At 29.6% G+C, this 72,089-nt stretch overlaps 3 protein-coding genes, 1 long non-coding RNA gene and 1 pseudogene across 4 annotated transcripts in view; 1 reads left to right on the top strand and 4 right to left on the bottom strand.

Moving 5' to 3' along the window:
* Positions 1-1,442, bottom strand: part of LOC107642118 (cell number regulator 2) — a 2,888-nt gene extending 1,446 nt beyond the window's left edge. The window contains exons 1-2 of the mRNA XM_016345430.3: positions 1,254-1,442; positions 626-697 (exon numbers count right to left, since the gene is read on the bottom strand). Coding sequence (XP_016200916.1) covers positions 626-697; positions 1,254-1,356 — 175 coding nt within the window. The 5' untranslated portion in view covers positions 1,357-1,442. The remainder of the gene's footprint in view (positions 1-625; positions 698-1,253) is intronic.
* A 17,255-nt stretch (positions 1,443-18,697) lies between these two features.
* LOC148561193 (auxin-induced protein X10A-like) lies at positions 18,698-18,976 on the top strand (annotated as a pseudogene).
* Positions 18,977-22,700: 3,724 nt separating this feature from the next.
* LOC148561192 (uncharacterized) lies at positions 22,701-28,023 on the bottom strand. The gene is made up of 11 exons (XM_088490699.1): positions 27,892-28,023; positions 27,695-27,850; positions 25,960-26,046; positions 25,760-25,875; positions 25,525-25,659; positions 25,374-25,443; positions 25,215-25,286; positions 24,776-24,842; positions 24,285-24,485; positions 23,879-24,109; positions 22,701-23,563 (listed from the first exon to the last, which is right to left on the bottom strand). The coding sequence occupies exons 1-11, from the start codon at positions 28,021-28,023 to the stop codon at positions 22,701-22,703; spliced, it is 2,130 nt and encodes a 709-aa protein (XP_088346825.1).
* A 7,080-nt stretch (positions 28,024-35,103) lies between these two features.
* Positions 35,104-37,623, bottom strand: LOC148561191 (uncharacterized). The gene is made up of 7 exons (XR_015885750.1): positions 37,490-37,623; positions 37,263-37,409; positions 36,907-36,990; positions 36,657-36,764; positions 35,470-35,657; positions 35,335-35,370; positions 35,104-35,240 (listed from the first exon to the last, which is right to left on the bottom strand). It is a non-coding gene; the product is annotated as an uncharacterized LOC148561191 (long non-coding RNA).
* Positions 37,624-47,296: 9,673 nt separating this feature from the next.
* Positions 47,297-57,465, bottom strand: LOC148561190 (uncharacterized). The gene is made up of 16 exons (XM_088491969.1): positions 57,334-57,465; positions 56,513-56,540; positions 56,359-56,425; positions 56,111-56,244; positions 55,073-55,252; positions 54,902-54,967; positions 53,807-54,020; positions 53,546-53,628; positions 52,371-52,959; positions 51,228-51,850; positions 49,000-49,056; positions 48,762-48,790; positions 48,281-48,355; positions 47,926-48,016; positions 47,738-47,824; positions 47,297-47,527 (listed from the first exon to the last, which is right to left on the bottom strand). Exons 1-16 carry the CDS (start codon positions 57,441-57,443, stop codon positions 47,492-47,494), a joined length of 2,469 nt encoding a protein of 822 aa, XP_088348095.1. The 5' UTR covers positions 57,444-57,465; the 3' UTR covers positions 47,297-47,491.
* Between the last annotated feature and the right edge of the window lie 14,624 nt (positions 57,466-72,089).

Below are 72,089 nucleotides of genomic sequence, written 5' to 3'. Positions count from 1 at the left end.
TGTGTGTGCACATAATATTTTTGTTTTAATGGATTCTAGTAATTAGTATAATTATGTTACGCCAGTAAATATGTAAGTATTGTTAAAATTAAAGTCATATTTTTTTATATTTTGGTAATATTTTTTTAAGCAATACTTTTTAAAAAGCGTTGTTTAACAATAAAAAAATATTACTTTAATTTTAGCAACAGTTTTTAAAACACCATAACTACCATAGTCGATAGTCGCAGTAGCATTGTCATACTAAAATGATTTTTTAATTTTTCATTTGTTTATTACATTAAAACACATCTAAAAAAGAATTTTTTTTACTAATTTCTTACTTTTATTTCAAAAGATTTTTCAAACATACTAAAGAATTAAAAAAATTACAATTTAATAACATCTAAACATTCACAAAATATAAAACCACTATAAAAAAATGAATTTATTACATCTTATCTTATCTAATATAATAGTAAAAAAAAAGTATTGACTTTGATATGAAAAGCTTGCAAGAGAGTAGCACAGCAATTCAAGTATAGTCACATACTATCATGTGCTAATTGAAGATGGTGTAATTAAATTCAAAACTGCTTGCTAATTAATCATTAAAAACATTACTTTTGTTAATATGTTTACTCACATGATCTTCCTTTGTCTACAACTTCAGCATTCTGACCAAAGGTGACACATGGACAGCAGCAGGTCATACAGCCTTCATAATATTCATAACAGAGTGGGAAAAACATTAAATATATAGTTAGTAAAATCCAGCAAAATATAGCTAGCCCGAAGTAAATTAAATTATTGAAAATAATGTCAAGAAGATTATTTAGCCTTTCATGAGAGTATATCGAAAATAAAAATATTATTTGCACACTAAAAATCAGTCACCAAAATCAGTTATATTTATGTATATACATGTATATTTTAATACATTTTTATTGTATATTTTGTATTTCAATATATAATTTACATTGATAGTTAATTTTGATATACACTTAGTATAATTATGCTGAAAATTGTCTCCAACTTCATTAGTGTATGTACATAACTACATATGCATTAAGTGTAAATAACATTATTTTCCAATTAATATCCTCTATAATTAATATATGTTAGCTCCATTTCACAAAAGCAAATGAATCATGCTTAAAATTAAGTGGCTTCAAATGATGATAAATGCAATAATACAATATAATAAATTTAACTTAAAACTGTGCCAAGTAACAATATTGTGAGTTGGTAAAATTAAAGAGCTACTAGCTTACAATTTCCAGGGTCTTCAAAGCAACCACATAACCCTGTTGTCCATGCTCCGGTGGATGCAGAGCTGAATGGTGATTGTGCTGTCTTTCCTTCACCATTATACATTTTAGCTAAACAACAAAGACTAAGAGAATATGTGTGTTTATATATGGAGATATTAAAACTTTAAAAGGTTTATGTATGCAGCTATATGCATGTAGTTCTAGACTTCTAGCATATATATCTCACTTGGAAAAGGCTCAGGTTAACAAATTTGACATTGACTTCATATGTTCCTTTTTTAATTTCATTTTATTCCTAATTAAACAACAACTACCAAGTCATTGGTTTTGCTAGGACAAGTTGTCTTTGATTGATATATATTTAAATTTTTGTTCACTATTCAAAGTGCAAGGCTGGACCAAAAGAAGTCCACTACTTCCCTTCCCTTAAATCATGCAAGCAAGTTTGATTATTTCACATGGCTTGAGTATATATGAAAGTGTCCACCAAACATATGCTGTAACTAATTTCTTAGTGTATCTTTATGAGTTATTATTTTCTACTTTTCAGAATTCTGTAAAAATAAAATAAAAGTTAAAAAAACCCAAAAAAAAATAAGATCTTGTATTCTGGTTTTTATTTTCTATAACTATTTTTTTCTATAAATCTTAAAAATAGAAAACATTAAAAAAAAATGTATACCAAATTGCTTAGAGGTCAGTTCGCCTTAACTTCTACCAAATTATTAAATAAGCACAATTCAATTCCATACTCTGATCTATTATCATTGGATGCACATATTTTTTTAGCACTAAATTTTATGGTTAGCTTAGCTCTAGCTGTAATGGTCAAATTTGAAAGATATATAAACATGGGGACGTGGTCACATCAACTTAATACACAGTTGTGCATGAGAGATTGTATACAATATTAGCATTACTTACCAATGAATTCTTTGTCAACCAATTAAGAATGTGCCACAAGATATAATGACAAATACGGTGGATTGACAAGTTTATTCCATTGTTAACTGATTAACTCAAATTAATTAAATGACCCGTTGCAATAAAAATATATAGAAAGTTTGAGGAAATGATTAGCATGACCCGGTCATATAGTAATATGTGAGTATTTTTTTTTATATTATCACTTGTGTTTTTGCTAAGAAGTTACCAACGAGTAAGGATATATTTTGCCATTATTTGACTTTGATTTTTCATTGGCACATAGTGTAACAAGTTTCATATAGAAGTTCTTGCGTCGTAATCTTGTCCGATGATGTATATCTGGGCTCTTGAAGGGATTAAGCTTCGTTCTTCTATTTTAAAGACTAAATATATTTTGGCCTTCCAGAGAAATTTGAGTGGATACCTATAAATGATGCTATGACGCTTATAGTATGAGAAATATGTTAAAATAGTAAAATAATTTAGAATTTAAAACTTATTCTTGAGATAGATGATGACTTATATAGTGATTGGATTATAAATGAGTAAAATGACATTGATGTAACCAAAGAATTATAGAAGTAACTTTGTCCATTTTATTTTCTTTTGGTTTTCTTTCTTATGTGCTCTATCTTATTGTATTGTTCTCCTTTGTTTCTAAAAAAAACAGGAAACTGAGAGATAACAAAAGCATAAACCACAAACAAGATGTGATGAATAAATCTCATGATGGCATTTTCACCGGTCAAAGATTCACTTTTTTCACATAAGTCGTGAGGATTGTATTTTGCAAGTTGCAACCAATAAATAACCAAACTCATTCCATTCCGATGAGCGTGACTTTTGGCATTAAAATTTAAAAGGCAACCTGGAGATCTTCGCCATAGACAACCACAACAATAAAACCTTCTCCTATTAAGTAGAGATTTTCACCGTAGGCCTGCTATATTTTTCAATATGGCAATAACCCATAATATCCTTACTTTCGAAAAGAACCATACTCCATATGAAGCCTTCAATATTTAAACAAAATTACCCACTGATCCGCCTATAATCTAATACTTCAAAAGATGTTTCAGTCATGGATATTCGAGTAGAATCTCAAGGATTTGACACCAGATTATTAATTCAAAAAATTTATATAATTAATAACTTAATAGCATGTACTGTAAATTGTGCTTAACTATTAAGCATAACAGGCCAACTTAAGAGGTTAAGAATAAAAATACAAGGTACTGCATCTTCTCCTCATCTCACTTGGCGCTATCCCTGAGAAAGATTCAACATCACAACATCTAAGAAAGTGCTAAAAGAACCCTAATAAATCTATTATGTTGATTGCCGCCGCCGATCTAGCTAGGTAGGGGATGTGAAAATGTCTATCTATTTTTCCTTTGTATCAAAGTGCAATACTGCATGTAAGTTAAGCTAATTTCAAATCCTCTCTATTATTGAAACTTAGAGAATATATTTTTTATATTATAAAATAGATCCCTTGAAACTGACAATTCAAATAATATGCGTGCCTTGTGAAACAACACCATATAACAGAACCATTTTTACTTAAAATAACACTATGTTAAGATTAAATTCTAGTGTCTAACAATAAGTCAATAGGACTTTTACTGTAGACATACGTAGTTTAAGAGAATCAAATGACACAATTCTTAAAACGTTTCCTAACTCCTAACTCAACAAAATGGAACACTGTTAACTAATAACTTGAAAATGTTTAGTCACCCAAAAAACAAAAAAGCATGTGAAAGTAAAATAATTGTATATTTATTCAACCTGGTCAAATTATAATAACATAGTTCTACCACCAAAGTATGTGCAATTCAATATCACCAAAAGATAGGCCAAGTAAGGTGAATTCAGATTGGAATTTATTTACAAATTACTAGATAGAAATGTGACACTTCTGACATCATATTGTACTTTGATTTGAGAATTAAAGGATTGCATGAAATTCAAGGACCTGCATCTTCTAATTTTCTTTCAAAAACATACCACTTTGAAATTCTAAAAGGGTCAACGCTTTCATGTACTATATCATCATATAATAAAGAAATTTGACTTAGATGCATTGCTCTTTCTATTCTTTTTTTTTGGCCACTTGCTGTTTTGTTACAAATTAGCCAAATGCAAAAGATGAAGTCCAGAAGAATGAATTGAAAATAAAACAAGAATTTTAACTAATTAAAAAATGTTCCAGAAATGTAAAGAAATGTAAAGCATGGTAACTAACTAACAATTGAATAAGTTAATCCATACCATATAGATATTTGTTAAACCCTAAACTAATCATCATTTGCCCACTCCCTACCACAAGCAGAATATCCATTCACCAAAGAACTTTGAAAAAACTGGATCAAAATATCTAATTGTTTGTCGGAAATGTAAAAAGCAAGATTCATTGAGAAAAATCCAACATGTGGAAATAGGCGGAGTGAAATTGAAATAAATGCGAGTTAGAAGAGGAACTTGAGAAGATCCACGTGAGAGAAGGAAGGAGAAGAGTGAAGAAGGCGAAGACAGAGAGGATGTAGGACTGAGTAACCTTCTGCGATTGGAATGACAACACTTCACACAATCACAATTGTGAATGTGACTTGAACGTACTATTATTTGGGAGCGTTGACTCTGTTGTGTTTCGCGCGCACTTCACCTGGAACTCTTTTCTAAAAGGAACGAAAAGATGAATTTATTGTTTATTACCGTTAGCTAGGGCCTGCAATAGTTATTTAGGTAGGGTAGAGTAGGATTTGTACCTATCTAATTTTAATTTTGAGTTAAAAATTTTATTAAAATTTTAATTTATTCTACTTGTGGTTCTCGACCTTAATTTTATTCGCATCCTAAAGTTTTAAATTTTATCCTATTCTATCCACAAAAATATCAAATTTTTTCAAAGTAAATATAAAATTCAATCATTCCAAATTTTATACATATTAATAAATGTTCTAAATTACTAAATTAACTAACTAGTTTAGTAATTGTTTATTTATTGCAAGATATTACATGAGAGAGGTTGTGAGTTCAATTCTTAATTTATTCACTATATATCTAACATGTTTATCTATGAAAGATAGTTATGTAGATAACAATCTTTCAAACGAAACTTCACTTGTTTTGATAGAATTTGTGATAAATAGAGATATGTTTATTTATGAAAGATAATCATGTAGATAACAATTTTTAGAACAAAACTTCACTTGTTTTGATAGGATTTGTGATAAATAGAGAGCAGTTAATAAAGGGTATATAAAAACTCAAAAGATAATAAATGTTTTACTGTCCAAAACTACATCATTTTTCTATTCATGTGACAATAACAAAACATGTACCACTGTAAATAACGAAATACATAGACAATTCGATTTCGTTTTGTATTATTCATTAACAGAAGGACATAAATATTCACCGTTTACTATCTTAGAAGACTTAATTGGTACTTTTCTTTCTTCAAGGACTAATTAATCCAAGATCAATATCTTCGAAGATCTAATTGTCACTTTACTCATATTTAAAAATATAAGATAAATTATATTATTTTATTAAATTATTAAATTAAAAAATTAAATTAATAATAAAAATAATAAATTTTAATATTTTTAAATAAAAAATTAAAATAAATATTTTCTTTATTCCTAGCTATTTTTTTAAATATTGTATTTAGATTATTTTAAAGATTTTTTACTTAAATAAATTAAAAAAATCTCAAATTACTTTAATCTTCTTGCTTAAAATTAATTATAGGCATCTTTCCTTTCTAATATTATATAAAGAATGAATAATTATTTTTAATCATTAAAAATTTAAATATTGATAAAATTAACTAAAAAAATTAAAACTATTATTATAAATTTGTTACTATAAAAGATGATTTTTTTAACAATATTATCCAATTATTAAATTTATAATTGACTCTATTAATTTTTTTTAAATTTCTTAAATTATTTTTTACATTATTTTCTAAAAAATATTACTCATCTTTTAAATATTATCCTTTATTTTTTTAAATTTAATATTTTATTATTTTAATTTTTTAATTAATCATATTTTCTATTTTTAAGAAATCACTTTTATTTTTATGTAATTTATTATTATATTTATCACTGTAAAATTTATAACAACTTGCAATGAATTAACTTTTTGCAAACCAAATCATAAAATTTGTAACAACTTTTTGTGCACTGAAATTTTTAAAATAAATTAAACTCACTTTAATTATTTTTTTTCTTATTCAAAATATTCAAATTTCATGTCAAAGACACATCTAAAATTAAATAAACAACGTAAACACATCTAAAATTATATATTGACACATCTAAATTATTGACATTATGATTTTAAATTACATACACAAAAAAAAAAATTAAACTCAAATATATGTCTAAAACTATAAAAATTCACTTTAAATATTTTATCAAACACATCTAAAATTTATGTTAGATGATTTAACAGAGAGTAATTGTTCCTATTGTACTGCAAGAATTTTAATAGATTTATATCAATGAGAGCCTATTCAAGAATGGATCACAATGAAAGATAAGAACATATAATTTGAAGCCTTTGTTAGAGTTTGGAAGGAAAATTTGCAGCGCTTAGGTTCATCCAAGGAGTTCAAATTGTGAAGGTAATGCTAACGAGGACACTGGAACAAGAGTAATCCATGACAACGATAATCATCATAATGTGCAACTATTGAAACTTCAAAGAACTTATCAATGGCTTCGGAAATACAAGAGGCTATTATTTACGGAATAAATCTTCTCAATTGTTAAAAAAATTTAAAGGTGTAAAATGTGACCTCTAATTTTTTATTGTTTTCTCTTATATTTATTTTTTATCTCATTTATAAATTAATAGTAAGAGACACTTTATTTTTTCAATTGTTAAAAAAATTGAAAAAATCCATTCCCATTATTCACAAAAGAAGATGGAAGTTCAAGAGAAACATGGGACCGACTTGTATGAAATTTAATGGCAAAATGGATGAATGGAGTGAATGAGGTGATTGGTTATAGTGCATGGTGGGGCCACAACTATTTTTTTGAGAATGACTATTACGGAAACAATTGTGAAATCTTACTTGAACGAAGAATGAATTAGGAGCCAAATCCTAATATGAAGATGCTGATGTTTGGGAACGATGGGCTTAATGGTGGCTTGACTCAATATAACAATAATCTATATGAGGGCAATGTTGGGCCTAATTGGGTTGAAAAGGTTGAGGAGTTATCAGGCGGATCATGTCCCTACCCTCCTGGTTATGGGCCATGCACTTCAACAAACCATGTTCATCATATGGTGGGAAACACGTGGAAATCGGACAAAGGAATGAAGAAGTTATGAATTAAGGACCACGCGTAGCAAGATAGTCGCAACTTCAAAATGGGGAGACAAAGGGATCCAAGGGTCTCGAAAAAAAAGAGCATAGGGAGGAGAGATATATTTGGCAAAGATAATCTCAAGCAATGAGATATTCTAGCCGTCCATTAGTTGATTATGGTGTTTTATCCTGTATAGGCTGATAGTTCACAGTGTTTTTTGTTTTTTATCTTTTGATGTTGTCTTGATGTATTGTTATGATATGTTATGCTAGTTTTAAGGTTGTTGGATTTATTATGGATGTCTATAACTGTTGTAAGTTCTCACATTCCTCTTTGGGAGTTTTGTGAGTTCGAGAATTATCCAAAAAACAAACACTAAACATGTTTAAAGATTAGGTTCAATATATAGTAAACAAGTAATCTTAGTAAACGAAAAAGTTGGTTTATTATTTCTTAGAGTTGTTGATTAATAGCATAATTAAGATAGTTCATTTGCCATATTTAGCTCGTTTTCTCTTTCAATCTGAAAGGTATCAGTCATGTATCTCATTAAATTGTTGAGAGAATGGAGAGAAAGCAGTGAGAGAGAGAATTGTGAATTATGATTAACCAACTCACTGAATGTAATTACAGTTTGCGACATATATAGTAACTGAGCATAACTACCTATTGCTGACTAAGCATAACAACATAACTCCCTGCTTTTAACTATATTATAAGCTACACTCTCATCTATATTAACTACAGTGGACTCATCTACACTATCGAAATTAAATCACACATTTTTTTTATAAAATCAACAATAAAATAAAAAATAAAAAATAAAAAAATCCTTCCACCAGATCATTCATGCATCAAAGAAAAAAATAAAAAATATAACATAAATCAAAATTTTTCTATTATTTCGGTCAAATTATTATATATTATATTATACCCATTTGAAAATAATAGATAATAATTTTTTAACAGAAATAACAATTGATTTAGTGCTTAAAAAATGAATGAATTGGAGGACATATTAGAAGATATCACTTGCATACTACATCTAAAAAAAACATATTTTTTCGCATGTATAAATAAATTCTTTGTGTTAGTTATTCGCATGTATAAACATATTCTTTGTCACTTGCACACTAAAAAAAAAATGTAATTTACCCATGTCTTTGAGGGTCAAACGCCGATTGAGTTGCTAAATGACATGTGCAATTTCAGAATCAGAGTCACCAGTTAAGAGAATGTCATCTATATAGACAAGTGCATAAAGTCTAGACTTAGGAGTAATCCTTGTGAAGAGGGAGGTGTCTGATTTGGTGGGGGTGAAGCCAAGGCCTTTGAATGCTCCCAACAGCTTCACATACTAAGTTCTGGGAGCTTGTTTAAGACCATAAAGAGCCTTAGTCAGCTTACAAACTATAGTACCATCTCCATGCTCATATCCCTGTGGTTTATGCATGTACACATCTTCAGCTAAGTCACCATGCAAGAATACATTGTTGACGTCAAGTTGCTTCAATGTCTAGGAATTTGCAAGTACAAGTGACAGAATGATGCAAATTGAAGCTAGATTAACTACAGGACTGAATGTTTCTTTATAATCCAAACCTGGTCGTTGATGAAAATTCTGGGCAACAAGTCTAGCTTTGTACTTGTCAATGGAGCATCAACTTTGTACTTGATTTGAAACACCCACTTGCTACCAATTAGTTCTCTAGTTGGTGGCAATTTTACTAGCTTCCATGTATTGTTTTGCATGAGAGTAGAATACTAAGAATCCATAGCAGCCCTCCATTTAGGATTTGACAAAGCCTGCTTCATAGATTTGGGCTCAACCAGTCAACCTGCACCTAAAGTGCCTTTGGTTTGGAAATGCCTAATTTGCTTCTGGTAACCATAGGATGACAATTCTGAGAAATTGAGCTTGAAGAGAAGGGTAGAAAATTTTCAAGAGAATGAATAGGAATTGGAATTGTCTAGCAGAAAGTGCATCTAATAAAGTGGTAGAGAGAGAATTTGAGTTAGGCAATGAGTTGAGATGAGATGGAGAAGAAGAGTGTAGGACAGGAGGTGAGGGTTGATATTGCATAGAAGTGGATAAATTTGGTTGAGTAGTATGTGTTGCCGTATTGGTTCCGGTATAGGTTGGGGGAGATTGATGTAGGGTTGGTATGGTGTTTGGGATAGGATTTTGTTGGGGAGGTGTAGTTGGAGGTAGGATGGGGATTGTAGGCATTGAAGGATCAGAGAGGCTGGTGATTTGGGTTGAGGATTTAAAGAGTGAGTTAGGCTCTCTTTGAAGGAAAATCTCTTCTCATTGAAGATCACATTTCTAGTGATCGCCACTTTTTCTGATGGTAGTAGGCATTTGTAACCCTTATAAGAGCTCCCATAACCAATGAACACTGCTGGTTCAGACATGTATTGCAATTTGTTGTGATTGTAAGGCCACATATGTGGGTAGCACGGACAACCAAAGATTTTCAAGGCCTCATATGCAGGTGCCTTGCCAAAAAGTACTTTCATAGGCGATTAATTCTGCAATGTAGGAGTTAGTAGTGCATTGATTAGATGAACAACAGTTTGGAAGGCTTCACCCTAGAACTTTGTTGGCATTGTAGCCTCAACTATGAATGTCAGTTCCATCTCCACTAAATGCCTGTGCTTTTGTTCAGCATTTTCATTTTGCTGATGAATGTAGGGACATGAAAACTGTGAATCACTTTAATATTCTGTAAATGCTTTGACAAACTAAGATATTCAGCTGCATTATTACTTTGAAACATCTTTAGTTTTATGTCTAGTTGCAGTTCTACCATTTGTTGAAAATGATTAAACATTAATTTGAGTTGAGATCGAGATTTGATTAGGTCAATCCAAGTGTATTTAGAGAAAGCGACAATGAAATTTACAAAATTGACACGACCATTGGAATCGAAAACTTCTTGGACAAAATTGAAACAAAATAAAACTTAGGGGTATTTTTAAAACTTTTGTCAAATTTTAAGGACAAAAAGTATACTTTACCCTAAAAAATATAAATGGAGGACTCTAGTATTAATATTCTTTAATATTATTATCTTAATATAATAAAGATGATTCATATATATTTACTAATATATGTTACAGCGTATATATAAAGAGAGAGGAGTATTTTTTATATGTTGTTGTTGTGTGTCTTGTCTCATACTATACTATTCTATTTATACATTCACAATGGACATTCTTTTCAAACTTCATTAAATGCAATCTCTCTTGATAATATGAGCCTCCCAACCTTGAAAAATTCAACCGCCCATGGATATCCATATCACAACACTCTCTCTTAGATGTCCATTTAGGATTATGCCTCATTAAAACCTTACTAAAGAAAAATCCAATGGAAAAAAATTTTAGTGAATGAAAAAAAGTACAATATCCTTTGTGATATGGGGACTGCCTCGTTAAAACTTGTCAAGAAAAATCCAATAGGAACAAAAACCTGACTAAGAAAAAGAGTACAACCTTCCCCTCTTGTCAACATTATTTAATATCTCGAAATCGGCGCATCCCAATATGATGTACCAATCTTTTAAAGGAGGATTTTGAAAGTGACTTTCTAAATAGATCTACCAGATTATCGCTTGAGTGGATCTATTAGACATCAATTATTCCTTGACTTTGAAGGTCACGAGTGAAGAAAAATTTGGGAGAAATATGCTTTGTTCTATCACCTTTAATGTATCCACCCTTAAGTTGAGCAATGCATGCTGTATTATCTTCAAATAGAACAGTTGGAGCTATTTTTCTATCAGTCAATCTACATGATGATAGAATATATTGGATTAAACTCCTGAGCCAAAAACACTCGCGACTTGCTTCATGTATTGCTAGTATTTCAGCATGATTAGAGGATGTTGCTGCTATCGTCTGTTTCGTGGACCTCCAAGATATAACTGTATCACCATATGTGAATAGGTATCCTATTTGAGATCTTTTTTTGTGTGGATCAGACAAATATCCTGTATCTGCATAGCGAACTAATTGTGACTTAGATTCATATAGATAAAACAGTCCTATATCAACTATTCCATGAAGATATTGAAAGATTTGTATGATTCCATTCCAATGTCTTATGGTTAGAGTGGAATTATACATTGTTAGTAAATTTATAGAAAATGATATATCATGTCGTGTATTATTAGTAATATACAGTAATATTTCAGTGGCATTGAGATATGGTACTTCAGGACCAATGATATCTTAATTTTCTTCTTTAGGATGGAATTGATCCTTTTCCACATCCAAAGACCTTACAATCATTGGGGTACTTAATGGATGTGACTTATCCATATAAAATCTCTTCAAGATCTTTTCTGAGTATGTTGTTTGTTGAAAAATGATACCATTTTTTGTATGCTTGATTTGCAAGCCAAGACAAATTTATTCTTTTCAAGATCTTTCATCTCTCTTTTTTTAGAGATTTTATAATTGTTAGAATCTCTTTAGGGGTTCCAGTGGTATTTAAATCATTAATGTACACAATAATTATAATGAATCCATATGGAGATTTCTTTATGAAAATACATGGGCAGATATCATCATTCTTGAATCCGTTTTTGGTCAGATACTCAATAAGACGACTATACCACATTCGTCTAGATTGCTTTAGACCATATAAAGATCTTTGCAATTTAACTGAGTATAACCCCTGCGAATATTTATTGGATGGTTTAGATATCTTTCGTCTTTCAGGAATTTTGATATAGATATCACGATCTAATGATCCGTATAAATAAGTTGTCATCACATCCATTAGATGCATATGTAGTTTATGGTATGCGGATAAACTGACCAAATAACACAATATTATTGTATCTGCTACAGGAGAATATGTTTTTTCATAATCTATATCGAGCCTTTGTGAAAAACCTTGTGCCACAAGTTGAGTTTTGTAGCGTACAACTTCATTTTTCTCATTTTGTTTTCTCACAAATACCCACCTGTATCCAACAGGTCCAAAGACTCCAGGCTTTGTAAGTGAGTCTAATTCAGACTTCATAGCTTCTTCCCATTTTGGCCAATCATTCCTTTGTTGATATTCTTCGACTGTTCTTGGCTCAAGATCCTTACTTTCATGCATGATGTGTAATGTCACATTATATGCAAATATTTCATTGATAATTATTTTATTTTGGTTCTATTTTTCTCCTGTAAAGACATAATTAATCGAGATCTCATCATTTTTCCAATTTTTAGAATTTTCAGGTACCTGAACATCTTCTAGCGTCAATACTATATCAGAATTTTGGACACTTCCTGATATCTCTTCTATGTCTTTATCTTTTTCAACAGGAGTACCATTTGTCTTGGTAATATCAAATGCCTCTCTTCTTTTTTGAGAATCTTTATTTTTGGAACCAATTGGTCTACCATGTTTCTGGCGTGTACTCGTTTCAGTAGCTATTTGTCCAACTAGAACATCAATTCGAATTGGGATATTTTCAGCTAGTATGTAGAATTTGGTTATCCTTTTCGTATCAGAAAATGTATTAGGCAATTCATTTGCTATTCTTTGCAAATGTATAATCTTTTGAACTTCTAGTTCACATTACTCTGATCGAGGATCTAAATGCATCATGGATGATGCATTTCCAATTAAATTCCTTTTCAAGAAGCTTATTCTCTCCTCTTAATGTTAAAAATTTTGATTCATCAAAATAACAATCTGTAAATCGGGCTTTAAATACATCTCCAATTTGTATCTCAAGATACCTCACTATAGAGGAAAAATCATATTCCACATAAATTTCAAAATTTTTTTGTCCCATTTTGGTGCGAGAAGATGGGACAATTGGAACATATATCGCACACCCGAATATTCTCAAATGGGAAACATTTGACTGTTGGCCAAAAAGCTAATTGCAGAAGAAAGAATTGATGGTAACATATTGGTCTTAAGCGAATAAGTACTGCAACATATAAAATGGCATGCCCCAACCAGAGGTTAGAAGATTTGTTCTCATAAGTAAAGGTCTAGCAATCAATTGGAGCCATTTAATAAGTGATTCTACTAGTTCATTTTGTGAATGAATATGAGCTATTAGATTTTTAACACTTATACCATTGGCCATACAATAAGCATCGAAAGCCTGAGAGGTGAATTCACTAGTATTATCAAGACGGATTATTTTGATTGGATTTTCTGAAAACTATTCTTTTAATCGAATAATTTGAGCAAGTAATCTCGCAAATGCCAGGTTGCGAGAAGACATGTAATAAGCACATATGTGATATCTCGAAGATGCATCTAATAAGACTATAAAATATCTAAGAGATCTACATGGTAGATGAATAGGTCCACATAGATCGCCTTGAATCCTTTCTAGAAATTCAGGAGACTCAAATCCAATCTTTATTGGTGATGGCCTTAAAATTAGCTTTTCCTGAGAACATGTAGCACAACAAAATTCACTAGATTTAAAAATCTTCTGATTCTTTAGTGAATATCCATGGGAGTTTTCAATAACTCGCTGCATTATGGTTGTTCCACGATGCCTCAATCAATCATGTCAAAGTATGAATTTATTTAGGTTAGTAAATTTTTTGTTTACAATGACATATGATTCAATTGCACTGATTTTAATATAATATAACCCAGAAGAAAATGAAGGTAACTTTTATAATATAACCTTTTTATTTAAATCATGAGCTGTGATACATAAATACTCATGATTTTTCTCATTCATTGTTTTAATATGATAGCCATTTCGGCGAATATCTTTAAAACTTAACAAGTTTCTTTGAGATTTAGTTGACAATAATGCATTATTTATTATGAATTTTGTTTCATCAGGAAACAAAATTATAGCTCTTCTGGAGCCTTCTATCACATTGCCTAAGGCAATAATGGTATTAACATATTCTTCTTTTGGTACAAGATGAGTAAAATATATATTACTTTTGAGAATGGTATGCGAACTTGTACTATCCGTAAGACAAACATCTTCATTATATGTCTTTGATATTTTTTTCAAAGATAATAATAATAATAATAATAATAATAATAATAATAATAATAATAATAATAATAATAATAATAATAAAATGAGTAAGAGTACATGTGCAATAAAATTATATTCCTGATTGAAATTATTTTTTAAGAAGGATAGTACATAAAAATAGTGTCATATACTAAAAATTTTATTATTATTATTATTATTATTATTATTATTTTAGAACTTGACACATTTAGTGATTTCGAAATTCTTAAACATAAACATAAACATTTTATTAAACATTATTTATATACATTATATTTGAAATTCAAATGTATAGAAAATAAAACTTACCAAATTTTTTTTTCATTATTTATTTACATAAGTACTTCACAAACCCAAATATTAAACTTTTCCATCATTGATTAAATGATCAATATTTTCTTCAGGATCTTCAAAGAAATCAGATACTTCATAGTGAGTGGTATAATTTTCAGCAACATCTTTGCAAACAAAATTTGTCTCCTTTCATTTGTCATCCTTTTTCAAGAATACTTGATAAAGATCAACTAAGTGCCCTGGAGTATGTCAGGTACAAGATCAATGACCCTTTCCACCACAACGAAAATATTGATCCTTTGTTGATTTATTTTGTCAATTATTTCTTTCTTTATCCCACTTTTAGTGAGATCCTTTCTGTGAACATAATTTTTTTTCTTAATTTTTTTTGTTACCAAAACCTTGCCATTCACCTCTTCATTCTGGGTTATAATTTGCTGCATTTGCTTCAGAAAATGGGGTGGCACTAGTTGGACATGCTCATGATTTCTTAAAAGCAATTAATTGTTACGTTCAGTAACAAGAAGGCAATAAATTAGTTTAGAATATTTTTAAATTATTTTTCTCGATACTACTGCTGCTGCAGGAGTACATTTGAGACATGAAAGGTCAAGAAAGCTTTCTCTAACATGTCATTATCAGTTATCTTTTCTCCACATAATTTCATTCGTGAGATAATTCGGAACATTGCTGAATTGTATTCATTTATGGATTTAAAATCCTGTAGACGCAAGTGTGTCCACTCATATCGGGCTTGAGAAAATATCACTGTATGTCTTTTGATGATTATACATTTTTTCAAGATTCTTCCACAGATCTACAGGATTTTTTAGTGTGAAATATTCATTTTTCAATTCTTCGTCAAAATGACGACGAAGGAAGATCATGACTTTGCCTTTATCCTTCTGTGATACTTTATTTTCAGTCTTAATAGTATTTTCAAGATCCATTAAATCAAGATGAATTTCGACATCAAATATCTATGATAAGTAGTTGTTTTCAGATATATCAAGAACATTATATTTAAGATGAGAAAGTTTCGACATAATAAAAAGTTATTACACAAGTTTTCCTAAATTTTGATTAGAGTCTCGTGCTGATAACGTGCTGTAAAATAAATAAATAAATAAGAGAAAATAAATATAAAATAAAAAATATAAATAGAAGTCTCTAGTATTAATATTTTTAGGGTAAAGTATACTTTTTGTCCCTAAAGTTTGACAAAAGTTTCAAAAATACCCCTAAGTTTTATTTTATTTCAATTTTATCCCAAAGTTTTCGATTTGCATCAAATATACCCCTGACGGCTAACTTTTTAAAAAATTTAAGACCAATTCAATAACAATTTCATAAGAACAACCCTCAATATAAGCAAATCAAGCATAATTTCTATGTATTATTGTTAAATTAGTTTTAAATTTTTTGAAAATTTAGCCGTCGAGGGTATATTTGATGCAAATCGAAAACTTTTGGAACAAAATTGAAACAAAATAAAACTTAGGAGTATTTTTGAAACTTTTGCCAAACTTCAGGAACAAAAAATATACTTTACCCTTACTAATATTATTATTTTAATATAATAGAGATAATTCATATATATTTACTAATATATGTTGCAGCATATATATAACAAGAAAGAGAGAGATAGAGGTGTTTTTTATATATTGTTGTTGTGTGTCTTGCTTCACACTATACTACTTTATTTATACACTCACAATAAATATTCTTTTCAAACTTTATTAAATGCGATCTCTATGAACCTCTCAACTTAAAAAATTCAGCCATCTATAAATATTCATATCACAACAATATTATGTTTTTTTTTTCAGAGATTATGCATTTTTTTTAGTGTATCTCTTAAAATTTTAAGGTTTACGATTTTAAATTTTTATCTTTATAGTTTTATAAGAAGTATTACGTTATACTAATTTGTTCGTACTATCAACAGATGAAAAAGGATATATATTGTTGTAATAATAATTAACATCTTTTTATTTAGCTTCTGAATAAAAAGTATTCTTACTCCTTTCAAATGGTAACCATAACAAGCGAAATTATAATCAGGACTTAATTTGGAGTGTAAGAGGATTTAAAATATTTTATTATGTTATTTGTATATTATGATGTGACAAAAGGAAAAAATTTTAAGTTGATCTACTTAAGTAGTTATCATTCTCAGGTTGTATACATTATGAGCAACCTGAATATTATTATTGAATTTGAATCCTCTAAATTTTAGATTTTTATTTTAAAAAATAAAATAAATTTTTTTATTATAAATATTTTTTTTATATTTTTTTAATTTTTACTTATAAAATAAATGATGATAGATCATATTTTATTTTTTAAAATAAAATTTAAAATTTAAAAAATATAAATCTATTATTATTATAGTATACATCTGATTTTGCTGACTTATTTGATTATGTCACTTATTTCAAAAAAAAAAAATGTGTTTGCTACGGTACGATAATAAATTCATACGTACCGATACGTTTAAAATATAAACAAATAACAATAAGATATGTGGAATTTATTTTTCACGTCAGCATTTAATTTTTTCTTTTTTAAATATATAGTATATCACCACTTTTACTAAAACACCCTTTTAATTAAATAAAAAGACTTAAACATCCTTCCTTTATTTGATTAGACAAAATACCTTTTTAAATTAATCAAATTTTAGAATTCAATTAATTCTAATTTTATAGTTTCAAATAATTGAAACAACAAAACAAAAACACATTAAAAAAACAAAAAATCAAAATTGTTCTTCATCTGTGTTAAACATATTAAAAAAACAAGGAACCAAAATTGTTCTTCATCTGGGTTCAGAAACCTTTCGTTCACGCCTCTGAAGGTTCAGTCTTCTTCATCTTCTTCTCTCCTCTTCCTATCCTCTCTGTCTGCCTCTCTCTGCTCCTCGATCTCTCTCATCTGTCTCTGTGTCGCACGCAAGACGCCATCGTTTTGCTGGGATGCCCTAGCCAATTACCCAACCCAGCAACCTTAGCTCCACACAACGGCTAAACGCGAACACATCCCTCCCATCACCCTCGAGCTCCTCCTTCCTCTCTCCGTCATTGATCTCACTCCCTCACCTCCGTCCATCTCCCGCCGCCGTCGCCGAAAGGAGCTTCGAAGCCACCGTCGTTATCGTGCAGCTCTGTTCCACCATCGTGCAGCTACTGTTTCAGCTTTGAAAGCACCGTCGCGCAGCTCGATTCCATCGTCGCCGGCGCTATCTCTGTTCCACCTATCATCCCTTCGGTCGTGCCCTTGTCCCGCTCTTGCTCAGGATCTGCTCTGCTCTATTCTAGGGCTTCAAGCTTCTAGTTATTTTTTTATAACAATTATTGAATAATTGTTGTTAGTTAATTTGTGAACTTGTTATGGGTTGAATAAGTGTTAATTAATATGTGAATCTTACTATTTTTACTGTGAATTACTCCATTGTTAATGATTCTAATAATTCATCAAAGAAGGCTGTGTTTGATGAGGATGAGGAAGATAAATACAAGGAAAGGAATCCGGAAAATAGTTTGAAGAGAAAAGAGAGTGGCGATGGAGGAAAGTCAACCTTGGAAGAATTGATAAGGGAAGAGGAGAAGAAAAAGGAGAAAATCAACAGGAAGGACTATTGGTTGCGTGAGGGAATCATTGTTAAGGTTATGAGCAAGGCCTTGGCAGAGAAGGGGTACTACAAGAAAAAGGGTGTGGTGAGAAGAATATGCTTAAATACAGTTGCTCTTGCCTTCAAAAACAACACAACTCATTGACAATCTTAAGTGTCAAACACTTAAAAGCACATTCTTCTTTTAAACTTGGGAAGTTTCCCTTGCAGTTATTATTACATACATACTAGAAAAAAATGGGTTTCCGTTTACCTGTTATTCGAAGGACATCATCATTCTCAGCTAGCCAAGCAGCTTCAAAATCCGTGGAAGTCCCAAAGGGGCATCTAGCAGTGTATGTCGGAGAGAAACAGAAGCGGTTTTTGATCCCCGTTTCATACTTGAACCAACCTTCAATCCAAGACTTGATGAGCTAAGCTGAGGAAGAGTTTGGATATGATCATCCTATGGGAGGTCTAACAATTCCATGCAGTGAAGATGTCTTCCAACAAATCATCACTTTTCACTTGAATTGACGATGAATCGCATGCTGCAGGAGACTGACATAGATTAGTACACACATTTTGTACAATAGGTTACTTGTAAAGATTACACATTTTTAAAAGTAAATGAAAGAAGAATGACCATTACTATGACAAGTTCAAAGTGTTTCCTCTGTTTTTTGGTTTAGTGACAAAGAAAGAATTCAATTACTCTAGTATTTCATTTTTTTTAAATATTTTATCTTACCTCTTCAAACGGAACCCTATGCAGTATCTAGTTGTAACAATTCTGCCCGGTGTAAGATAAACCATACTTCATTGTTCATTTGTTCTCATAGGTTGCACTAATTCTCAAGTCTAAAAAATTATAAGATTTTAATATAGAAAAAAGGGATAGAATTATAGAAAACTTTAATTCATGGCACCAATGATACACAAGAAGCTGATTCTACCACCTGCCAATGCAAGTTTAGACTAACAAAGGATAAATTTCAACTGATAACATCTCCTTTATAGCTAAAGAAATTTCTAACATGGGATGTATGGCTTATTTATTTATATATGTCTGTTCTCTTATTTCTTTATTGATGTTTTAGCAATGCCTTAACATTTTCGAAAAGCAAAGATCAGTCTTACATTTAACTGATTTAAGTTCTATTTTCATTCAAGGCCAACTGCAATTTTACTCAATATATGGTTAACTTTTGGTTAAATTTTCTGAATCATCTCTTATTTATGCAGCAAATCAAAATTACATTCAAGTTTGGATAATTAAATGTTTCCTTCACCTTTTTTTTTCCTGCATTATGAAATTATGAGCAATCTATGTGAATGCAAATGGAGATGTTAAAGGTTAAGATATGAATTTGCAGTTCTATAACACAGCCCTCTGTAAAACTAGAATCACTGTGAAAATTGAAGTTCGTGACACTCAATCATGGAATGTCTCCAGCTTGTGTTACTATTTATAATGACATGAAATGTCTCTTCCTTTTACTTCTAATATAAGAAAACCGTGAGTTCATAACAGATTTACAATTGTAGTTTCAACCGCCATTCAAAATTCTAATTTAAATGAAATGGATCATCAACTTCAGTGAATTTCTTCAAAACAATGTTGAACTTAATTTTGATTTGCTGCATAAAGATATAAAAGATGATTTAGATTCAATAAAGCCAATAAAAAATAAATTAGTTAACAAATGAGATGCAATAACTTTCTTTCATTCATGTACTATTTTTACACTTTCAAAGGAATGATACAAGGAAAAGACCAAAATGGACAATCTTCAAAATGAAAAGAAAGAGCTTTATGTACAAAATTTATCTCAACTAATCTATGTCAGTCTCTATGAGCACAATTTACTGCCCACTCAATTGACAAGTGAGGTTCAGGAATGCATCCTCGCTGCAAGGGATTGTGAGACCAATATGCTTAATGTTTAATGTTTAATTACTAAAAGTGCTTCTTTCACATCAGAAAAAGAAGAAAAAGAAACCACACCTCATCATATTACAACTAAGCATGTGAAGACGGGATAATAGCAATTTCAGAGACTTGTTTAATGTTTGATTATTAAAAGTGCTTCTTAAATAATCTAAAATTGCAGGAAGAGTAAGTAATATAAATATATAATAATTTATATGAATAGCTGAATAACGTGAAGATTAATACATACGTACCGTACAAGGAGTTACAGAAGCGTTAAGACTTGAGAGTTGAGACTATGTTACTCTTACTCTTAAGGTATGTTGTACAAGAAAAGTGATTTCTTGCACACTTGCTTTTCTGATGTACAAAAACTCAAAGTATTTCTTTATTTTCCTATAACTTTAAGCAATCAATTTCTGGGAAGCAGCCAGTTCAACTGTTAAGATGAAAGATGATTTGCCAGCTTCTCTCAGATACCGCACGTCTCCATTCATCAGCTTCAACAACTTTCTGCTGATGGGCAGACTAATACCCTCCTCGGATTCTTGTCCCTCTCGTCCGAATATTTGGTTCAGTAATGTTTCCGGAACACCAACACCATCATGTGTTATGTTGCAAAGATATAGAATGGCAAAGACTACCAAGAAATGGCTATAGTCATGTCATCCTCTACCAACTACCAATTTAGAACTGAGAAGATCACAATATGAAACAGGTTTTTTGACCCTTTCTCTTCTTTTTCTTCTGCTTTGGAGGCTGGAGAACTACTTTGATGGCCGCATCAAAAACAGCCTTCACATTCTGTATTCAAAGGCAGATATCGTTAGGGACGTGATATTATCTAACCTTTGGAACTTTTATAGATGTAGAGAACATATATGTACCTACTGTGTTTTTAAACTACATTCGATGTAAACTGGAGCACCGATAAGTTTTCTCAGTTCCTCACCCTTCAACAAAGAGAGAAAATCAGATCACTAATGTATAAAGTAAGCAGATGGTCTCTCTTATGAACACCAACTAAAGGCTAAAAGGCAATGAAATAAGACACAAAGCGATAGCAATGGATATTGGTAATGGAAGCAATGAAAGCTAGGAAGTACCTGCACTGTGGTGATAGGCGCTGCACCAGGATGATCTTGAAAAAACTGCTTATCATCCCAAAGATCTACACAAGTCGCATATTGGTTGTCAAGAAATGCCCAAGCAAGTTAATAATGACACCTTTACAATGAAAGCATTAAATACATATAATTAAGTTAGCACTATATATGAGAGAACAAAAATTCCAAAAGAAACTATATGAAAAATTGAGACCAAAGACAAAATTTTCAGAATAGAAATTCTACTTTTGTTATTGACTATCAGAAATGGAAATTCTAACGAGTCAATAAGAAAAGAACTTATGGAAACACCAGCTCTACCACGACAAATTACTCATGTTAGGTAGTAGCAATCTTCTGTCACTTTAAACTTCCTAATACTGTTCATAAATCAAGGTTTTTTCAAGATTTATCAACATCCATTTAGTTTTTAAAACAATCATTACATTAGCCTTTTAGTTAAACAAGGAGGTAAAGGGAAAAATTAAGAAAGCATTCCATGAAATGGTTTGGTATATCTGAATCAATTATTGATTAAAGTCATGAATTAGGTAACCTTCGAGGATGAACTTCCTTCTCTAAACCACTACTGAATAACAAGCAATCAAAGGGAAAAAAATAACAGCAATGACATTGGAATCCAGAATCTATTCCCCAACTTTCTAATAATGAAAGAAACACAGTATGAGTAAAAGACAGCAATTAGTATGATAATAAGATGAAACTTCACAGGATCACGGAACTACTATCATGCTGAAGGTTATCAGGTAGATAACAAGGGCATCAAACATCAAGAAGGTAAAGAAAGAACAAGAATCTAACCAAGTTTTGTTCCAACAAGAATAATTGGAACACCAGGAGCATAATGCCTCAACTCAGGAATCCACTGGAAAAGGAGGAAAAGAAAAAATTAGTCCAGAGTAGAGAGAAAAAAGAACAATAATAATAATAAGTATATACCAATCTTACTTTCTTGGCAACATTTTCATAGCTAGCCCTGCTTATAAGAGAGAATGCTAGCAGGAATACATCAGCTCCTCGATAGCTTAAAGGTCTTAATCTATTGTAATCTTCTTGGCCTGTTCCAAAATAATTGAAAAAAAAAGGATAAAATGGTGAATAGAAAAAAGACATACCCTGCAGTGCCATGTCCAGCATCTTCTTGACTATCTCTGCTAAAAAATCCTCAACCAGTATAAGTAAATCCTTTCCAATAGCTTCCTCAACTGAAAGGCCTGTCAACTTCATTTTCACCAACACCAGTATCCAAAGGGACTATAATTTCAACTTCTTCAACATCTGTTTTGATCTCATCCTTTCCCTTCAAACTAGTCCCCAGTTCAGATGTAAAAATGCAATCTCTCATATTTTCATCAGCATATATCTTATTTTCAGGCAATACATCGGGCATCACTTCAGCTTTATGGGGATCTGATACAGTTGACAAGCCAACATTCATTGCATCCTTAACTGCCATTTTAGACTCCCCTTCACATGTTTCACCCACAACAGCATCAGAAGGGGTTATAATTTCATCTTTATCCTGATCAGACCTAATCTTGTCCTTCCCTTTCGAATTAGTATCCAATGCAGCAGATGTCAGACTGAAATCTGTTACATTTTCACCAGCTTGGATATAATTTTCAAGCAATACATCTAGCATGGCTTTAGCTTTTTCAGGACGTGATTCGAATGACCAACCAAAGGTAGTAGAATCACTAACTGTGAGGTTAACCTCATCCTTTCCTTCCGAAATAGTATCCAATACAACAGATCTCATATTGCAATCTGTCACATTTTCACCGGCATTGACTGTATTTTTAGGCAACAAATCCGGCACGGCTTCAGGTTTGCTGGGATGTGATTCAGTTGACAAGCCAAAGATATCTTTACTATGGACAACAGCTGATTCTTTGGCTCGTAAATCTGCAATGGAATCAGATAATGATGTCGCAGTGGATCCTGACAATTGATCTTGCAATTCTGGTAAGTTTTCCTCTTCAACCCTTTCACCTTGCAAAATTTTAGTGTGCTGATTTTGACAGCCATCCCTTGACTCAATAGTTAACTGACTCTCAACCGCATCTGTGAAATGAATTATCACACACTATTGAGCCACAGAATAAAAATACTAAGTGACAAATTAAGACAAAATTGTAGGGCTGAAAGTCTGAAACCTTTCTATAAAAGTTCTAATGACTAGTACTAAGTTGAACAAATCCAATTCAATGTGCACAGATGAAGTGAATAAAATTCATTCCACTAATCTCACAATCTATATAATCATTCAAAATCTAAAGAATAAGTTTCCTCTAATTTTCAAATTTTCAGGCACAAGTATTTTACTGAGCCATAAAACTAAGAGAACATGTGATTTAAACCTATCATCTTAGTTCTTACCATTAAAATCACTGTCCTTGGAAGACCCTGAAAATTTTGGATCATCTTTGCCGTCCCGTTCTAAACTGGTACTTGAGTCCAAACTACCTTCCTGCAGAGATTCCGTAACTCCTTGACTATCTGAAACATCTGCAACTGCATTTGAAAACACCTCATCTTCTGATCTATTTATTTTATCTCCAATTCCACTATCATCCTTCTCCTTGTTGCCTATATTCAAGACCTCTGGACCTGACATAACCGAATAAACAGAATATCAGCACAAACATAAAACAACCTAGCCATTTTAGAACATAACACTAATATCAAAGACCATTTATTCATAAAAAACCATATATTCTCACCAAGTCAACACACTACATTAGACACTGCATATTTACACTCTGGAAAAAGAAGAAAAAATCACCTGGAGATTTTTTATCATCATCAAAACCATGTCCATCATCTGAGCTGTTTGAGCGAGATTGTTCCTCGGAGGAACACAGCTTGTAACCTTCAATGGTTCCATAGATCTTCTTGTGAGCACGCCTGTGCTTGGCACTTGGATGTGGATTCGGGAAAGGCCATCCACATTTGTGACAGAGATGAACTCCATGACTCTCATGCCCTATAGACACCAAGGAAAAAGAACAGCTTAAAAACATCCCAACTAACAGTTTAACAAATTTAATCTTTCAAATGACTCCAGATATAATTTCCATAACCAAACAACCCAAAATCTCAAAAAGACGGGCACTTTTCATAAGGGGGAATAGAGTTTTCATATAAAAAGCATTAGTAACTAGAGTTTTCCTATAAAAAGCATTGATGATAATAATAATAATAACAACAACAACAACAACAATAATGATAATTACAACAGTTTCTGCTCAAGATATCAAGATCATATTAACTAACCTTTTGGATCATTGATAGCCTTAGATCCAGCACAGCATAGTGAAAGAACTTGAAGCCTCAAGGATAACTTTAGAATAGACGGACTCTCATGATTATAAAAGAGTAGGGTCATCCCCGCAAGAGAAACATGCTTTCAAGAAAGACGATGCCACTGAACTAAAAGAGTATAAAAGAACAAAATTTCAATCACCAAAAGAGTATAAATTCATACATAGTCAAATGGAGACATTAAATAATCCGACAAACAAATACCAACACAAACGTAAACAAAATATAATGTCGTATGTCACTAGACGGTTCATATGCCCACAAGAAAATAATAAAAACAAAAATAATAAAAAATATCCTATGTTGTAAATCTAATCTTGTGGAAATTCATAATCATCATGATGGTGATTATCATACAGTTTATTAAGATTTTCAATGGCATTTTTTTTACCCTATAGCTGATCATATTATGATTCTTTAACACGAGTGAGACTGCAATCTTCATGCGAACCCCATCATCCACCTAATAAAATTTGAATAATTACACATTAGGCTTAACTACCTAAATATAAAAGAAAGAACGAAGGAAAAGATTAGTGCATAACATTACCTTTATGTTAAAATGATCATCTTCAAAACAAGCTATCATCCAACTTGCAACCCACACACCGGCATCACTCCTACATATCGAGGAAGCTATATTAGAGTATTATATAATTGCATAAATTTCATATCAATAACTACTAATTATACGATCTTACGATCCAGCTTCGAGGGTTGGAAGGCCTTCTGGCTCTTCAAATTCAAATTGTGAAGAAATCAGATTTGGAGTGGTCTCAAAGTCATAGAATGAACGATCTTCCAATACATCGCCTAAATAAATGGCTTGTTTATGTCTATGTTAGAGTTTGCTTTTTTAGTCATATATGTAGATAATTAACAAAAAAAAAAGAAAATATAGTTACTAATTTCAAGGCTGTCCTCTTTCGCTTGAACTGTTTTTCAATGGGTAATGGGTCTAGCAAAATGATTTGTCTTTTAACACGATCAATCACTACGAGGTACCAGTGTTCATGACCTTCGTCAGTAGTTTCAGATATAGGGATAAAGGCCTAATCAAGAGAAAGTCATTTTAGTTATTAAAATTATTTTATGCCAATATTTGCTAATATGAATTTAAAATGATATAAACTTACTCTTTTTAAGCAGTCAACTTTGCCCAAATAAACATATGTGATAAAAAGTGGCAGACGGTTGGGATCCAATTTTGTCTTCTCTGACAGCTACATTATTTCAACCACTAGATTTACAACATAGGATATTCTTTAGGTTGTGAATGAAAATTTGAAAATTAGAGGAAACTTATTCTTTAGAGGAAACTTATTCTTTAGGTTGTGAATGATTATATAGATTGTGAGATTAGTAGAGATATATACTCAAGAAAATTCAGAATATATTTATAAAGAACAATTTATTCTCTCTTTGGACATATGTAAGAACTAAATGCAAACATTAATATATACTTATGATTTATGATGATAATTAATAAAGCAAAACAACTAAAGAAAAAATGAGACATTAGAAGAACAAAATCTGTGTAAAAATTCCAGGATGATATATTGAATAACGGAATAAAACCAACTTGCTATTTATAGGAGATATACTAGTTCAGGTTTTCTCTATTTGTTCTAAGGCTTCTATTTTAGGAGCTTCCTTAACACTGAGATTACTAATATTTGGTAGTTGAAGAGTGCAATGGAAGAAAGCAGAAGTTTGAAATACTTATTATAGCCATGGATTTGCAACAAGAGTAGAAAAATTGCTGATGTATCAGAGAGTGAAAGAAATTGTAGGTCAAATATCCTGTTTATTTTTGAAGGTATCAGAGAGTGAAAGGAATTGAAGAGAGAGAACAAAGAGAGTGAAGGAATGCTATTTTTGATAAGAATGAAAACTAGTTGATATAAGTTGGTGAGTGTGTATTTATACAAGGATTAGTGTCTAACAAACTAAACAAATGTATAACTACTTCTTAAAAGTATAGTGACAGCTATCATAACCTCTAACTAACTTTCTCTAACTTGACTAATATCTCTAACATGCTCCTTCAGACTGAGGCTAGTAGAAGCTTTTGCTAACAAAAATAGGGATTTTTTTTATGATAATGATCTTGATCTTCTTGGGCATGTAAGCCTAAAGGTTATTCAACTTAATCTCACTGTATTTTTGTTTGCAGATTCCAAAGTGATCTCACAATTCAAAAGTTCAATTTTCATGTGCTCTAGGCATGGAGGCTGTGGTGTGAAGAGAGGCCATTGGAGCTTATAGATGAATCATTAACTGACTCAGTTGCTGCAGCAGAATCTGAAGTGCTAAGATGCATTCACATAGGGCTTTTATGTGTACAAGAGAGACCAGAGAATAGGCTAGACATGTCAGCCATAGTTCTAATGCTGAATGGTGAGAAACCATTACCAAGGCCAAGGGACCTGCTTTTTATCCACATCAGTTTAGCTTTTCATCAGGGAATTGTGCAGTAAATTCAGCTAATAAAATTTCTGACATTGTTAGATGCTAGATAGTTTATTTTAGAGTTTAACATACTTTAAGGCAAAAGAAAAACGTTCACTCTAAATGTATATATCATTACAACATGTTCTTACTTATAATTATACATGTTCTTATAATTATACCTATACCTCATTGAGTGCACTTTCTTGTCTATTATATAGTTTCATTTCTATTTAGATTCAGGATCCACCAAAGGGATCTTTTTCTTACGCTTCCTTCTTTTACTTTGTTCCTTCCTCTGAATTCATTTTTGGGTACTTTTCATATTTTTGTGTGCACTTCTTTTCAACTTCAACCCCGTTCATAGAGTATAAACCAAATAGGCATGACTCATAACCAAAAAATATCAACATTCCACACCATCCCTGAATCATAGTTACAAGTACTCCTATTCAAGCACTTCACAGTAGTACCAAATTTCATTTGAAGCATTTTGCTACTGTTATGAGAAATGTCATTTATTGTAAGTTGAATTGGCCAATTATCAATATCATCCTTGAGCTTAATGTTGAGATCCTGCAGAATAAATTTTTAATCAAATTCTAACGCGCATGGACCTGAGTAACCATGAGTTCATTGTTGCTTAATGTAGAATGGTCACCAACCACATCTCTCTCAATAAAGAACCCTGGCTTCTTTGGCTGAGATAGTTCCCATTCACTACTCAGCATCATAAGCACATATGACATGCTTGGTCGATCTTCTTGATTTTGTTGCACACATAGTAAACCGACATGAATTGTTCTTATGACTTTTGGCAAATTAATTGAGTCTCTGATCGATACATCAACTATTTCTAAGCACTTGCCTTTGGCTAAAAGTGTCCATGCCTTATATATATATATTCATTCAGATATTTAGATATTGTGATAACAACAATTAGATCTTGTCTAATGAGAATAATTTGACTAGATAGATGATGCTACTTGATTAGAAATGTAAATAAAAATTAGGGGCAAATGAAAAATTAATTCTTACATCGGCAAGAAGATTAAAGTAGTGGTCAATATCGATGAATCCTTTATTTCGCTTCCCACTAACTATTTCTAATATTAGTACACCAAAGCTATAGACATCAGATTTTGTTGAGTACAGCCCACCAACTATGTACTCTGGTGATAGATAGCCACTGCACAAAATATCAACATACAATTTCAAATCAAGAAAAAATGATCTTATTCATTCCTATCAACATGTCATATAAATGCTTACTTAGCCACTTACTAAGTTCCAACAATATGTCTTGTATTTGCTTCGCTTTCATTTTCTACAAAGCTTCTTACTATTCCAAAGTCTGAGATTTTAGGATCCAATTCATCATCTAACAAAAACATTCCCAGCCTTGAGATCTCTATGAACTATATTTATTTATTTATATTTAATTTTTTTTTTTTTTTATTATTTTTTTTTATTTTTTTATATTATTTATTTATTTTACTAATTTTTTTTATTTAATTTTTTTTATTTATTTTTTTTTATTTATTTTTTATATTTATAATAATTTTTTTTATATTAAGTTTTTATATTTTTTATTTTTTTATTTTAATTTCTTATTTTATTTTTATTTTTTATATTTTTTTTTATATTATTTATTTTTTTTTTATTTTTATTTTTATTTTTTTTTTTATTAATTATATTTATTTAATTTATTTATTTATATATTTTTCTTTTATATTAATTTTTTTTTTTTTTATTTTTTTTTTTTATTTTTATATTTATTTTATTTATTATTTATTTTTTATATTTTTATTATTAATATTATTTTATTAATTTTATATTTATAATTATTTTTATTATTTTTTTATATATTTATTTTTTTTATATTTTATTTTTATATATATTTTTAATTATTTTATTTTTTATTTTTTATTTTATTTTTTATTTTATATTTATTTTTTATTTTTAATTATTTTATTAATTTTTATTTTATTATTAATTTTTTTTATTTTATATTTATATTTTTTTTTATTATTTTTTATTTATTATATTTTATTTTATTTAATTTTTATATTTATTTTTTTATTTTTATTTATATTAATTTTATTTTATTATTTATTATATTATTTTAATTTTTTTTATTTTTATTTTTTTATATTTTTTATTTATTTATATTATTATTTTATTTTATTTAATATTTATTATTTTAATTATTATTATATTTATTTATTATATTTTATATTTATTTTTATTTATTTTTTTAATTTTTTTAATTATTATTTTTAATTATTTTATATTTTTTTTTATAATATTTATATTATTTTATTTTATTTTTTTTATTTATTATTTATTTTTATATTTTATTTTTTTATATTTTTTAATATATATATTTTTAATTTTATTATTATTTTTTATTTATTTTATATTTTTATTTATTTTAATTATTTTTTTATTATATTTTATTTTTTTAATATTTTTTTATTTTTATTATTATTAATTTTATAATTTTTATATTTTTTTTTATTTTCTATATATATTTAATTATTTTTATTATAATCTTATATTAAATAAAATCTCAATCCCATTATATATAAAATCTTCCATCTAGTACTTCCTTCCCATCTATTTAAAAAATATTGACTATATCTAATTATTCATATCATTCTAAATAAAATATATTATGGTTCACATGAGTCAACCAATATTAAGAATCCAACTTTTTATTGCTCATATTTCATAATCAACTATCTTTCCCAGCTTGAATGCAGCACCCTAGTAGCCTTACAAATCCCTGAAGCATATTTAGTACTATGATAGTGACTTCACTAGTATTTTAAGGCACAAAAAATAAAATTAGTTCTATGCCATTGAAGAAATATTAAACCAAATATAAGATTGATAATGACAATCAACAAAGAATTAAATAGCAAGTATTTCTTTCTTTCATCGCTGTCTTAGTTCCTTAAAACTCTCTGGTTTGCTCATCAATTTTACAGTGATAAACTAAGAGTCATTAAGAGAGACAAAAATCTGTTTAGTCAAGAAGGTAAAAACAATTCAAATTTAAGCTAGATAAGTAACAAGGATCAAATTCTTTGTAACATTACATGCATATTTAAACCAAATGCTTATTTCTGCTATTGACTACTAGGAAAGAGTTAAAACAGTACTATTAATTTGGTTTCAACTTTCAATAGGCATGCAGCTTTTCAATTTTCTTCTGAGTTTTATAAAAATGATTTGTAACATGCTCTATGAATTATAATTAGCCAAACTTCAAAGATTTAGAGTTGTATTACTAATTATGATATAAATGAAACACTCGTATATGAAATAACATCAAATAGCGTGCTATGGTGAATCATAATAGATGCAGTGAAAAATCAAGAATCAAAAATCAAAGAACAGAATCAACTCAAGTACAGACAAGAAAAAATAGAAGCATTAAAAAATCATAACAAAAATCAAGAATCAAGAATAGCAACCAAGAGAATACTAGAGAACTGCAGAAAATATGCCAACCAAGAATCAAGAAATTTAAAAATCATAACTAAAATCAAGTACTACAATACTTAGGAACAAACTAGAATTAACTCAAGAACAGAACAAAAAAACAAATAGAAGTAGTGAAAAATCAGACCAAAACAAATCAAGAACCAACCTAAGTCAGAGACTCCATTCTTGATGATGCAGACAGAGAGTGGCAGAGTGCAGGGAGGAGTGGAGGAAGACGCGGTGGCTGCCAGAAAGGGAGAGGTGCTGGACGATGGCGGCTGGACGGGGCTCGACGATGGAGGGCGAAGGGGCATTCAAAGAACTTCCATAGAGGAGAAAGACGCATCGTTTGCCCAGTTGAGCGATTTAGCCTTCATTCTCCTTTAGGCTCCTTAAATTCCGTGGGTGGCTAGCTACCGAGATCAATGCAGTCAATTATTGCTAGGATTTTTCCGTTTTGGTGTGCTTCAGAGGGGAGGGAAAGTGCTGAATCCTTCTCCATGAATCAGATCCCAAAGTATGAACCCTAGAGTCGAACCTCGAGGTAACGATGGAGAAGCGTTGATTTTCCAACGACGGCAAGTTTCTGAACTTTTCGATGGACGGATTCCAGAGAAGGAGATTTCTGGAAAAGGTTAAGAGACAGAGAGAGAGGATAGGAAGAGGAGAGAAAAAGATGAAGAAGACTGAAACCTTTAGAGGCGTGAACGAGAGGGTTTCTGAACCCAGATGAAGAACAATTTTGGTTTTTTGTTTTTTAATATGTTTAACACAGATGAAGAACAATTTTGATTTTTTATTTTTTTAATATATTTTTGTTTTGTTGTTTCAATTATTTGAAACTATAAAATTAGGATTAATTGAATTCTAAAATTTGATTAATTTAAAAGGGTATTTTTGTCTAATCAAATAAAGGAATAAATAAATATTTTTTATTTTTATTTAATTAAAAGGGTGTTTTAGTAAAAGTGGTGATATACTATATATTTAAAAAAGAAAAAATTAAATGCTGACGTGAAAAATAAATTCTACATGTCTTATTGTTATTTGTCTATATTTTAAACGTATCGGTACGTATGAATTTATCATCGTACCGTAGCAATCACTAAAAAAAATTATTATTTGTATCCATTTGTTGTGCTATCCAAGAAAAAAAAAGAATTCTACAATCTTTTAATAAAAGTCTTATGTCAATATAAGAATTAATTAAAGGCATATAGTAGTGTTGTCTTAATGAGAAATACTAATTAGTTAAGATGAAAGTTCTTAATTAATGCCATGTTTGAAGACTACTTGTTACTTTCTTTCTCCTCAATAAATGTTTAATTTGAAATTCAAAATGACAAAATGGTATAATATGCATTCAAAAGTAATAATACGAGGGTGAGTAATTTAATAAATACAGTGTAAGTGTTTGAGAGAGTTAAACCCTATTTTGGTCCTGAGATTGACGAGTTATACTGATTTGGTCCTTAACTTTTTAATTGTCACAATTTGGTCCTCCAGATTAAAAAAAGTGCACCAATGTAATCCTTTATATATCTTCCGTCGCTAGAATTCAACACCGTTAGTGACGTAGCTCAAGTCTTGTCATGCTAGACATATTAAAACGACATGGTATGCGTTTTGGCACTAAAGAAGGCACTAAACGACGTCGTTTGAGGGTTTGAACAATACTAAAACGTTATACCCCTCCTTTTTAATATTGTTCAAATTCTAAAATGACATCATTTAGTGCTCTTTTAGTATCAAAATGTATAAAACGTTGTTTTAATATGTCTAATATGGCAAGATTTGAGCTATCTTACTAATGGCGTTGAAGAGGGACTATATTAGTGCATTTTTTAAAATCTAAAAAACTAAATTGTAACAATTAAAAAGTCAAGGACCAAATCAATGCAACTTGCCAATCTCATGGATAAAAGTGACTTAACTCGTGTTTGAGAGTGACCGAAGTAGTCAACTATATCATATATAGTGTAACACTTGGTGTAAAATGCCAATATTATATTGAATAAAATTTTTCCTTTTGTATCTTTCTTTTATCCAATTTTTCTTCTGCTATTCATTTTAAATAAATATACTAAAAATTAATATTTTTTTGGGATATTTTCTTTTCTCTATCTATCGTAAAATACGCTATATATCACAAATTTACAATTAAGTCTAAAGTCAAAACTGTAATAAATGAATTTGTTATAACTTTACATATTACTTTGTTTTACATAATAGTATAGTAATCCGTGTCCTTTTGTAGCATTCTATGATTCTAGAATCAAATATACCATGTTAAGCAAAGAAGACATAAAAAATTAAAAACCATTAAAGGAAGGAGATGAAGTATAAGAAAAATTTAAAATATATTTTATTTTCAGTCAAAATTTCAACTGGTGAGTAGAATAGATGGAATTGAAATGTGTACATCCATGACTGAATCAATTGTTGATTGAAAGAAAAAGAAAAGTGTAGATAGTGATACTACTATATACTTAATTTTTACTAACATTTAAAAAATATTACTAAATCATATTAAAATGTTATTTATATATATATATATATATATATATATTAATTAGTAACATTTTAACAAATGTTAAATATATTCTATATTACTAAAGAGTTTTACTAACATTTTTTTAAAGATTTAATAATAATTAATAAAAATATTGCAATAGATCTTCTATAGTAATATTATGAGAAATATTACAATAGACCTTTTTTGATAACATAAAGAAATGTTACAATAGATATATTTTGTAACACTTAGAAAAATATTACTATAGATATTTTTTGTAACACTCAAAAAATATTACAATAGATATTTTATGTAATACTTAAAAAAATGTTACCATAGATATTTTTTTGTAATACTTAAAAAATATTACAAAAGATCTTTAGTAACATTTTTTTAGTTATATTATACTATTTTTTATTTTATATTATCCACAATATAAATATACTAAAATTAATTACTACAACATGAAATATTTCATTAAATTCATAAAATAAAATTTTATAGCTTCTTTCATTAATCAATAATCATTGTACAAGTTTGCTTTATGATGCAAATAAAATGAGAAAAGAAAAAAAATACTTATACCACTTAAACTCTATGAACATTCCATATAAAAAAGAAAAAAAAAAGTGATACATAGTACATAAAAAACTTGGTTATTATACTAATCCTAGAAAAATGTATTTATCAAACATGTCTTGGTTCACTCCTCATTCAATATCAACATACAAATCACAAAATAAAACGATGAAAAAAATTAATGAAAACTTGAAGACTCGACAAGAACAGAACTTGCTTCCCTCTATGTAGACCCATTTTCATGTGCAGAGCTTTATGCGACATAAAAGATGTTGAGTCACTGACTTTATGTGACAATCTCAGACATAGATAGGATCTTGGTGACCACTTGTTAAGCAATGCCTGAAAATAATTTGAGAAACAATCATAAATTGCAAGAGCATAAAGTCAGGTAGTTATGTCACAAAACGTGTTCCAAGTTAATGCTTGCTTTAGTAACTCCAAAATCTAAAGAGACAATGCCAATAAAGGGAAAAAATCATCATAGAAGAAATTGATCGAAAGGTTTTTAGCACCTTCATCAATCATTACATATGCTTTTCAGTCTTTGGTTAGATCGATAATAAAAATAGGATGATGAAAATTTAACGGATGCAAAATATACTTATGATTTTACTCATAAAAAAAAAAGAAGCAAAGTTACCTCCTTCAAACCAACATTTTTGATAAATTTTTGTCAAATTGTTGAAATCTTTGTAGCCAAGCTGGACAAGTTCCTTCACAAAGATTCTAGGAGAGCTTTAAAGCACTTTCAAATCATCAAAAATCAAGTACATGGCTTCTCCTTTAACAAATGCTCCATCCTCATGATGATGAGTAACTTCACTACTGGAATCATTCACCATTATCTTCAGTTCTTTGTTCATCGAGTTCCCACATTTGATGCAAGTAACACCTGAAAAAGCACTTAACAACAAAGAATTACTTCTCTTATAATAGTTACTACAATGTTTGGATGTTCCTCAATGAGTTCATGTTAGTGAACTGCAGAAATGATAGTCCCACAGAAGCTGAAACATGCAAAGAGCAATTGTCATCAAAAGATATATAGACGATTGAAGCATAGATAGGCTCCAATGAAATTGAAGGTGAAATGAATTAAACGGTTGTAGCTTATACTCACCTACAAGACCAAATAGAATGCAGTGTGCAGCTGAAAAAATAGGTAAGGGTATTGATGGAAAGAAAGCTCCAAATTTTTCTGAAGAGGTATATTGTGCTTTTTAAGAAAAAATCATGAAATAAACTGTCAAAGTAAATTTAGTTAAGACTAATGTTGCCCCACAGTTTACTACTCATCTAACATTGAGAAGAATATCATAAAGCCCACTGAAATTTGAATGACCCTTTGTCAGACCCCTTTTCTCTTAGTTGCTGGTCCTGTTATGGGAATCAATAAATAAAAGACAATTATACGAAAAATACTACACATTTATTATTAGTATTAAACTAAACATAAAACATGATTACTTACTATCATTATCATTAGCTTGGGGTGCTAAAGCTGGTCCTATTATCAAGAATGAGAAAGTTTAGAACAGAGAGGAGAGAATTTCTAAAAGACATTCATCTATTCATTCAATCTAATCTTATAAAAGTGCAATTTCACCATTTCTTAGAGTGTGTTGATCCCAATCTGTGCATGTGTGTGTGTGTTGAAGAATCATTGTGAACTTAAGAGCCAATGCATAGCCAAACTCAGCGTATTTTGAGAAACTAAAACTTGTCGTGTTCTTCGTCAGTCCATCTCTCTCTGGACTTGGTAATTCAGAAATAGAATCTGTGTAAAATCTGAAACTTATGTGGCAAAAATTGAAAGGAGTAACCAAAATTAAATAGGTTGAGCAAATATTAGATAATAAATTTATCAATTAATCTGGATGTAGTAATAATTTTTATTAGTTACAAGAAGCTGCAAACAGGGAATGAATGATTTTGATTTTAAGTGTAGAGTTGTGAAGATGAGGTAAGGTGAGTGCACAGCACATGCTTGATGAATTGATCACTCAAACATTGTAGAATGCAGAGTATCAAAGTGAATAATAGGGAACAATTGATAAATTAATTACCTCTTTATTCCAATAAATTACTATATTCCTATTTATTATTATTTACCATTTATCTAAAATATTTTGGTAAATGATAAAATTATAAAAGTATATAACAAAATTTTTAAATTTCTGTTGTTTATTTTAAACTCGTAAAAAGAAATTAAGATCTTAAACCTTCTATTTCTTTCTTTTGTAACTCATGAGCACACTCTTCAATTCATACAAAAATGTTAAAGTGATATATATTATGAACAACGAAGCAGCCAAGATATTTGAAGAAAGAGAATATGTTGTGAACTGAATGGCGTATTTACCACATGTGGTGAAGAAATTAAAGTCCATCATGTCTTTATTAGGAAAGAATAATTCTTAAAGAATAGCTCTTAAAAATTATAGTCATTTTCTCTCTGATGGCAGCTTGTTTGTAGCAAAATGGTTTCATTTCCTTAATTTTTTTGCATTATTTACATGACTTTGTTTCATCTAGAACTACAGAATCAATCAACTTTTAAATGCATTAAATTTCATCATCCTGGGATAGGAGCACATACAGTAAGTTCAATTGCATTGTCTATGTTCTTTTTTTCTATTTAAGAAATGGATAAAAACTATGCTTTAGCAATTCAATTTGACATGTAATAAAAATAAAGTAAACAGAAGGATTGTGAAAACTATATAACCAAAATCTCTACACGAAAACATTGGCGCGATGTAATCTTTAGAAGTGAATAAAAACGACACCTACTTTTGGAGCTGCTATAATTCTTTTGGTGCATAGCATTAGTCTGAGATCAAGGTTCTTAGCAGGACAGGACACATCTTTGACCATGTGGCGAACATAATTTAGTTCGACCTACAATTACAAGTGATATTTAATTTTCAACATGAGGATGAAAAAGGGATCAAATATACTGAAAGATGGAAATGAAAAAAAGCAAGTGTAACACGTTTTGCTAACATCTTCTAATCAACTAATCAAATCATAAACTTTTTACCTTGTAGAGCTTAAGCTTGTTCTGCTCCTTTATTATGTTACACTTGCAAGAAATAGTTGCTTCTGGTCAGTTGGCATCGGACAGCTAGATAATATAAGCAAGAAATTGGCAAAACAGAATGAATAATAATTAAAAAGACAGTGTAACTAAACTCATTTATACCTAAATTTAAAACCTAAATTCAAATAAAAAACTTAATTAAAACCTAAATTCAAAACCTAACTACTAAATAACCAATTAAAAACCTAAATTAACTAATAATTATACATCAAATTAATTACAGATTAATCATCTAGTAAAGATTAAAGAGGATTGAAGGAGCAAGAAGATAACTAAACAAGAGATCTGGAACTCACCAAGTCGTGGGATGAGCAACGATGGAACCGGCGAGAAGACGACTGCGGAGAAGACGATGGCACAGGCGAGAAGAGAACGACACAACGACAGTGTAGGCGACGAAAGGATGAACCAGAGGCGAGAAATTACATATGCATGATTCAGATCTGGATCAAAATCAGTAAGAGATGAGAAATTGAAAAACTGAGTGAATAGAAAAAAGTTAAAGAAGAGAGAAAATGCTTACCAAAATTGAGAGGAGAATCCAAATCTGAAGAATGATTCAGATTGCGATTGAGATCGAGGAAGAAGATGAAGTGCAGAGGAAGGAGATGCGAATGCCATGGAACTTGGAACTTAGAACTTGGAAGTGGTTTTCTCTGCTGTGAAGAACGTGAAAGAGATTAAAAGATAACATCTCAGTATAATTTTCACATGTTTACACATTTAGTAACATTTAAATCTAATTTTTTTTCTTTTAAGAAAAATATATTTTGTAACATTTATTTTACAAATGTTACTAAAAATAAAATTTTATTAGTATTACTAACATTTTTAAAATTGTTAGATAAAAAGTGTTAGTAAATGTCTAAATTCTAGTAGTGTGAGAGAGAGACAGTTCGAGAGAGGGGAGATTGGAGACAAAACTGCCTTCAGTAATTAATACATTATTGATACATTTCACTTAACCATTACAAATTTTGTTGTCACATATATATACATACATGTATGTATGAATAACTAATTTTCCTAACCTGGCTATGACAAACTAATTTGTATAATTTGCAAGCTAACTATCCAACTAACGTTCTCCCTCAAGTTGATAGTTATGCATACTGTCATAATTTAACTTGGAGTAAAAACTGTAGTCTAACTATGATGCCATCTAACTAACTAACATTCCCCCTTAAGTTGGAAAAATAGAGAATTCCATATCACTAACTTGCAGTAAGAGAAGATGTTAATCATCAAGTAACAAAATCACTGGTACCATTCCCCCTCAATGGAGGAGCATACACATTGAACAGGCCTAGCTTGCTAAAACAGTTCTAAAAAGGACCAGGTGCTAAGGCCTTCGTGAAAATATCCACTATTTGATTTTTGCTTGAGATAGGTAGCAATTTAACTAATCTAGACACGACTCTTTCTCGCACCACATGGCAATCTACTTCAATGTATTTAATCCTCTCATAAAACACGGGATTCGCAGTAATATAAAGGGTAGACTGGTTATCACAATAAAAGGGAATAGGCTAAGTAATAGAAATATTAAGATCATGTAGAAGATAGGACAACCATTGAACCTCACACACACCAGCTGCCATGGCTTTATACTCAGCTTTGGAGGATGACCTCGCTACAGTAGGTTGCTTTTTACTTTTTCAAGAGACCAAAGCATCACCCAAAAAGAAGCAATACCCAGAAATTGACCTCCTGATATCTGGACAAGATGCCCAATCAGCATCAGTGAAGCCTTTTAGACAAAAGTTGTAAGAGGTAGGGAATAGAAGGCCAATAGCAGGGGAATGCTTAAGGTATTTCAACACACAAATTGCTGCTTGATAGTGAGCTGTTGTGGGAAAATCCAAACACTGACTTAACTTGCCAACTGCTTAACAAATATCTGGCCTTGTCGTGGTCAAATACACCAATCTCCCAACCCATCTGCGATATGCCGAAATATTGTTATATAGAGGTGCAGTTGATCTGGATAGTTTTGATGTATACTCTATGGGAGTGCTAACTGGTTTGGCATCATTCAAGTCATAGTCCTTCAACAAATCAGTGACATATTTTCTTTGACAAACAGAGATACCTTTGTTGCTCCTAGATATTTCCAAGCCTAAGAAATATTTGAGATCATCTATGTCGTTGATGCTAAATACTTTATCTAGAGCCATCTTTGTTTTTCTTATTTCATCTTGGTCATCCCCTGTCAGTATTAAATCGTCCATATAAACCAAAACAACAGTAAAAGACTGGACATATTGTTTAGTGAAGAGAGAGTAATCATTGATGGATTGCTTGTACCCCAAACTAACTAACATTGAAGTCAGTTTCACGTTCCATTGCCTGCTGGCTTGTTTTAAGCCATAAAGAAACTTTCTGAGTTTGTAGACTAGGTCTGGTCTTGGTAGATGAAGGCCTTTAGGGGTTCGCATATAAACCTCCTCATCTAGATTGCCATGTAAAAATACCGTATTGACATCGAGTTGTTGCAAATACCAGTTCTTAGCTGCTAAAACTACCAAGAGAGTCCGAAGGGTTGCCATCTTTGTAACGGGATTGTATGTGTCAAAAAAATCAAAACCAGGAGTTTGGGATTAACCTTTTATAACTAACCAGGCCTTATGATGCTCAACGGATCCATTAGGCCTCAATTTCATTTTAAAAACCCATTTATTACCAATTTTAGACTTGCCATGAGGAAGAGGGGTGAGTTACAGCTTCATAAGATGAAGGTTCAGATACATTTGAAATAGCTCATGACAGTGCCTTGTGGGTGGATGAAAGTTTATGGTATGATATGCAATGTAAAAGAGAATACAAGGAAGATGATGATTGTGCAATAAGAAGTTTAGAGGTTTGCATGCATTGAATATCAGCTAGGTGGCATGGTGTTTTATGGATCCTTGAGGACATCCTAAGTGGAGTACTGGAGTTAACGTAGGAGGTTGTGTGAGAGCCTTTGTGTGAGTCCTCAGTGGTATGTGAGTGATCTGATGACATAAATTTTGTGAAATGAGAGACATTTGTGATGAAATATTGGGTGAATTGTGATTATAGTGATGTTGTGGTGTGGTATCATAAGCCTCAGTGTATAGAAATGGGTCAACGGGCTTAGCACATATTGTGTAAGATATAGGAGCTGTGGGAGGTGCTGCCTCAGTGAAAGGCAGACTTGACTCAAAAAACACGACGTCTCTTGACACAAACAATTGGTTGCTCTGTATATCTAAAACAATGTTACCTTTGGTCCCTTCTTTATATCCCAAAAAAATACACTTCCTGGCCCGTTTATCAAGTTTCATCCTACTAGCTGCAAGTGTCGAGATATAAGGGAGGCAACAGAAAACTTTTAAATGTTTAAAATCTGGTTTGGTGTTAAAAATCATTTCAAAAGGTGTTTTATTTTCTAAGATGGAGCTTGGCAATCTATTAATCAAATGGATAACATGGGTGACGGCTAAGTCCCAATAGCAATTAGGGATAGCAGAGTGGAATAGAATGGATCGAGCCACCTTCAGTATGTGCTGGTGCTTGTGTTCTACTATTCCATTTTGTTATGGAGTTGCCACAAATGACCTTTGATGCAATATGCCTTTGGCTGCATAAAAGTCATGCATTAAGAACTCCTTCCCGAATGCACTTTATAGTCTTGTGAAATTGATTTTCAATGAGGGTTACAAAGTTTTTAATCAGTCTTTCTGCCTCAGATTTTAATTTAATAAAAAATATCCAAGTGTATCTTCTGTACTCATCTACTATAGTGAGAAAATACTAATTACCATCAGTAGAAAGAACATTCAAAGGACCGTAGATATCAATGTGTACAATGCTATGACTAGTAAGAAAAGAGAGTCTCTTTTGTTTAGCAAATTGACAAGAATCGCACGGCTTTGTAGCCACAGTTTTATTAAAGTTTGAACTAGAAATTAAAGGAAACAAATCATGTAAGAGTTGCAATTTATTGAAAGGAACATGGCCCAATTTGAGGTGCCATAGTTTAGTGTTGTGCATTGTGGTGTCATGTGAGCTGCATTGAAGTGTATTGTGTATGGTGGTGCTGGTGTTTAGTGTATACAAGCCATTAAAGTAATCAGTTGCTCCAATCATCTTCCATGTTGGAAGGTCTTGTATCTCACAACCAAATTTGTTAAAAACAAATTGGCAGTCAAGTGATGCAATGAGTTGTGAAACAGAAATTAAACTGTATGCAAAAGATGGAATGTATAAGACATTTGTAAGGTATAAAGATTTTGAGAAAATGACACGACCCGCAATAGATGCAATGATGATTTGGTTGTTTAGTAATCTAAATTTTACTGGCTTGATTTTATGGTACGAATCAAATGCATCTAACTTATATGTCACATGTATCATGGCTCCAGTGTCAATGACCCAAGAGTCATTGTGCTGTGAACAAATTGACATGACAACATAGTGATGCTCACCAGGAGTGGGGTCATTGGCTGGAGCAACTTGATTCATATTATGATTGACCTTGGCTCCATGATGCTACAAAAGGGCCAGTAGTGCATCCTTTTGCTCTGGAGTAAACTTTGCATGTGAAGATTCCTCCTGATTCTCATACAAGCTAATTGGTTCACTGCGATCATCATCCTCAGCAGTGAGATTATTGATTTGGTTCTGTTTCTTGAGATGTGGAGGCATGCCATGCTTGTGGTAGCAAGTGTCGATGAGATGTCCAGTTTTACCACAGCAAGCACAGAGCTTAAAATTTTCTCTGCCACCTGGACCGCATTCTTGACCTCCTCTCCTGCCTCGAGATTGAAAAGTGTTAGATGAAGCAGTGTTCAACAAAGGGCTCGGCTCAGCAATGTCAGTTCCTAAGAGTTGCCGTTTCTATTGCAACATCATTGAATAGGAAGAATCAATGGAGGGAAGAGGGTTCATGAGCATAATGTTTGATTGAGCACCTCCAAATTGTTTATTGAGGCCCCTCAAGAATTGCACCACAAAAGTATCCTTTCGATAGTTGCTAACTGTGTCAAAGACACAGGTGCATTTTGGTGTGCAATTGCACTGTGGGAGGAGTTTGAAAGTTTCCAAATCTTCCCAAATTCCTTTGAGTTTGGTGAAATAATGAGTGACAGAGAGAGATCACCTTGCTTAATTGAGAACAACTTCTCTTGGAACTCAACAATCTTGAAGACATCCCCTTGATAAAATAGATTCTTGAGTTCTTGCCATAGATCCTTGCCTATACCATTCTCCATTACACTTTGAGCAATGTCACTGCTCAGAGAAAGATGGATCGATCCAGGAGACAACAAAAGTATTGCAACGATCCCAAACCTCAAACAACGGGTCATCTACGGGTGGCTTTGAAAGAGTACCATCAATAAAGGTCAGTTTATTCTTTGATTTAAGCGCTAATAGCATATAGTGTGACCAACTGTGATAATTTTGATGATTGAGAATCCTAGAAATCAAAGGGTTACATGGACTGTCTGCTGGATGAGCCAAATCAAGATGAGGGCTCACAGTTAATTTCGTCAATGCGGATTGCATACTAGTGATTTGCGCCACAATTTGGGCCAAAAGTTGGAGATGAATGTTTCCAAGATTCGGGGTGTGATTGGAATCCATTGGAGCAGGAATTGAAATCTTTGATCAATGAATCTAGTAAATGACCGATTTAGAATCTTCTTCCCTTAGTACCGTTGATTGGAGTTCTCACCGCAGCGAAATCATAAGATCGTGGAGTGAGGAACTCTGATCAAACTCTATGGTGTAGGTTTAAGGAAAAGGAAGAAAGCTAGGGGTAGGAGAGTATAGAGAGTACATAGAGACAAAGAGAGTATAGAAAAGAAATGAAGAATTCAATCCATGGAACACTCATCGCACTATGTTAAAATTGTTGTGTTCTGCATCCATGACTGAATCAATCGTTGATTGAAAGAAGAAGGAGATTGTAGAAGGTAAGAGGGAGACAGTTCGAGAGAGAGGAGATTGGGAGTAAAACTGCGTTCAGTATATTTTTTATACATTTCATTTAACCATTACAAATTCTGCTGTCACATATATATACATATATGTATGTGTGAATAACTAATTTTACTAATTTGACTATGATAAACTAATCTCTATAATTAGCAAGCTAACTATCTAACTAACAATATGAGAAAAAAATTGAAAAAGCAGATATTAAGGGCAGTGCTACGGTGCTGAAGGCTTTTTTCTGTACGTGATGAAAATACGTGGCTGAAATTGCTTCTATACACGTGGTTTATATGTTGAGTCCAGTGGAAACAATTACTGAATCGAAGACAGAAGCATGATAAACTTGTCACTTCAGGTGTTATAATTAGTAAAAGTTAATGCTAATGTTAACATTGTAATTTGTAGGCTATTTTTGGTGGACCTAAAAGTTTTGTACAAAGTGATTATGGGTCTCTTTTTTTCTTTTAAATTCAAAAATAGAAGTGTTATGGGTAGTTTTTTTAATCCAAAAAAGAGGATTATGGATAGCAAAAAATAAAGAAAAAAAAATCTATTCCTAAAAAATAAAACAAAAAACACTTGTTCTTGTCCCAAAAAAAAAAAAAAAAAAAACATGATAACGAACATAAAAGTGATGAGATGAGTTGAAAAAAAGTAGCAATTATAAGAAGAGTAACACTAGCAATAATAATAATAATAATAATAATAATAATAATAATAATAATAATTAGAGAATTATGTTTAAGATTTAATAAACATCACAAATTATTTGACTTTTTGATTTAGGATTTAGAGTGTGTTTTGAGTGTGGTAATTTTTGTGGAAGAACAAATTTTTTATTTAGGATTTAAATAATAACATATATTTTAGAATTTTATTTTTTAGATTTTATATTTTGAAAAAATTGAGTAATCTTTTTTTAACAATTCAATCAAAATGTCTCTTTTTCTATGCATATTAGTAAATAATTATTTAGAAATTTATTTCTCATATAATTAGAAGCTAACTCTTACTAATATTCATAATTGAAAAAGTTCTTTAAATTAATGCAGTTACTACCGGAAAAGCTCAAGCTAATTTCAAAAGAAGATAAATAATATTCTTTCGAATTAATTTCTAACAAACAACACCAATTCATTTAAACTGAGAATTGATCATTTTAATAGACATCTAATATAAAATTCTTAAATTGACTATTAAATATCAAAAGTTGAATAACAAATTATTATGGGATCAAATTCAATAATTTAACGGAGTAAATAAATTATTATTATCTCTGCCTAACAATATTCATTTACTTTTTTTCTAAAATCATCTAACAAAAATTTGTTCTTCCACAAAAATTATCACACTCAAAACATACTCTAAATCCTAAATCAAAAAGTCGAACAATTTGTGATGTTTATTAAATCTTAAACATAATTCTCTAATTATTATTATTATTATTATTATTATTATTATTATTATTATTATTGCTAGTGTTACTCTTCCTATAATTGCCACTTTTTTTCAGCTCATGTCATCACTGTTACGTTCATCATCATGGTTTTTTTTTTTTTTTGGGACAAGAACAAGTGTTTTTTGTTTTATTTTTCAGCAATAGATTTTCTTTTTCTTTACTTTTTGCTATCCATAATCCTCTTTCTTGAATTAAAAAAACTACCCATAACACTTTTATTTTTAAATTTAAAAGGAAAAAAAAGATCCATAACCACTTTGTACAAAATTTTTAGGCCCACCAAAAATGGTCTACAAATTACACCGTTAACATTAGCATTAACTTCTGCTAATTATAACACCTGAAGTGACAAGCTCATCATATTTCTGTCTTTGATTCAGTAATTGTTTCTACTACACTCAGCATAGAAACCATATGTATAAAAATAATTTCAGCTACATATTTTCATCATGTATAGAAAAAAAAAGCCTTCAGTATCGTAGCACTGCCCATACATATATAGGTAAACTCTAGTAAAATTATGCCATGATGATTATAGTAATTATATAAATATTATTTAATAATATAAATTATTATTCTAATAATCATATATACTTAGATGAAAGTTATATTAGAAAAATAATAATTTTATTTTTATTTTTGATAATTTTAGATGAGATGAATTATTTAGAATTTTTTATGAAAAAACTTGAATAATATTTAGTGACACATGAACATGTTGAATATAATGGAATGGATGTCTCTCATTAGTTTTGTTATTATCTGGTTATGGAAAGATAGTTAACCTCATGTAGTTTCTCCAAATCGAATAGAAACATCCTTACAAGACCCTCTAGCTATCGTCACATCTGTTCCTACTATGTGCGAAAGTTTTTTTCCTTCTTCACAAAGCAAACAAGATCGTATATGAGAATTGAAAATTAGCCCATAAGAAGAACCTTATTGTTAACCATTTACTATTTGCATGACCCAAAAAAAAACAAAAAAAACATTTACTATCTGCGAATAACTCAATTATTTTTTTTGTAGAGGATCAGACACATCTTAAACATTATGAGCAGCCCAAGAGTCTTAGTTCAGGTGGCGTTTCACCCCTTCCCACCACTAAGGTTTAGAGGATGCATTTGAGGGGAAAAATGTAATAAATGTGTGAGGAATGTGTGGGTGTGTTGTGTATCTAAGATTGTAGATTGTCTAATTTATTGGATACTTAAAATTGGGTTGTCCAATCCACTCACCAAAAAACGAAAAAACATTATAAGCACATATGAAATTGAAAGGAATAATGGACAAAGAGATCAATTTAAACAAATTAGTGATATTTTTCAGCTCCAACACTCCACAAAGTTTCATAAAAATCCAACACTCCACAAAGTTTCATAAAAATCCAACACTCCCATCCATAGTGCTTAGGTCACGGATCGACGAATGCAAAAACTTTTTTTTATCAATGCGCGAAAGTGGCTCAGAAAAGTCCCAGGTTGGAATTAATGGGCGGCAGAGAAGATTTGACTCACTTATACTGCATATACACTAAAATGAGTTATAAAGGTAGAATATATATATATATATATATATATATATATATATTAAAAATAAATTAAATTATACATATATTTATAATTTTATACAGAATAAAATATATTTTTTTGTATTTAAAATTTATTAAAAATTTTAAAAATATTCTTAAATTTTATTTTATTTTAATTTTTGTTCTAAAATTTTTTTATTTGTATCAAATATATTTCTAACAGCTAATTTTTCAAAAAATTTAAAATTAATTCAACAACAATTTTACAAGAACAACCTTTAACATAAGTAAAACAGATATTATTGTCATGCATTATTATTGGATTAGTCTTAAACTTTTTAAAAATTTAGCTGTTAGAATTATATTTGATGTAAATCAAAAACTTAAAAAAAAATTGAAATAAAATAAAATTTAGAGATATTTTAAAATTTTTGACAAATTTTAAAGATAAAAAATTAAATATATTTTACTTTTTTATATATATAGCAATTAATTTTGATGACTAATTTTAATCTATAAATAGTATTTTTGATTCTGATAAAATCCGTACGTAAAGTAATTCCTATTTATTTACTCTTTCTCTTGTTTTAAATTTTCTAACTCCTTGATTGAAGAGTTGCGTAGAATGTCAAGTGAATTTTGCTGCCAATAAGCTAAATCCGAAGGAGGTCTCACCATCAAAGACCTCATCAAAGCAATGAACCTAGCTAGCACTCCTTGCAAATCAAAGTTATTGGAGATTATATTATTAAAGAACACTAGCTATCTATTTTACAAGGTCTTTAAGAGCAATTCACCTCTTCAGTTGACACTTCTAATGATGCAAGAATTCCTAATAGTGTTTAATTCTCTCCCTCCCTCTTATGAGATTTCATATATATTGCCTAGCTACCTCTCTAATAACAGTGCACTTTGAAATTCATATTCTTCTTCAAAGTTTTACATGCTTGTTGTTCTATAGAACCTATTTGTAATTTTTTTCACCCATCAATAAAGTTTGGCCTATTTTTTTTATTGCCCATGATATTTCTTAACTCGACAAATTAAGGATTAATCTGTCGCAGAAATAAGCTCCCAATAATTACCTAAATAAACGAGTAAGTTGACTACTACTCGACGACCAACCCAAGTTGGTTAAACTTCTGTTTATCTTTCACCACAAAATTTGTACTACTTAAACCTTCCATTAAGTTTAACTATTATCATCATCAGAAAGTTTAAAAACTAACTAATCAATCCAATTAATTACTAACCAGCATATCCAAATTAAAACCAAACTTCATTTAGTAAGATTTATACTATATATATATATATATATATATATATATATATATATATATATTAAATGTATTTTAAGGTGATATATTTCACTAATAAGTTCTCCCACTAAGCAGTTGGTAATTATTAGAGGAAGTTTCCATGGTGAAATTCATATGTTCAGGGAATCCATGAATCTTTACATTATTCTGCACCTTATGATCCATAATATATAATTCAGCATCATTTTTGTTCATGATTTTGCATTGCTCCCTCTTGATTGGATCGGATAGATAATGCATGAATGATGACGACTAATAAAAGTAAGGTGGCTCAATAAAGTAAGTATCCTGCAATTCATAGACCACCAATCGAAATTAATTAAAATCAAATTAAAATAATGAAAACTAAAAAAAAAAAGCAACGAAATTTCAGCAACTGTTGCTCAATTATTTAAAATGATGCATGGTTACTTGAAAGAAAGATAAAAAAAAAAAAAAGAAAAAAAAAGAGGATAATAACAATGTGAAATATATAATCAATATTGAAATTTCACTCACCCCAGGAAAAACTATTCCCTCATATAAAAATACATTATCTGTTGGGCTTATCATCAATATTTGTGACGGTAAATCAATTTTGGCATACTGCAAAAGAATATATATATAAGAATTATATATATAAAAAAATAAAAAAAAATATTGAAGAGAAGCTAATGAGTTAATTTTAATTTATGTGTGCAACTCACCACTTTTCTGCCAATTAGAAGACTATATAAGTCAAGATTGTTGTACTCGGATACATGGAAGAACACAGAATCTGGCTTCAATTTCAATACTCTGCTTTTCAAATGCATGTGAATATATATAATATAAGAAATCCCTATAAAGAATAATGCTAAATAATACATATGGGTTCCCAAAAATGTTAATTGATTATTTAAAAAAGGTTCAATTAATATATTGTCATGTATGTGTGAGTTAGGAGGCACATTGTGCAGTACGTGAGTAACATTTTTTCCATATCATACAAGGATACATTAATAAACAAACTAAAAAAAAATGTTTATCTCATAATGAGCAATATTTTGCCATTAAAATCACCTCTTTGTATGTTCAACATTCCTCTGTGGTATATAGTTGCTTATGAAAATCTTGGTCTTCCACTGAACAGTAAGCCTGAAAAATTAAGAGGAGCAAATAAAAAGTAGCACCCTACATATATATAATTGTTTTAGAGTTATATCATATACACTAATTTTGTATAATTTTTTTATATAGTTATGTTTAGTATTAAAAATGATTTATAAGAAATGAGAAAAAATTATGTAAATATTATTTTTTATTATTTTATTCGTAATTATTTGACACCTAAGTTGTGTGGGTCATTGGCATATTCTAATTTTGCTACAATTTTATTGAAATACGCCTAGCCGATAGGTGATGGGATGGCAAATTGTAAATTAAATATGATAATATTAAGATCATCATCTACATCTAAATATATCCGAAACTTAGCTTCTTCTTGCATTGCTTGATTTTCTAAGCAAAAATGTAGAGGTAAAATAAAGGAGGATACACTTACTCAAATGGTGTCGATTTTTTCCTGTAGGCCTATTTCACAAATCAAATAAAAAATAAAAAAAGAAAAAGAAAAAAATATATGTTAAATTATTTTATAATTAAATTTCATAATTGTAGTGCAAGCTTCTTAATAGGAAATATATAGGAAACGGATCAAGATTTGTTTCTCTACTTAAATATAATCATTATTGGGATGAAGATGTATTGTGATCTCCACCATTATATATATATTATCATACCTTTGCTTTATAGGAGGACACTCCACCAGAAGGATAAGTACTTGCAATTAAAGATCCCTGATGATGAACAACAGAAAAGTATATATTTCAAAATTATTATTATTAGTATAAAATCCATGAACCAATATTAACAAATTTAATGTTTAAATCTGGACTTGTGAACACATACCAATCCTTCTCCTAATACAACAATCTAAGTATGATAGAACAATTACATGATTATGTTTCATAAGTAAATTCCAAACTAGGGCATTTTGGTCAAGGAATTTAGAAGCTACTTAACTACTATATGATATGTAGCAAACGCACGTAGCTAGAGTTACCAATTTTAGCATAAAAATCTAACCTGGAATATGTTGACCATATCATTTATTAATTAACCATTAAATTAAGGTGTTTGCTACGGTACGATGATAAATTCATACGTACCGATACGTTTAAAATATAGACAAATAACAATAAGATATGTGGAATTTATTTTCCACATCAGCATTTAATTTTTTCTTTTTTAAATATATAGTATATCACCACTTTTACTAAAATACCCTTTTAATTAAATAAAAATAAAAAAATTATTTATTTAATTTTATAAAAAGACTTAAACATTCTTCTTTTATTCCTAAACGCAAAATCTTTTTCGTAATCTTCGTCACTTGCGCACTCTTCAACGCCTTCCCGAACCGCCACACCACCATGCCAGAATCTGAATCCGACGACAACTCCGCCTTTGACATGACAGTAAATTTTGCCTCCGCCAGTCAACCCTGCTCCGACACCGCCGCCATAGCCACTGCAGATTCCTCGTCCTCCGCCATTAAGGTCTACATGTATGACCTTCCCATTCGATTCACCTACGGTGTCATCGCCACCCGATCCGCCTCCCGAGGCGGCGGCACGCCAGAGAATCTAACCTCGCTGAGCTACCCTGGACACCAGCACATGGGAGAGTGGTTTCTGTTCCTGGACATGAACCGTCCAGAGTCAGATCGGATAGGGTCACCGGTGACCCGGGTGATGGACCCGGAAGAAGCGGAGCTGTTCTACCTGCCGTTCTTCTCGTCGCTGAGCCAGTTGGTGTCGACGAGCCAACAAGGCGATGGGTCGGAGGCGGCATACAGTGACGAGGAGACGCAGGAAGCGCTGGTGGAGTGGCTGGAGGGGCAGAAGTACTGGCAGAGGAATGGAGGGAGGGACCACGTGTTCACGGCGGCGGACCCCAAGTCGCTGTTGCATGTGTGGATAAGGTGAAGAATAGTGTGCTTCTTGTGGTTGGGTTTGGGAGGTTGACAGGGATCAGGGTTCTCTGGTGAAGGATGTGGTGGTTCCTTACCCTCATAGGATGTGGTGAACGAGAGGGTTTTTAAATTCAGATGAAGAATAATTTTAGTTTTTTGTTTTTTTAATATGTTTAACACAAATGAAGAACAATTTTGATTTTTTGTTTTTTTAATATGTTTTTGTTTTGTTGTTTCAATTATTTGAAATTATAAAATTAGGATTAATTGAATTCTAAAATTTGATTAATTTAAAAGGGTATTTTTGTCTAATCAAATAAAAAAAAGATGTTTAAATTTTTTTATAAAATTAAATAAATAAATATTTTTTATTTTTATTTAATTAAAAGGGTGTTTTAGTAAAAGTGGAGATATACTATATATTTAAAAAAAAATGCTGACATGGAAAATAAATTCCACATATCTTATTGTTATTTGTCCATATTTTAAACGTATCGATACGTATGAATTTATTATCGTACCGTAGCAATCACCTTAAATTAATGTTATTATCAAAAGCTCAGTTGACAACAGATCAGAGTGGTACTAACTAGTAGACTTGAATTTTAGATATACATTTATGTGAAAATTTAGAAGAAAAAACTTTGCCATGCAAGTGGTGCATGCGTGCGTTTTTTAAAAGTAGTTATAATTATACTAGTTATAAAATTTTAACAACACTTCAAAAATATGTAGCTAAAATTAAAAATATATTTTGTATGATTTAATAATATTTTTTAATTTGATTATATTTTTTATTTTTAAATTAAAAATTTTTTCAAATTGTAAAAAATGTAATCTTAATCCTAATTGTATTTTTAAGTATTTTTAAAATTTCAAAGCCACTGTATCCCTTATAAATAACAATTTTACAGAACGAATAAATTAGTAAAAATCCGTGGTTTGAATGAAAAAAAAGGTAAAAGTATAAAGAAATGTAGCAATTGAGGTTACCTCCCATGTAAAGATAACATACTGATTGAAATCCTTTGAAGAAGAGTAAGGCAAATGGTATGTGGTTGGCCCTGCATGCATATGGCGGCGATGCTGATTATTATAATAAGCTTGAGTAGCATGTTGTTGCTGTTTTCGCAACAACTGTGTGAAGTATCCAATGCTATGTGGTCCTTCTCCTCCATATTCTGATGCTAATGATGGGGATGGTTCAAATGGAAACAGCATTGATGGTGATGAGTAATTTCCTCCCATTATTGTTGCATTATTATTATTAGCAGCGCCAAGAAAGTAGTAGTCTGGGTTTAGTGCTGCTGCTGATGATGAGGATGGATATGGTTCTTGAAATTGAAGGAGCGAGGTGTGTCCCATTTGAGTTATTGGTGGTGCTATTGCTGAAGAAGATGATGGATATTGTTCAAGTTGATGCATAGTTCTACTACTCCCAAGTGATGAGGAATTAGGAAACAAGGAATAATATGGTGATGATGATGATGATGAGAGATATTGATTGTGATGATGAGTAAAACTGTGATTCTTGTTAATCCCAAACATAGCTTCTATTCCTGGAATCAACATACCACCACTTGTATCATGCACTTCTGCTTGTGATGTCTCTGCCACTACCATGTTAATTAATGACAAATTAAATAATGTTTATTAGGAGATTGAAAATGGGAAGATATTAAAATAACCAAAATATTTAATAACAAAAATATAATTAATAAAAAATAGTCAAAATTTATCTTAATGTTAAATAAGATTGTCTCTTTAGTATTACTACTGTTAAAATAAAGCATGTACTAGTGTGTTATGTGTGTTCTATATATTTATTGTGTGGTCGACATGGTTGTGGAATTATGCAAGAGTTTCTTCTAAACTTGAAGTATGGTGATACTTATTTTGTATATCTTTTTTTGTCTTATAATAAAATTCTTTAATTTTATTTGAGATTAACAAAAATCAAATTTTAAAGTTTTTAATTAATCATAAAAACTCTTATATTATATTATAAAATTATTTTTTTAGATAAAAGAAAAAAAATAAGTATATCTTAATATTGCAATTAAAAATAGAAAAAATCTTTGCTAAGTAGATACTCTCTACATAGTAATATATGCTAGAATCAATATAAGTATATACCTGCAGAGGATTCGAGAACATGATGAGCAGGATTTGATGATGAAGAAATTCCAGAGTTAAGAACAGGGTTAGGTACACCCATTCTACTACTTGATCCCACACTCATCATCATAGGAGAAGGTGCAATATTAATAGAGGGAACATCCATTGATGAAACCGCAACTTGAGTTAACGAATCATCAGTCATTATAGCTTTGTCTTTTGATTTGTTCTTGTGTTGTTCATCATTAGTAGTAGTGGTGCTCCTCAATGCCTGTCCAGACTCATGTTCATCAACTTCTTCAAAATCTTTCCCTGAAACCTTTGTCTTAGAAGAAGAACAAGAAATTGTTTCTTGATTTGGGTTTAATAGGTCTTCAAAGGAGAACACTGCCAATGGTACAGAACTATTGGGTATGTCATTGGTTGGTGATAAGATACCATCAATTCCTTCTGCTTCATCATCATCATCATTATTGTTCTTTATTAATTCATCAATCATGTCATCAATAAAGAAAGAGGAGGAAAAATAATCTTCTTCATCATGTCTCTCAATCTGAGGTGTGGGTGTAGCATTATTTGGGACATCAACCTGTGACTCATGGTGATCCTTAAAAAGAAAACAAAATGTGTTTTTAGAAACTATATATATGCACATGGGAAATGAATAAAACTCAAGAAGCTACTAACTAATTATTTTTTTTTCAATCAATATAAGTTAACCTTTTAAAATTATTATTTTACATTAATTTTAAATTGTAAAACTTAAATCTTAAATTTTAAACTCTCACAAAAAAATAAGACTTAAAAATATTTTATAATAAAAAAATTGGCTAATTAAAAATTAATTCTCTTATATACTTATTCTTTGAAAAAATAAAAACAAATATTAATTTTGTCCAAATTCATATGTAAATGTATGTCAAAAATGATTTGGTCAACTGAGTTGTTTAATGAAATAATATAATTAACCAAAGTAGATAATAATAATAATAATAATAATAATAATAATAATAATAATAATAATAATAATAATAATAATAAACCCAAATAATATAATAGAAAAACACTATAATCACTAATTAGTAATAGAAATTATGCTTATATATAGCAAAATATGTTGAATTTCTTTCTGCCAAATGAAAAAAAGCAAGGTATTAAATAATATAAAATAATAATGGTTACATAATATGTACCAGTCTCACAGTGCTAGCAGCGTCCAAAGATTGCTCTCCAGTAACCATTGTTGCAATAGCAGCCGAACTTTGACATTTAGAAACTGTTATTAAAAAATAAATTAAAAAAAAAGAAGAAGAAAAAGGAATCATTATATATAACAATTAATATTGAATAAAATTAAGCTATATACAACAAGTTTTTTTTTTTTCTTTTTTTTTTTTAAAGAAAATGATGTCACACATTATTATATTATATATTCTACAAGTATAAATAATAACCTGGAAGATCAGTGGTTGAAACATTATTGGCAGGTATAACATGGGTTATTGCTGCTACTGTTATTGGTTCTTGTATAATAAAATTTGTGATGTTTTTGCTTGTTGAACCCTGCAGAATTGAGTGTGCCTCTACGAAATTTTTGGACAACAAAACACTTATCTCCCCATTTCTGCCTCCCAAGACATAAATCTCTGTCTCATCAACGTTGTTTGCCTACAATAAAAACAACCAAAACATATTAAAATTATCAAAAATGCTATTTGTATACTAAAATCAACTATTAAAATCAATTATCAATATATTTGTGTATAAATACATGTGCGATTTAATTTATTTATAACGTGTATTTGTATTCCGAGATATATTTTATACTGATGGCTGACTTTGGTAATTGACTTTGATGTACATGTAGCATAATCATAAAATTATATATTTACAAAGATAAATTATACAATAATGATCATCGTTATAGTAGCTACAGTGAATATATATTTTGGTCATACTTAAAAAATATTGCTAAAGTTGGATAACTACCTTAACTGTAATAGTAATAATCAGCATAGCATGCACCATCTACAAATCAAATAGTACACAAATAACAAACTAAAAATGGCAAGTCTATTATTTGAAATAACAAACAAATAGTTTAGTTTAATTAAATATCTTCTGATTCTGACGAGCTCATATATATAATCTTCTTATTTAAATTTTATAGGTTATTCCCCATATAGGTTATTCCCCTAAAGCAAGATTTGTCACCATTTTTTTTTAAGATTATGTGTCACTAATTACAATCTCTCGTTTTCTCTTTTTAGTTCCTTGTTCTATAATTCTATTCATTCAAGTATGAAACTCATCTATGGAAACAATTTCAATTTGACCATACTTTTTTAAGCTTATATTTATTTTCACTCTTTGTCCCTATGTAGTGTAATAAAATTGACTATCTTCAATGTTTAAAAACTTGATAAAATCCATAGTATTAGATATCTTGGGACTAAATTTATATTATTAATTAGATGCTATACAATCTCTTGGAAGAGGCCTAAAAGGGAATAAAATATATATAGACATAAATATTAGCATTATGTTACCTTATTAAAAATGGCTCTGAAAATTGGATGCACAGTTGGTGTTATCACTGAAAAAGATATATTAAGCTGCAAGTAATATATAATATGAGCATAATCAGTATACAAGAGTAATACAATAATCTAATTAATTTGGAAAAATAAGAGAGGGTTGAAAGATATTATTATATATACCATGGCAAATATTTGCATGACATCAAAAATATCACCGTTTATGGTCTCAATTGAGCCAAGAAATTGTCCATCTTCTATCACTGGCAAAGTAATTAGGGTTTTAGTTGGATTAGGTTCACACAATGCCACCAGAACACAGTGCTTCTTTTGATCATTATGTTTAGGATCTTTGATAAACATCTGTTCGGTTTGGCCACAATAATTGAAATAAGTTAATTATTACTTATATACATGCATTAAGAATAACATATTTAATCATAAAGAATAAAGAATATATATAGTTATTATTTTACCATTTAAGAGAGTTGCGTCAAATCTGAACATTTTTCACTTACCATTATTATTAAATCGAGTTATTATAATAGGGGATGCTTCGATAAAGACCTAGAAAACGTTTTTTTTTTAAAGATATTTTTTAATAATTAAAATTTAATATATATAATTATTTAAATTATGTTATTTTTGTCAAAATTAGGTCAGACAAATTAATTTGACTGAAAAATAGTGAATCAAATTTTGAATTCATCTAAATTAATATTATTTTTTATAAAAAATAATTACAATACCCTTATTATATAAAATGATTAAAATACTCTTATTATATATATTAATTTTAAAAATTTTAAATTCTAACTCTTTTCTTCTCTATCATTATAGGATTAGAATTTAAAATTTTCAAATATGATAGGGATATTTTAGTTGTTTTATAATAGGGATATTGTAGTAATTTTTTATAAAAAATATTAATTTATACTGATTTAAAAATTTCATTTATTAATTTTTTTGCTAAACTGACCGGTCTAATTTTAATAAAAATAATACAATTTAATTGATTATATGTGTTAAATTTTAATTTTTAAAAAATTTTTTAAAAAAAGACGTTTTTAACATCTTTATCTAAGTGGCTCCCATATTAAATCTCATATAAAATTATATATATATATATATATATATATATATATATATATATATATATATAAATAACAAATATTAATTAATTTGTTCAAAATTAAATGATATTTTATTTAGTTGGTGTACCATGATAGCTTCTATGAGTCCTTGGGTCATGAGTAACTTGTCGGAGCCATCACCAGTCAACTCAAAAAATGGTAAAGTGCCCAGAAAGGTTTCCATATCTTTTGTCCAATCAAGGAATTTGATATGATCAGATCCTATGAAGAACGCATATAATAGTTAGAACTAGATTTAGAAATTGAAATTTTACTACTCAGAGTGCAAAATAATCATGTGTGTTGAAAATGCCAACGAATATATAAAAACCATACCATGAGTATTCTTTGATTTGTTGGCAGTGTAAATAACTAACCCCACTTCATGAACTGTGTTGTTTTCCTGTTTTAATTTAGAAAGAAGGAAGTAAAGTAACATATATAGAGATAAAGAAAAGAAATAATTTTTAATAAATGAAGAACAAGTTACCTGTTCTTGATTGTTATCACAAAAATTCCTGTTATAACAAGGATCAAAGTTATTATACGCACATTAGGAAAATGAATTTTAAGACATCCATATTTCAATCTTGAAACAAAATTTGATACTGATGATATCTTTCAGTTTTTAAATTACACTAAACATGTTTAAAGATTAGGTTCAATATATAGTAAACAAGTAATCTTATTAAACCAAAAAAGTTGGTTTATTATTTCTTGGAGTTGTTAATTAATAGCAAAATTGAGATAGTTCATTAGCCATATTTAGCTCGTTCTCTTTTTCAATCAAAGTTAAATCACACATTTTTTTATAAAATCAACAACAAAATAAAAATAAAAAATCCTTCAACCAAATCATTCATGCATCCAAGAAAAAAAAATATAACACAGATAAAAGTTTTTCTATTATTTCGGCTAAATTATTTTATATTATATTATACCCATTTGAAAACAATAGGTAATAATTTTTTAACAAAAATAACAATTGATTTAGTGCTTGAAAAAAGAGTGAATTGAAGGACGAATTAAAAGATATCTCCTGTATATTACATCTGAAAAATATATTTTTTTTGTATGTATAAATAAATTCTTCATGTGTTGGTTACTATATATGTATATGAATTTGATGGTAATCACAATTCACAATACACTAATAAACAAGAGTTTTTGCTTTTAAAAAATACAGATCTTATCAATTAGATGAAAAAAAATAATTTAACCATTTTAATTATAAATTTGATAGTGTTTAAGATTGATGTTTTTATGTAAATTTGTGGTGGATAATTTGAAGAATAGCAAGAATTATCAAACCTGACGATCTTTTCAAGGTATTCTGAAATAATCGTTGGCCAATATTGGACCAACATTGCATTACCATCAACCACAATGATTAATCGCTTCTGATTTTGATTAATTGTCATTGTTGATGTTTTGTTTTTTGTAACTTTACTGTAAATTCAAGCCATTCAAAAAAAAAAAAATGAAAAACAATGAAGGAACAAAATGAAACTTTTGAAAAAAAGTGAAGATTTTAAGGAATTAAAGTGATGAGAAGAAAACATACTCGATTAAATTTTATTAGAATTTTTGTCATTTTTGTCTTGATTTTTATTTCTGACAGAAATCTAAACTTTATACAAGAACTCAAAACTAAAGAAACTCAAATTAAAAAAGAGGTGCAGAAAAAAATTAAGAGATATACATATTTAAAAAGAAACAATAATAAATTAGAGAATATGATTATAGAAAAAAAATATTTTTTTATTAATTTTTATCGAAATTTGTGTTACTTTTTTCTTAATTTAATTTACGATCAACCTAAAATATGCATAAAAAATTAAATAAAAATAAAAAGACAATTAAAAAAATGATGTTCAAATTAAAAAGATAGAGAATATTAAAAACAAAAAAATAATCATAAAACAAAACTAGATATGATGTTCAAATTGAAAAAAAATCTAGAGTATAAAATAAGAAGCCAATACTCTAGAGTATAATTCATTTGGACTCAGAATTTTTATATAGTGTTAAGTAGTCTATTTTTTTTTTTATGTATTAACTTGTCTTATTTGAATAAAAAAGAGAGAAAGATTATGTATCTTTTCTACTGTATCTTATGTATTTTGTTTACTGTATCTCTTAAAATTTTAATGTTATGATTCACGAAATTAAATTTTGATTTTGATTTTAGTTATTTATTTTTATAGTTTTATAAGAAGCATTCCGTTAAAAATCTACTTATTTGTTCATACTATTAACAGATGAAAAAGAATATATATACATAATATATTATTGTTGTAATAATTAACATCTTTTTATTTAGCTTCTAAATAAAAGTATTCTTCTTTCAAATGGTAACCATAACAAGCAAAATTATAATCAGGACTTAATTTGGGGTTTAAGTGGATTTAAAATATTTTATTATGCTATTTGCATATTATGATGTGACAAAAGGAAAAATGTTTAAGTTGATCTATCTGATCTTAAGTAGTTATCAGGTTGTATACACAATGAACAAACTGAATATTATTATTATTATAGTATGCATCTGATTTTGCTGACTTATCTGATTATTTCACTTATTTAATTTCATAAAGAAAAAATTATTTGTATCCATTTATTGTGCTATATACAAAAAAAAAAGAATTCTACAATCTTCTAATAAAAGTCTTATGTCAATATAAGAATTAATTAACGGCATATTGTAGTGTTGTATGTCTTAATGAGAAATACTAATTAGTAATAAGATGAAAGTTCTTAATTAATGCCATGTTTAATTTGAAGACTACTTATTACTTTCTTTCTCCTCAATAAATGTTTAATTTGAAATTCAAACTAACAAAACGGTAAAATATATATTCAAAAGCAATAATATGAGGGTGAGTAATTTAATTAATACAGTGTGTGTTTGAGTAACTTAATTTAAGAGTAATTACTTAAATCAGTAGGATTTTAGAATTGGACATTTTAGTTCCTAAGGAAAATTAATACACAAATCAATCTCCAAGGTTTTACTTTGGCAGACAAATTAGTTCCCAATTCATTTTTCGGCAAAATAATTACCCAAATCAGTCCCAAAGATTTTAAAAATGGACATTTTAGTCCCCAAAAAAACTAATGTACGAATCAATCCCTAACATTCCTCTCTGTTAGATATAATAGTCCTCCATCCAAAATAAAATAAAATAAAATAATTATTATTATTAATTGTACAATAATATTATACTATATTTTTTGTATTTTTTAGACAAAAATAATGATAAATTTATTCATTAAATTCTTATATATATATATATAGTCACTCAATAATAATAATAATAATAATAATAATAATAATAATAATAATAATAATAATAATAATACAATTATTAGAGATTATTTTACAAGAAATTTAAGGTTAAAATCATTTCATATTTTTGTATTTAATATAATCAAAAGATGTACTATTTTAATATATATATATATATTGTTTGTATTAAAAAATATGTATAAAAATAAAATATTTTAATTTGAATTTATATCAAATACATATTTTTTTAATACAAACATATTTTTTAAAATAGTATATCTTTTGATTATATTAAATACAAAAATATCAAATGGTTTTAACCTTAAATTTTTTGTAAAATAATCTCTAACAATTTTACTATTATTATTATTATTATTATTATTATTATTATTATTATTATTATTATTATTATTATTATTGAGTGACTATATATATATATATAAAAGAATTTAATGAATAAATTTATCATTATTTTTGTCCAAAAAATACAAAAATATATAGTACAGTATTAATAATAATAATAATAATATAATAATAATAATAATTATTATTATTATTATTATTATTTTATTTTATTTTATTTTTAGACGGAGAACTGTTATGTCTACTAGAAAGAAACGTTGGGGATTGATTTGTACATTAGTTTTTTTTTTTTGAGACAAAAATGTCTATTTTTAAAATTTTTGGGGACTGATCTGGATAATTACTCTGCCAAAAAATGAACTGGGGACTGATTTGTCTGCCGGAATAAAATTTTGAGAATTGATCTGTGTGTATTAAATTTTTTTGGAGACTAAAATATTCAATTCTAAAATTTTTGGGGACTAATTTAGATAATTACTCCTTAATTTAATTAGTACGTAGTCAACTATCATATATATATATAGTGTAACGCTTAGTGTAAAATGCCAATATTATATTGAATAAAAATTTTCCTTTTGTATATTTTTTAAGCCAACTTTTCTTCTATTATTTTTAAATACGTTAAAAATGAAATATAATGAATTTATCTAAAATAAGCACAATAATTTTGTATGTATCGAATATGTCATATTTTTATAAATTATTATATTTTATTAAATAAAAATAAAAAATTATTATAAAAAAAGAGTATTAATAGATTATAATAAATATAGAATACACTAAACGTCACTAATATATAAATAAATATCTTTTAATATATAGTACTTTAAATGATAAATATAGTTTTTATTTTTAAATAATAAATATAAAATATATAAATAAAAAAATATAAATATTTTTTATTTATAAAGATAAATTATTATGCAATAAATTTTTATAATATTAAAAAATTATATTAAAATAATATTTTAAGTATAACATAAAAATATAACGTAATTAAATTTTATTTTATATTATTTGACAAATAATTAAATTATTATATTAAAATTTATTAACTAATTATTTTGTTAAAATATTATTATATAATATAAATTTTTATTAAAAAATATAATTTATTTAAAATATTATATATACATATAATATTGACACTTTTATTTTTTTAACTTAAAAAAAGGTCAAAATTTTTTTTAAAACATTTAAAAAATAAAAAAGTCAACATTTTCATGTATTACATATAATATTTTAAATAAATTATATTTTTATAAATATTTTAATAAAAAATTATGTTATATAATAATAATTTTTACATAAAAAATTAGTTAATAAAATTTTAATATAACAATTTAATTATTTTTTAAATAATATAAAATAAAATTTAATTATTTTAAATTTTTTATGTTTAAGTTTAGAATATTATTTTAATATATTTTTTAATATTATAAAAATTTATTTGTACTATAACTGATCTTAATAAATAAATAAAAATTATTTTTTATATTTATCTATTTATATTTATTATTTAAAAATAAAAAATTATGTTTATTATTTAAAATATTGTATATTAAAAGATACTTGTTTATTTATGTAATAGTAACGTCTAATTAGTGTATTATATATTTATTATTATCTATCAATACTATTTTTTATAATAATTTTTTATTTTCATTTAATAAAATTTAATAATTTATAAAAATATAACACATTTAATATTCACAAAATTATTATACTTATTTTAAATATATTCAAATATAATATAACATACTAAAACTTAAAATTAATATTTTTTTTAAATTTTTTCTTTTCTCTATCTACTGTAAAATGCGTCATATATTACAATTAAGTCCAAAGTCAAAATTGTAATAAATAAATTTATTGCAACTTTACATATTACTTTATTTTACATAATAGTAATCCGAGCCTTTTTGTAGCATTCTAGAATCAGATATACTATATTAAGCAAAGATAGATATAAAATTTATTATCCAGAAAAAAAGGAGATAAAACATAAGAAGAATTTAAAACATATTTTACTTCCAGTCAAAACATCAAATGGTGAGTAGGATAGATGGGATAGGAATGTGAGGGAAAAAATTAAAAAAAGTATATATACATATATAGATAGATTCTAGTATGATTATGTGTTATGATGGCTATAATAATTATATAAATATTATTAAAATTAAAATTATATTTTTTATATTTTGATAACTTTTTTTAAATAATATTTTTAAAAAATATTATTTAATAATAAAAAATATTACTTTAATTTTAACAACAGTTTTAAAATGATATGATTACCATATTTATTGTAATATAGTTATACACATATATATCTATTAGATGAAAATATATAATTTTAGAAAAATGATAATTTTATTTTTACTTTTGATAATTATCACTTTATAAATGATTCCTTTTTTTATTATATACGTGAATTTTGTAAAAAAAAAAAATGACATAATTAAAATTCGAGTGACAATATCTATTTTCTGATATTATACTTTTTAAAATATGTATGTATAGAACAACCGAATCGATATGTATTTACGTAATTTTATTTAACATAATTAATCTTGATGATGGTCAAAAAAGTTTCTAACCGCCATGATTCATGGAGCTAAAAATGGATTCTACATTATAAAGACAATAAATATTAATTGGCCTTAACTCAGCGGTTAGCCATCCATTAATGTATTGACTAAAATTAAAGGGCAGTGTGAACACAACACATACATATTCAACAAACTCTACATCCACCATAATTAATTATTTAAGTTATTAATTGTGTTATTTATACATTAAAAAATGTGTGTAGTATCTGCCCGTCTTCTTTGTAATTTTTAGAATAAGCATTCAAATTGATTTATGAAGAATGTTAGATAGCATAGTTTATTCTTTAACTTTTTTTTTTAAATAAAAAAATATTTTCATTAGACAAATTTATCTCTCTAAGGATTTGAAAGAAGAGTAGTTTCTTGAAGGTAGAGTAACTTTTTTATAATTTGATGACATAAATAACTTTTTAGAACTTTTAGAATAATAAAAATTTGTTAAAAATTAAAGTGTCACATCTAAAATTCATTCAAGATTAATTTAAATATTTACTATATTTTTCGTGACTTTAAAGTATGTCTTATTTATAATTATATATAGGTAGCATTAATTTTTTTTAAAATTTATTCCTAATAAAATATAATTTTATGAAAATAAGTATAATGTTAATTGTATTAATTAGAATTTGTCTTTATACAAGAATAATTATGTTTTCAACATAATTTTCTATTATTGCTAAAATATTTTTTTTGAAGTAAACTATTATTTTTATCCATAAAAATTTAGAATACTGATAAATTATTTATGAATAAATGAAACTCACATTTCACTTAAAAATATGATTATTAATTAGCGTTTGGATACTTTTATCACATAAAGATTATATTAGTAGGCACAAAGTTAATTTTTTCATTCATGAATAAATATCTCAGTGTTTTAAATTTTTATGAATAAAAATATTTTTTTTATTTTATTCGGTTGTGTGTTTTTATTTGTTACGGTTAAAATTGAAACCAAATATTAAGAACAAAAATAATAGCTATTATTTGATTAATGTTTTTATAAATAAAATATTATGTTGATAAAATAATTTAAATGTATTACTATTATATTGATAAAATTTGTACAACATATCACTTTATTGAAACTCTATTTAATATAATAACACTTTTTATTAAAATTAAAACTTATGATAAATATCGTATATATTTGTTAATAAATTATATAAAAATATTTTGTGGAGGTATTCTTTACTACATAAAAAAAACTTGGATACATTCAAAAATATTTTTATACATTTTATTAAAATGAATATGTGACATTTTAATTACCTACCATAATCATAGTTTTTTTTTAATAATTGAAACAACCATAAAATATTGGAAATAAAATTGAAGTAAATTAAATTAAATGTATTTTTAATTTTTTAATTTAAAAAATAAAAAATATATTTTATTCTAAAATTAATATTTTTTGTGAGATTTTTCTTTTTTTTTTATATCTATCAAAAATGCAATATATATCAATATTAAAGTCTGAACTCAAATGTGTAATAAATGAATTTACGCCAATTTTACACACTGTTATATTTTATTTATTATATTATTATTGATGACGAGGCCGTCGGATAATGTAATTTTAATTTTTTAAAAAAGGTTAATTAAATTCCGTTACCGACACTTGAGTCTTCAGTAACATATTTGTAATATTATTTTTTAATTTTAATATATTTTCGATATACAACTATCAATATATAATTAATTTTATAGTATTTTTTATTTAGTATCTAATTTTTGTCTAATTTTTTATTTTTTATATAATTTTTAAATGTTTAAAATTTTTTAGTTTTTATATTTTTAAATTAAATATTAATTATTTAATTTTTTTATAATTAGACAGACAACATACTAAATACCTGAATAATATATTTAGCGGCAGTATATTTATTATTGAAAGTTGTGCAAGTAAGACGAATTTATGACAACTTTACGTATTACTGTGTTTTATATAACAATAATTCATGTCTTTTTCTAGCATTCTATAATTAATATACTATGTCAGACAAAGGTAGAAATAAAAGCCATTAACGAAAAAAGGAAAGGGATAAAACACAAGAACATTTTAAAACATGCTTTATTTCTAGTAAAGATTCAACTGGTAAGTAGGATAGAAGGGATTGGAATGTGAGGGGGAAAAAGTATCACTACTGTATACTTGATTTTTTTCTAACATTTAAAAATTTTTATCAAATTATATTAAAATATTATCTATTTATATTAATGTTGAAGGTGTGTGAGGGAAGAGGTAAGCAAGTTCAGATTCAGAGCCAATGAAGAGAGTTTTCATTATGACTTCTCTCAAGAAATGTTTTCAGTAACTGCTACAGTAACAAACTACATATGTATATATACTACGCTAACCTGCACTAACCAAACTAGGGAGAACTAACTAAGGCTAACTCTTTATAAATACAACAAACAGCAGTATATATGTAGTATATATGTTATATCAGGTAATACCCTCCCTCAAGCTGGGAGGGTTGGACACAAAAATATCCAACAACCCAAGCTTGCTACACAATGTGTTGAACGGTCCTGGTGCCAGAGGCTTAGTCATGATGTCTGCCACTTGTTCATGTGTAGAAATTGGTAAAAGATGAATTAAGCCTTCTTGCAATTTATCCCTCACAATGTGACAATCAGCCTCAATATGCTTTGTACGCTCGTGAAATACTGGGTTAGTAGCAATATAAATGGCAGATTTACTGTCACAGTACAAATTTACAGGTTTACCAAGAGGTGCTCCTAAGTCTTTCAACACATAACTAAGCCATTGAGCTTCTCTGGTGGCCAGTGCAAGAGCCCGATACTCTGCCTCAGAGGAAGAAGCTGCGACGGTTACTTGCTTCTTGCTCTTCCAAGTGACAAGGGAGGAACCCACATAGAAGCAATAGGCTGAAACTGATCGTCGCGAGTCGGGGCATCCAGCCCAGTCAGAATCAGAAAATCCAGTGAGAGATAGATCGGAATTGGCCGAGAAGAATAGCCCCGCTGCTGGAGAGTTCTTTATGTACCTGAGGATCCTATGTGCCGCTTGCAAGTGATTAGTTGTGGGACAATCCAAGAATTGGCTGAGCTTGCCAATTGCAAAGCTTATATCCGGCCTTGTGTTTGAGAGATACAACAGTTTCCCAATGATTTTCCTATAATCGGAGGAATCAGGCAGACTATCTCCATCATCCTTGCTCAATTTTGTCCCATAGTCCATGGGAGTGAAGGCAGGCTTACAATGCTCAAAGCCAGTGTCCCGCAAGAGATCTAGAACATATTTTCGCTGATATAAAGCTATGCCTTTTGAAGACCTAGCAACCTCTAAACCAAGGAAGAACTTGAGATCACCTATGTCCTTAATCCGAAATCTGTCATGCAAAGTCTGTTTCACCCTTTCAATTTCAAACAAATCGTCCCCTGCCAACACTAAATCATCAACATAAACCAAAATGATTGTAAAGCCAGTACTTTGGGATTTAGTAAACATGCTGTAATCAGATTTACACTGATTATATCCTAACTCTAGCAAAACAGATTTCAGTTTGAAGTTCCATTGTCTACTAGCTTGTTTAAGCCCATATAGAGACTTTTCAAGCTTGCAAACCTGATCCGGAGCTATCGCAAGACCTTCGGGGGGTTTCATGTACACTTCCTCATCAAGCTCACCATGCAGAAAGGCAGTATTAACATCAATTTGCTTCAAATGCCATCCCTTGACAGCAGCCAGTGCCAAAACAACCCGCAGTGTTCCTAGCTTGATAACGGGACTAAACGTGTCTTTATAGTCAATTCCGGGGACTTGAGTGAACCCCTTTGCCACGAGACGAGCCTTATGTCGCTCAACACTACCATCAGGGTGATATTTGACCTTAAAGATCCACTTACAGCCAATCGCCTTCTTACCACTCGGAAGGGAAGTCAATGTCCAGGTTTTGTTCTCATTCAGAGCATCCAATTCAGCTCGGATGGCCTCTCGCCAACAAGGTTCAAGTATGGCATCTTCATAGCATTTAGGCTCAATGTTCAAGATAGCTAATGAGTATGCACTATGCATGGGTGAAAGAGATTTGTATGATAAAAACTTTGAGATATGATATCGTTGATTGGAAGAAGTTTCTCTGTTGTGATTATTAGTAAGATTCATGCATTTGTAATCCTTTAAGTATGCTGGTGGTTTACTAATGCGTGATGATCTTCTCGGTGTGGGGTGAGAAGATGGTGGTACATTATGATGTTGAATGTTTGAGTGAGTGGATTGTGCATGTACTGCTGGACTCGAGGATTCAATATCTGTGGGCTGTGTGGCAGTGTGTATGTGTGGTGTAGGTTGACTAGTGTGGAGTGGATTGGAAGCAGGGGTGTGCAGATCGGTTATGTGGTGGTCAAACAAATCATAATCATGCATGACGTGGGGTGTATTACGTTGCTGAAAAACTGGTTCTTGGGGAGAATCAATAGGCAACTGAAATGAAGCATTATATGGAAAATGATTTTCATAGAATTTGACATCTCGAGATACAAAAATTTCTTTTGAAATCAGATCAAGAAGCACATAACCTTTGGTACCCTCCCTAAAACCGAGGTGAACACATTTTCTTGAACGAGGGTCCAATTTTGTTCTGCTATTCTTGATCGTGCTTGCATATGCTAAACAACCAAATACTCTAAGGTGAGAGATATGGGGGAGTGATTTATGCAGTACTTCAAACGGAGATTTTTCATGTAAACGAGGTGTGGGAATTCGGTTTATCAAATAGACTGCATGGATCACTCCAAAACTCCAATAACACTTAGGTATTTGGGCGTGGAACATAATGGCCCTTGCCACAGCCAAAATGTGTTGATGCTTTCGTTCAACAACACCATTTTGCTGTGGCGTCTCAATGCATGACCTTTGGTGCAAAATTCCAAATGAAGCATAAAAGGTTGGCATTAAAAATTCAGGACCATTGTCAGTCCGAATAATTTTTACAGATTTTTCAAATTGGTTTTTGACAAGTTTAACAAAATTTTGCACCAAAGATGCTGCTTCAGCCTTAGACTTCATCAAATTTATCCAAGTAAATCTGGACTTGTCGTCCACTATAGTGAGAAAATATCTATGGCCACCAATAGACGAAACAGCAAGTGGTCCCCAAATATCAATGTGAATCAAATCAAAATTATTATAAAAAATAGTATCACTTTGAGAAAAAGGCAATCTTCTTTGTTTTCCTAATTGACAAGAGTCACAAGGATGTTCATTTATTGTACAATCAATGAAATTGAAAGTTTGCTTCATAACAGCTAGTCTATTATGAGGAATATGACCTAATCTATCATGCCATAAATGCTGCATATGTGCTCTTTGTGTGGGTGCTGTGATATGGTGTGTAGTATGGTGTTCGCCAAGAGGGGCAGTGCTGTGCTTATTTAGTATGTATAGACCATCAACAGAGTTAGCAATACCAATCATCTTCTCTGTGTGTTTGTCCTGTATCTCACAGTTTATATCAGAAAAAGTCATTTTACAATGCAATGATGCAGTTAGCTTCGACACTGATATGAGTTTAAAATTGAAGGAAGGAATGTACAATGCATTGGTAAGATAAAGATTTTCTGAAAACTTAATGGTTCCCACGATGCAGCTCACAGTGGAAGTACCATTAGGGAGTTTGACAATGATCGGATCAATTTTAAATGTTTCAGAAAAATCCCTGAGGCAATATGACACATGGTCAGTGGCACCAGTGTCTATTACCCAAGGTTTATACTTTTGTATGCAAACATTAAGAGCCTTTATGTGAGATTTAAAATGCAGAATATGTGTCACTTTACCATGAGGAGGTGGCTGAGGTTGAGTTAAAATGTGGTTCACACTATGAATATGTTGCACGTCTTGCTTATTGAGTAAGGCCAGCAAAGCTTCCTTTTGTTCTGGAGTGAAATCGCTCCCTGTAGTCTTCTTCTCCTCCAACTGGGGTTGATTGAAACCGAGATCATCATTGCTCTCATCGATTTCTTCACCTGTGTTGAAGCAATTCATCATTGCTGGGGCAGAGTTAGTGCTTCTTTGCCTTAGATGAGGAGGAAGTTCGTGTTTCTTGTAACACGTATCTACTGTGTGTCCAGTTTTGTCACAAAACGAACACTGCATCCTTGTTCTGCCTCCTCTGCTCCTCCCCCCAGCTTGAAACCTGCCTCCCCTACCTCTTCCTCTCCCTCTGCCTTGAGAAGGCATAGCAGTGTTCAAGGAATTGGTAGGTGCCGCCAAAATTTGAATGTCTGAGGTAGTTTCAAGGCTGAGGAACTGTCTCTCTTGTTGAGTAAGCTTGGAGAGCACCACATTCAGACTCGGCAACTTGTCCAAGAGCATGATCTGAGACCGCACGGTAGAATATTGCTCATTCAATCCTCTCAAAAACTTCACAATTCTGTCTTCCTCCCTTTGACTTCTAATTACTCCTAGATCACATTGACACGTGATACCACATTCACATGATGGTATTTGCCGAAAATTGTCAATTTCTTCCCAAATTGTTTTGAGTTTCGTGTAGTAGGATGTCACATCCAATTTGCCTTGTCTTAATGTGTATAGTTCTTCATATAATTCACCAACACGGTACCTATCCCCTTGATAATAGCGTTGCTTCAGATCAAGCCACAAATCACTAGCAAGATTGTTCCATGTTACACTTTGACGAATATCTGGACTAAGTGAAAGATTTATCCAGCCAATTACATAAGTGTTACACCTTTCCCATATTTCAAACAATGGATCTGTGCTCTCTGGTTTTGTGATGCTTCCATCAACGAATTTTATTTTGTTCTTTGATTTGAGTGCTCTCTACATTTCTCTACTCCATGTACTATAGTTCTGACCAGTAAGAACAACAGTAGTTATGGGGATACCTGGGTTTTCTGATGGGTGAAGAAAATAGGCATTTGTTGGATCTTGAACTGGATTACTGGTTTTCGCGATGTGCGCTTGAATCGCTGATATCTGACTCAGAAATGATGCTATCTGATTCATATCCATGGTTCTTGGACCACCTGTCGAGCCTTCCAAACTTGAATCTGCCATTTCCGGCACAACTTCAATGAATTTCAATGATGAGAATTCAGGCCTTCTTCCCTTGATCTCGTTGATCGGAGTTGTTACCTCACTCTTTGATGAACATACGAGGAGACTAACACACTCTCATCAAACACTGTCGTGAGAGTCCAAGAGAAGAGAAGAAAAGAAATTTAGAGGAGGAAGGGATAAATCTGAGAAATCAAATCGAGAGGGGAGAAATTAGGTCAGAGAAATTAGGAATTGGAAAAAAAAATTATTGATGTGAGAATACGAACGATTGTGGTGAATCGAGAAATTAGGTCAAAGACGATGTCGAAGTGAGAAGTGAAAGAACTATTGAATGGAGAAATTGAAACAGGAGATTAAAAAGGGAATGGATTCATTATCAATTTTCTAGTCACAAAGATCAGAAATCAAGTTGTTCCCTCTTCAACCATGGCTTCCACGCTCACCGCACCATGTTGAAGGTGTGTGAGGGAAGAGGTAAGCAAGTTCAGATTCAGAGCCAATGAAGAGAGTTTTCATTATGACTTCTCTCAAGAAATGTTTTCAGTAACTGCTACAGTAACAAACTACATATGTATATATACTACGCTAACCTGCACTAACCAAACTAGGGAGAACTAACTAAGGCTAACTCTTTATAAATACAACAAACAGCAGTATATATATAGTATATATGTTATATCAGGTAATAATTAATAATATTTTAACAAATATTAAGTATATTCTATATTACTAAAAAAATTTATTAACATTTTTTTAAAGATTCAATAATATTTAATAAAAATATCATAATTGATCTTCTATAATAATATAATATTATGAAAAATATTATAATAAATCTTTGTTTCATGATAATATTTAAAAAAAATATTATAATAGATATTTTTTGTAATACTTTAAAAAAATATTATAATAAATATTTTATATAACACTTAAAAAAATATTACAATAAATATTTTTTGTAACACTTAAAAAAATATTATAATAAATTTTTAGTAACATTTATAGCTATAATAACTATTTACCATTTTTATATTTTAATACGTAACTATTTATTTATTTATTTATTTATTTATATACATTGAAAAAGTATATATTATTATTAATTTATTGAAAATAAATCCATAATAAATTAGTCACAGTTTTATAATTTTAAATTCGGAAAAGCTCTACATCCATGTAAAAATTATATGGATGGTATCCAAGTACCTTCCATTCCACGCCCCACACACTCGTTTGTTTTACACGCGCCTTATATAACGTATATAACGTAATTCTTATTTTGCGTGATCAACCTTTCTCAACGTAAACATTTTCATATAACGTAAACCTTGTTCGCGTTCTTCTTCTTGTTCTTGTTATTGTTCTTCTTCCTGTTCTCCTTCTTCTTCAACCTAATTAAATTTATTGTTCTCCTCTATTTGCGTTTTTCTTCTCTGCATTATGGATCTGGATTGACTTCAACGCAATTAGCTTCGTCGTTCATCTTCTTCTTCGTTTTCTTCTTCGATTTGCACTTCTGAATTGAAACAATGAATGAATCAACTTCAAATCAGTTAAATGAGTGCGATTTGGATAATTCTTCCGAAACGCATCAATTTGATGAGGTTTGGATTATTGAATTTTGAATCGAATTCAATGGAATGTAATTGCTAATTTTATTTGAAGTGAATTGAATAGATTGAGGTGATCTATATCTGAATTGAATTGAATTGATAATATGTTACTGTGAGTAACTCTGGGTGTGAGTAATTGTGAGTAAATGTGAGTAAATGTGAGTAACTTTTCGGTTCGGTAAGTACTAAAGAGTTGATTCACCATGTGCATGTGTTCGGTTCGGTATGCAGAAAGGAGTCTAAAAAAAATTAGACGAATATATTCTGTTTTGTTCCCTAAGCACTATATAATTGTTTCACCATAATTAAAATTTCGGTTCACCATAATTAAGATTTCGGTTCACCATAATTAAGATTTCGGTTCACCGTGCAAACCAGCTGTGTTGTGGATGAAAATTTTTTCCCAAAAGTGGGAATGATTTTCAAGACACTAGAAGAAGCTGGAAAGTTCTACAAACATTATTCCAAACGTGCCGGTTTTTCTACCAAAATAAGGAACACGACTTAGGACAAAGACAAGATTAAGAATCAACTAATTGTATGCTCCAGAGAGGGGAGGTGGAAATCAAAGATATCTCCAATTTTGAAGACAAACCCTTCAGCTGGGTTAAATTGTCCGGCCAGAATTTACGTACACATAATGAAGGATGTTGGTCTTTGGACAATTTTCAAAGTTATTTTGAATCATTCACATCCTTGTTGTCCAGACCAGGCTGAGATGCTCAAACAACACAAGGAGCTTAGCATGTTCGTGCGTCGCACCATTGAAACCCACGAGAAAGCCAGAATCAGACCGAGCAAAACTTACCAATCATTTGTGGCAGTAGCTGGCAGCCACCGTAAACTAGGTTTTATAGAAAAAGACGTCAGGAATTACATCACAAGGGAAGTATGAAATATTTCCGAAGAAGACGATGCCAAAGAATTTGGGATGTACCTAGTAAGAATGAAAGAGAAGAACCAAAATTTCTTCTTTGAGCTCAACCTTGAAGGTGATCACTGCATTAAACATGCATTCTAGGCTGATGCAAGAAGCAGGGCTGCATTTGATTATTTCAAAGACGTGGTTTCATTTGACACCACCTATAACACAAATAGGTATTCGGTTCTTTCAAACATATTTTTGATGTTCA

The sequence above is a fragment of the Arachis ipaensis genome, chromosome B6, assembly GCF_059453495.1.
Source record: "Arachis ipaensis isolate K30076 ecotype BB chromosome B6, ASM5945349v1, whole genome shotgun sequence".
NCBI lineage: Eukaryota > Viridiplantae > Streptophyta > Magnoliopsida > Fabales > Fabaceae > Arachis > Arachis ipaensis.
This window is presented reverse-complemented; position numbering and strand designations above follow the sequence as displayed.

Excerpts from the sequence above, each read along its gene's own strand:
- LOC148561190 (XM_088491969.1), bottom strand. The coding sequence starts at position 57,443 with ATGACAATTAATCAAAATCAGAAGCGATTAATCATTGTGGTTGATGGT. Across the intron at positions 56,426-56,512 it reads GTGATAACAATCAAGAACAG|GAAAACAACACAGTTCATGA; the intron begins GTAACTTGTTCT and ends AAATTAAAACAG. Across the intron at positions 54,968-55,072 it reads TCATGCAAATATTTGCCATG|CTTAATATATCTTTTTCAGT; the intron begins GTATATATAATA and ends TATTACTTGCAG.
- LOC148561192 (XM_088490699.1), bottom strand. The coding sequence starts at position 28,023 with ATGTCATATGTGCTTATGATGCTGAGTAGTGAATGGGAACTATCTCAG. Across the intron at positions 26,047-27,694 it reads GTAACTATGATTCAGGGATG|CTGTCAGAGAAGACAAAATT; the intron begins GTGTGGAATGTT and ends GAAATAATGTAG. Across the intron at positions 24,843-25,214 it reads ATAATATGATCAGCTATAGG|TTATCCTTGAGGCTTCAAGT; the intron begins GTAAAAAAAATG and ends TCTATTCTAAAG.